Source organism: Anopheles gambiae, chromosome 2 (genome assembly GCF_943734735.2).
Source record: "Anopheles gambiae chromosome 2, idAnoGambNW_F1_1, whole genome shotgun sequence".
NCBI lineage: Eukaryota > Metazoa > Arthropoda > Insecta > Diptera > Culicidae > Anopheles > Anopheles gambiae.
In genome coordinates this window covers 23,598,941-23,671,029 of record NC_064601.1, presented here as the reverse complement: position 1 = coordinate 23,671,029, position 72,089 = coordinate 23,598,941, and the positions used below count along the sequence as shown (strand labels likewise).

At 45.4% G+C, this 72,089-nt stretch overlaps 1 protein-coding gene and 2 long non-coding RNA genes across 3 annotated transcripts; 2 read left to right on the top strand and 1 right to left on the bottom strand.

Annotated features, from left to right (window-relative positions):
- Positions 1 to 10,792: 10,792 nt before the first annotated feature.
- On the top strand, positions 10,793 to 15,972 carry LOC133391902 (uncharacterized). Its single transcript, XR_009765342.1, has 3 exons — positions 10,793 to 11,332; positions 14,969 to 15,126; positions 15,227 to 15,972. It is a non-coding gene; the product is annotated as an uncharacterized LOC133391902 (long non-coding RNA).
- Positions 15,973 to 30,068: 14,096 nt separating this feature from the next.
- LOC133391891 (uncharacterized) lies at positions 30,069 to 34,921 on the bottom strand. Its single transcript, XM_061648543.1, has 3 exons — positions 34,239 to 34,921; positions 30,548 to 34,132; positions 30,069 to 30,129 (listed from the first exon to the last, which is right to left on the bottom strand). Exons 2-3 carry the CDS (start codon positions 33,424 to 33,426, stop codon positions 30,069 to 30,071), a joined length of 2,940 nt encoding a protein of 979 aa, XP_061504527.1. The 5' UTR covers positions 33,427 to 34,132; positions 34,239 to 34,921.
- A 9,442-nt stretch (positions 34,922 to 44,363) lies between these two features.
- Positions 44,364 to 47,289, top strand: LOC133391550 (uncharacterized). The gene is made up of 2 exons (XR_009765042.1): positions 44,364 to 46,152; positions 46,284 to 47,289. It is a non-coding gene; the product is annotated as an uncharacterized LOC133391550 (long non-coding RNA).
- The last annotated feature ends 24,800 nt before the right edge of the window (positions 47,290 to 72,089 follow it).

The window sequence follows — 72,089 nt, the reverse complement described above, 5'->3', positions numbered from 1 at the left end:
GTGCTGCTGTCGGTACATCGAGCTCGCTTAATTATCCTGGTGTCGAGTGACACGTTCAAGAGCGCTGCATCCGCTGCATGGCGATCTCGAGCTCGCCGGCAGGCGTTATCCATTTCAAATGTGGGTCGAAGGATGTGGTACAGCACCGTCGCCGCGCTTTACACGTCCGTGTGTAAAAGCGTTCGGCTCGATCCTCACACAGCACCGTTTTCTTACGATCGTTTCAAAGGATTCTGCGTTCCAAAGATTTTCACCTCACCCACCGCCAACCTACGGACGGCTACCAAGGAGAATTGGATCGGATCGGATCGGAGATTGACAGCTGCACGCTGCTGGCCGTGCCGTACACCCAGAAACCATCCCATTGCACAATGCGTTGGGTCTTTCTTCTGCTAAAATTAAACACAACACCGCACCAGCCGCTGATCGGCCGAGCGGAGCGTCACGAAAGCCCTAGACTGCCCATAAAAGGGATAATGATGCAACCCATTCCGGATTTCGTCCATTTTTCGCCGCCCGGCTAAGCCACCGAAGAGGATTCTTTTCCTTTTTCTTCGGTTCGGATTTCCACGCAATCTTGCTCGCTCGGTGCACCCCACACACGCATACGCATTGCCGCATCGGTGGTGTTCCCTTTGAATGTTCCGCCACCTTCTGAGCGGGTTCGATTGCGTAGTTTCTCTCTCTCGCTCCCTTTTACTGGATCATTTTTCCCTCCGATACTGGCGATCTGTACCTTCTAATCCAATTCCATCTCTTGCAGGGAGCTGCTTCTATTATCCAATTCCGGCGAAGGATTGCAACCTACCTGAGCGAATGCATCACTGCAAATTGTTTTTCTTCAGTTTTTGTGTATATGATCCGTTTTTTGTTTGATGCGGATTGCGTTTCTTTCTTTTCCCTTAGGAGGGGGTTTTTTAGACCAATGATTTTATTTTGACACCTTGACAATCCTTCCCAATGAGGGGTTTTACCCGTGTCCATCTTTCACTCAAATTTGACGTAAGCTGATAAAAATCGCCCATTGGCAATCGTTTGCGATCGGACTGCAATAGCGCTGCAGCTTGCTGATGGAGAAGCTGACCGCAGAAGGGGTTCCTTTGGATTCGTGAAGTGTCCTTTCCCTTTTCTAGTTTGCTATAAAGGAAAAAATCGAACATTTGGCATTTGCTTTCTCCTTGCGGAACAGAAAAAAAAGGTTTCAACCCTAGAACCAAGCAAATCAAACGAAAGGATGCGCACACACATTCGTAACCCGGTCCGGTTGGGACGTGCAGAATAGAAATTGCTTTCATCGGCATCACACAATTTTGAGTTTCATAATAAAAAAAACGAAAGAATACAACAGTGCCAAGTAAGAAATGAACAGAAAATTCCAATACTGTACACTGCACACCAAACCTTTCTCTCTTTCCCGGTTTGCTTCTCAGCTTTTCATCTCAGGCATTTGGTGCGCGCTTGGGTCGTATCAAATTTCGATCATCACGTGTGTACGGCGCCCTTTTATTATTGTACTGCTTTTTTGTGAGTGTGTGTCTGTGTGTCGTTCATCGCTTTCCTCAAGACATTTGCTTTTTTCTCATATTATATGTTCGTTCGTTGGCTGAAAATAAGCCCGCTTACGGTGTGTGGCGGGTGAAAGGTGAGATGCTTGTCTGTGAAGTGCGGCTCAGCCCAGCTGTGATTAGTTCGGGATGCAGCTGAATAATTTGCAGCTCCAAAGTGAATGAGAGAGAGAAAGAATCACGTGTTACAGACAACAAAAAAAGGATTCATGAAACGCTATCCACGCGTGCAAGCTGTACGGAAGGAAGTTGTCAACCGTTGTCCTGGAGTTAACGATCTTATTATCAGCCTCGCACGCTAACAAGCTCAATCTACCACAGTTTACTGTACCATCGTTTCTATGGCAACGAATCTTATAAATAAAGCGTCGTTTTGAAGGCTTTTCCAATAAAACAACTCAATCAACGATCATATGTTTTCTCCTTCACAGGGTAGCATCAAATCTCCGCTTCACATCAACCGGGTCCATTCAGGTCCGTGCGGCCGGAATAAAATCAAACCTCCCCGCAAAGATGCTGAGATATAATCAATAAAAAAAGATATTTCCCCAGCTTCATGCACTTATCCTGCAATGGGTAAGCGGATCCTCGGACAGCTCGAGGCTTCGAAAACAATTAGACCACCATAAAAATATCAACAACCGACAACAACTACCCGTTGGACGTTCGTGTTACGCCGAGGCTGCCAGTGGTGAGCTATTCCGTCAAATAAATTCGATGTAAACATGATACCATTGATTGGTGCGTGTTTTTTTTTTTCTTCTTTTATTATCGTTTATATGTGATTTTTTTTCGCTCAGTTTTCCCTTCAACCCACATTGTGCGTTTGACAGTCCACCGCAGTCCACCGGGCTCGACCTGTGGTCCGATTTTTATTACCCATAGTTTAGCGAGCATGTGTGTGTGTTTTTTTTATCATGTCCGCTACGTAAAAAAGCTGCTGGTCGGACACGGTTCCAGCGTATGTCCAAGGGGTGTGTGTCTGCCATATTACTCTGGATTACTGGATGGTTTTGATGGGGTGTGTGGAATGGATTTTTCCAAAAAGGGATTCCAACACCCTCCCAGTGCATCACTGTGCGTGCGCCTCCTAATCGTCCAGTATGTTCGCAATCGATGTTTGTTAGATAAATGAGCAGTACAAGGCAGCAACAAAAAAACACACGACAATCAATTGCACATCGGGTTCATTTGTGGACAGTTCAATTGATATGTTTATTCATGGGTTTGGGATGCCTTTTTTTGGGTCGGTGGGTTGTTTTTTTGTGGGATGTTTGCTATGGGATAACAAGGCAGTGGCAGCGAAAACATGTCCATTTGACCAGCTAACAAGGAACGCAACACAAATTGAGTGTGAAATTTGCACCATTGATGGGAGGAAAAGGAAAGTTATGATCACATTGGAGAGACTTCTGTAAATCTCCATAAGTAACTTCTTTTGTGAGCAGCAAAGTGGCAAGCTATCGTTTCGACTATCTTATCTACCTTTTGTCACAATCATATCGTTTAACCGATCTCTGGGCATCTCAACAATTTCAAGAAAAAAAAAAACCTGTAACGGTCATTTTTTTCAAAGCATCTTTCAACCCCTTCTTGATAACCCTTTAATTCTTACCGTTTTTCCAAAAAAAATAAGCCACAAAAAATCCTTTACGACCGTTAGAGACATTTTTTATGATGTTTAAGCAACACACACGAAAAAATAGAAAACAAAAATAGACGAAAAAAGATGCTTTCTTCAAGACGCAAACACGCACACCGACCGACCCTTGACGGTTGGAGGGCTATCTCGGTTTACGGGGTTTTGCATAAATCTCCGACATAATTAATTAGATCGTAATGCACGATCGTACACCGGCTGGCTTTTCTTTGTTGCAGCCGGGGCAAGATTGTTTGGGATGTTTTATTTTTATTTTACTTTTTTTTTCTTCCTTCAAGCCCTTTTTTGCCAACATCACATAAAACAGGCAGATAATTTTAAGGAATTATTGAAAAAAAACTTCATACCTAGCCGTCATGCACTGTAGCGATGTTCTTGGTTGTAAACGGTTTTTCCTGGGGTTGCATTTTAAGGGTTGTGATTTGTTTTTGTATCAGGGTGATTTTTTGTTTTTTTTTTTGTGCTATCACTTCATATGACAAAAATGGATTGTTTTTCGTCATACACAGGATTGAATGAATTGTTTATGAAAAGGTATCTACTTTTTTATTTTTAAATAAAAACACGCCAGTCTGGCCAATTCATTCCATTTGATTCACTGCAATAAAACCGTTAGGCACATTTTTTTAACAAGCCTCAATCGTGTCCCATGGTGAACCCCTCTGCAGTTCGTTATTAATCGGTTGTTATGAGAAGATGCGTGATGCTAAAACAATTTATAATAACAGGAAAATTTATGACACGAGTTCAAGAAAATAATAAAACGATGGTTCTTAATAAACACCACTAAACAGAATACAAAACCGACACCAAATAATTGAAACAATTCAGATAATCCATCTCGATTTGCACTCCTCCGGTTAGCTAAATCGAACTCTCCCATTCTGCAATCGCACGCAACAGCCAGCTGACCAGCGCCCGCTATGCCACAGAGACAACAGCATGCGATAAACGATCTTGCCGCCGTGACAGTTGGCCAACGCAGCCACCAAAAACCCACCGGCCACCGGGTTCTATCGTGACCCGCAAAAATCCATCAATAAAATGCTTAATTCCAAGTAATCGCCCTTCCAAACTTCGGGCTTCACATTACTCGCCCAGCTCGTGCGTTGCAAAACCGTTGGCCGTACGCCGGTGGTAAAAAACTCACCTCTGACCTTACGGCGTCTGCAAGCGGTGGATGCACGTGGATGACCACGTCACTCGCAAAATTGTTGTAATGACAGTATGTGCAATGCAACGCAACACACACACACACACTCGGACCCAAAATCGATCGAATTCAATCGACCAAAAGGGGCCCGATACGATGCAATCGCATATTTATTCTGGTTCAGCTTTGCGTCCCCGGTCCCTTTTTGCAACGCGCGAGGGACGCGAAACTTGAAGCCGGTCTACCTTTTGCGGGGTGCCGTTCCGATCGTACCTTTGTGTGGGCTCCGTCGTCCCGGGCCAAACACACACACTGGGCGATGCTCATTTTTGCATACACCGGTGATAAAGTTAGGGTGCACTTTGCAAATATTAATGAATGTCGGGGCAGGATGCGAGTGGCGTTTCCGTCTCGATTTTTTTTTTCTGTTGTTTTCTCCTTGTCCTTCGTTCGTCCTGTGATAAATGACGCGGAAAAAATTATGCCACTCTCAACCAGGATCACCAGGAGCTACGGCTGGTCGCGCGATGATGTTTGCGATGCGCTGGACGAACGAATTTCGATTCATATAAAGCGATCATTAATCTTCGACCAGATGATTGTGAGTGTGTGTGTGTTTGTCTGTGTGCAAATGTTGATCGGGAGGGTGTTGCTTCTAGGTGACGTTTGAGGCAGAGTTATGATAAACGATTTGCGAAATGCGTTGGGATGGATGGCAATGAAGCTGCGCGAAGTTTTGATCGTTTTCATTGCGTTTAACAATCACGAAGCGGTTTTTTACACAGTAGTAGTAAGTTCTCATACAACATACAATACATTTGATTGTCCTTGAACGCTTTCCTAAAATGAAATAAACAAAACTCATCCAAAAGTCCCTAAATGTAGGCTAAAATAGATATTAACTCAAGCGTCAACTAGAGCACACAATTATCGACCGAATGCAGGTCAATACAGCCAAACAAGCTCGTCTGCTTTTGAAAATATCATCCCAAGAAGCGAACCGAAGAAATGCGTACACGAGACCAACATAACGAAAACCATAACGCACCACTCGGAAACACGAAACTAAGCCAAAAACCCATACCCGACCGACAAACGCGTTGCACCGTTTGCACCAAAAATCGAAAGTCAAGTTCAACGGCGAACGCTATGTTTATGCTGCGTGTGTGTATGTTTTGTTCTTCTCCTTCACCCACCCCCTCCCCTTTTTTCCTTCTTCTCCTTTCTTGTATATTTTTAAATATCTCCCCGTGTCCCTTGCGTTCCTTCTCGCTCCCAAACGCTCCCAAGCGAGCGAGCCACACTTGAGCGACCGATGCGTCGGACGCATCACAACTGCCATGCGTATTTTTAGAGCGGTCTATCTTTCTTCCCTCTATCTTTGGGATGCACCCTTGCAGGGGGACACTCCGTTGCTGCTGCTGCTGCTGACTGTTTATGCAGCAAATGGGTCCGCACGGTGCATTTTCGCTACCCACTACGGTGGCGCACGCTACCGGACGCGGGAGACTCTACGCACAGTAAACCACATTGGGTGGCTGAAAATAGCTGATCGCTGATCGCATTTTCCCTCACTGGCCACCATGGGCTAGGGAGCGCCTGGTGCATTAGGCTGGTCATAAAAATGCACCCAAATAGCGATGCACCGCGACCGCACCACAAGACTTCGGCGACAGTCGGGAAGGGTTTTTTTGTTTTGTCGCTTTCCCTCCCTTCATTTCAAGACTCATTTATATCACACGCACACGGGAGTGTCATCGCAGGGACAGTGCTTAAGCGATGTGTGATTTGGTGCAGAAAGAAACGCAAGCGTTTTGCTCGGATTTGTGCAGTTTTAGCACATTTTGAACCATTTTTTTTTGTGTTGCCCTCTTTTTATTAAATCCTGTTGGTGGAAACGGAAAAACCGTGGCCTGAACGCGTTAGGGAGTCATTTTGTTTCGTTTGCCTTTTTTCCTTCTCCCCCCTATCGTCTTCGGCCTGGGACCAGAGACTAAGCCGGCAAGGAAAAACCGGACCGCTGGTTGGGGGTTTGTCGCTGCACGGTCGTGCTATTTCTGGTGCCGTCAAGCACGCGGACCCGCCCGGTCACACGCGGTCGAGAACGACGGATGTGGCTTTATTGAAATGATGATGATGACGACGACGACGCCTGATGCAAAGGAACTGGGCAGAAGAAAGACGACCATTTTTTCTACACATCTTCCACCGACCGTGAGGAACTGGCGGCACCCGAGACCCCGAGGGACAAGTACCGAGAACGTTCTCGAGTGACACATGCCGGTGCACATGTGGATCACAGCGATCCAGCGGACCGTTCTGTCTGTGCGGGAAAGGCACTGTGATGGGTACGCCGAAGACGGTCGCGACACTAATTTATGGCGTTAATCTAGTGGACGTACGCAATTTTCCGTTCCGTTCCGCAAGAAACCGGTTGGAAAAAAAACGGTTGAGAAGCGCGATCTTGCATGGCCCGACGAACAAAGAACGATTTTCCATCCCCGTCTGCAGAAAGGGGACGGTTTGCTGGTCAACGTGGAAGGCAGAGGGTGGCCGCACGGGGATAAGACGGCCCGACTTGCCGCGTTCCATGTGCTGGCAGTAAATATTAATAAAATGGAAGCTGCGACCAAACCCCCAGGAAATGGGAAAATGTTGTTGATTGTTTGGACAGGCTATGAAACACGCATCACACACACACACTCACACACACTCATGTAAAAAGCGAAAAAAGGAAACCACGAACAGGCCGGTAATACGCTGTCAATGGGCGATGATGGGTTGGATTCGCAAATCGAGCTGAGATTATTTTTTCATGTCATTTCCCGGACTGTTGCCTGGAAAAGCTGAACGCTGGGGGACGACGGATCGGATGGGGACGTGTGAATCATAAAAAAGGACCAGAATAGAAGCGAATGGTTTACTTTATTGGAATAGCTTGCACACGGCGTGCACAGTTTCGTGCGTTGATGTATGGTTTAGTAGCTTGTTTTTGGATGATATTTCACCGTTAAGTGACTGTTGTGGGGAAATAAGAAAATTATCTCATCATGAGGTGGAATATGACGTATTGATATTGCAGATCGTTCGTTTCAAACATGAGTTATTGCGATATGACCAATCACTGCTGGGTTGTTTCGTCACTGTATCGAAACAATTTTAATCCTCTGAAAGTACAAAAAGGAACTAGATGTTCTATAGATCTCTTTATTTAAGCAAATTCATTTCTTCTTTATATCTTTGTCTCCCAATTAGCGCCACAATCGTACGCAATGAAGGCCTGGGTAAGGCACTGTCTCATCTGGAATAATTCTCCAGTAACAGGACGTTCTAATCCTGTTTAAGGAGGACACAATGTTAACCAGTGTATTTAGCTCCTCTACCATGGGTCCAAATATTTCCGACCAAAATCAACGGGTTCGTTGTACAAGAGTAGTAAATTTCCGAATACACTTGAGACATTACGTTCGATTACTAATAAAGAAGATCTCATGCATGGGTATCCACAAAAATAATACATGGGAAAAAGCAAGGAGTGTTGCCAAGGGAATGCGTTAGTAAAAAGAACGAGGTTTGGAAACTGAGGAACCAATTGATCTCACAGGTTCTTTAAATTGATGATTATTCAAATTAATAAAAAATGAATCACTTAAGCATGAGGTCAAAAGTTAAAGCTACGAAAATACCAAAAGAACCCGAAGTCAAGCTGGTGGTTTCCATTCGTTTGTTCTAGAAGCACAAATCAAATGAAATTTGGTCTGAATCAAGTGGGAAATATGGACAAAGTTGTTTTAGGAAATTTAAATTTAAAAGTAAAGCAATTTTTTTCTAAAATATTTTATCATACACACTAAAATATGGTAAACAATTTTGTATCGATTACTCTAAATTTTATATCATATGCAAAATGTTTTTATTATTATTGTTGTAATTATTATTCAATTTTTGTTTTTAAGTATCTGTCATGAAGGCTAAATAATGGATATTTCAATCTAACCATTGACATAAACTAAGCTAAACTAAATTTTGATTAAGCTAATAAGGAAACACAGGTACATCGCAATGAAGCTATCGTAAGTTCAGAGAAAAAAGGAAACAGAAGAAAAGAGAAAAGGAACAATTACAGCAGGTTTTGCTATTGTTGAGGTTGTTTGTTTTTCGTTTTAAAATAATGTAAGGAATGTTTGGAATGGACTGGAATGGAATGTTTTAAAAACTGGACATTTTAACGATTGGTATTTTTAGCTTAAATTAGTTGTTAAATTGTCTTTATTACTCAATAAGAACGGTCCAAATAAAACAACTTGCTTGTTTATAAATTGTTTAATTATTGTAAAATACGCCTGGAGTTAAGTAGTCAACAACGACACAAACTACGTAGGATTTCCAGCCAGTTAAACTATTATCAGCACAAGATACGCTGAAAGAACATCCTTTAATATCTTAAATTTTTGCTTGAATTAAAATCTTTATATTAGTACTAGGTTTTTGTTGAGTGTGCATAACTATAACCATTCTAGACTCGGTGCATGCCCAAACTTTACTTAAATGAATATAATATTACTACGTTGTACTATATAACCACACCTAATAGAAATATTTTCCAATTTGAATGTTAGTATACCATGCTATACACCCAAAAGCCTGTTCCAAAATTGATTCCAAACCCCTTGTCCGGCCATAGCCATTATCCGCTGGTTCGTGATGTTTCATGTCCTGTGGCTGAATATTCAATCCTTTTCTCATTTATTTCACATAACAACCTCCAACCACCCAGTCAACTCGTCTCCCTCCCATCGCTCAACAACAAAGACTCATATAAAGATTCCCCCACCCCCTCCTAACTCTCCCCTTAACCCCGGCTCGCTTATATGCACGGTGGTTCACCCTTCCCACCCTTTTTTCCCACATGTGACAAGCGCACGGAGCAAGAGCCACCATTTTATCGACACATCGACATCATCGTCCATCGGGCCGGTTCGGTGGTGGCCATCCAACCGAACACAAGCGCAAACCGAACCCGAAACCCACCACTTACCCCTTCCCACCCTCCCACCCAGGATGGGTTTGGGAAGAATTGAAAGCACCCAAACCCCATCCACCATTCCAAAACCAAACCGGCGGAGGACATTTTGCATGCGCAATGCGAACAACCCCTTTGCTCACATACACATACGCGCGCACACGGCCCACAAATCCCCATTTTCTTTCGTTAGTGGGCGGTAGGTGGCGTGGCCCGGTGTGCGGCACGGTGCGGCGTTCACATACGTACACATCGTCCTCACTGTTGCTGACCGCCGTACGCTGATTGGCTTACCCGGTTGGGCTGAAACAGGGGATGAAAAGCAGCAGCAGCAGCAGCAGGGAGGATTGCGAACGGGTGGACGGTAAGCGCCTCAGGTGAAGTTGAAAATAAGATGGAAAAGCGTTACCCGAAGAAAATGGACTATCGATTGAGGGGGCAAGATAGGAGTGGGCTGGTTGGGGTGGGGTACGATAGGGCGAAGCGGTGCAAAAACAAACAATTTTCCATTTTCCACCGATGGCTAAAGGTACTCGCTCGGTGGGTGCGCGACCCCACGCGCGGCCAGCGAATCCTTCATCATTTCCCATTCGCGGTCGACGAGATAGAGAGAGAGAGGAAAATTGGATGGAAATAAGAAATCGTGTGTGTGTGTGTGTGTGTGTGTGAGGAAGCGGTTGGGTAGGGAAAAGGGTAGAGAAGGGAAAAGCAAACAGGATTTCAATTACGCTGCCCTGGTCGTCCGGTATATCCTTGCCGTGTTTCGAGTGCGAAGCCTTTTACGTATGTACGACCGACCGACTCCTGTGTGATGCTCGTGTACGTATGTGTGTGTGTGTGTGTGTGAGAGAGAGAGAGACAATGAGTGAGAAAGCGATAAAGCACGATTGAAAACGGTTAAAACGACTCCCGGAATGGTACATGGCTACACACACATGCATGTAGTTTATGCTAAAGGCCATGTCCTCCCTTTTCTCTGAAGAGAAGAGTGGCCAAAAATCGAAAAACGGACAACCCTCCCCATCATGGCCGCGAGTGCGACAGGGAAGGCAGCATCCATAAACTCGGTATCGAAATGTCGTCCTTTGTGGAAAAAGGGAGCAGTTGGGGTGGTGATGGGGTGATGGGAAAGCAAGAGGGTAGAGTGCTGCACTTTGCCCGTTCACCTTCCTCTTGCCGTGCCATTGCGGGGGGTCGACTCTCCATGTGCGCACCACACACACACACACACACACACACACGGCGGGAAATTTCATCTCCAGCCAGCCAGCCACACACACACACACTCATATACATACACTCAGGCCCGCAGTAGTGGTGTTGCTTGTATGCTAATGTGCACACATGTGCACACGCACCCTCATTTAACATTTTCGTGTGTGCGCACTGTGTCGACCGATGCTTCTGGTCCAGTTTTTCCACGAATCCGCTGGATGCTGGATGTTCGGTTGGAGTGGAAAGACGTGGCAAAGACACACAACACCTATTTATCAAGGGTTGTGAAAACTCCTTCCCTTGGCGAGCGTTTTTCGGTGCCAGCACGACAGAACGGGGCGAAAATCGAACAAAGGAAGCCATGGCCGGGACAGCCATGCCATGCTCTGGTACTTTGGTACGGTTTTTCTTCCATCCCTTTTGCACCAACGGGCGCTACGTTGGCCTGCTCGATGGCTGCCTGAAAGCGTAGCGCCTTTCATTCCAGTTGGGATTTCATCACACATGCCACCATTGTTCTGGGTGTATGATTCTGATTTAGAATTTATGCTCCCGGCATGTACGTGTGCGTTTGCTAGCCGCTCATAGATGGCACTGCTTGTGACGGGGATGCGATGCGATGCCGCTTCCTATTTGATTTTGATTGGCTGTTTACTGGTGTGTGATGTTTTGTGTGTTGTGTTTGCTTATTGGAAAACTTTGTGGACCTTGTTCGGGTAAGTTTTTATCGAAGGAAATTGTTACTCTGGAAATAAGTAGTCGAGTAGAATATCGTAGGAGTATTATTCTTTTACGAATAATGTATTCAAGTTGTTACTTATTTTGAATTTAGAAGTTTAAACTTAATTAAAATTAGTTTGTTATTTAATTTACTTTAACTGATAGCTTGAATAACTAAAAACTTTTTCATATTTTCTTTCAAAGTGCACATGTTATATTGCTTTAATGCAATTAATTTTTATCTTTCGTTTATTTTTTAACTATGCTCCAAAACTGATTTTAGAGCTTACACAATTTCCTACAAGATCATTATTTTACTTACGACTTTCTTATTGTAATCAAATATCTATTCCGATTGGATTCAACAATACGACCAAAAATGCTATTTATTTGATCTATTTTTACAATATATATTTTGTTGAATACTTCATTCTTTTCTAGGAAATTTCATCCGTTTTTTCATCGTTTATTTATGTCCATACAATATACATTTCATGAAGCAAACAAAGTGTTGTGAGAATCTCTCATACCTATTTAACTAGATTTCCCTAAATATGTTCCCTATTAAATATGGATCCATTGCTCATCAAGGGCAAGATAGAACAATCTAAAACAAATCCTGACCTTTCTCAAAACTAAAAGTGTAAAAAAAATCCTGCGTGAGAAAAAAAAACAACTCCTAGAAAAGAGCAAATTGTCGACAATTATCAATTACCATCGCACTTTTTCCTGTTCATCGCGGGCTGTTTCAACACTTCTGCAAGAAAATAAATATCTGTCGTCATTATGCTTCCCTTTCACGCGACGAACCGAGCATCGAACGTGCACCCGTCATCCTCCCGGCTTGGCCCGAAAGTGAAAGTGAAATTCACACTCTTTATCAACGTTCTACCACCACTACCCGCGGCAAAGCAACAGGGCCCGCGGAGAAAGGTGGTTCTTCACGGCCAGCCCCCATTCTACACCGTGCTCCGTTTGTACTAAGTAGCGAGGTGGAAAATAAAAATCTCACCCTGATCGGTCCCCTCCGCCCACTTGGTTTTGTGCATTCAGCAGCATTTTTTTATCCTCACGCGAAAAAAGGACCTCGCGTAAAACAAGACGGCGAACGAACGGCACTAAGGATGGGGGGATGAGGGCCATTTACAAAACGTAAAGGAAAAAGTTGGAAAACCCCCGGCATACATTCCAGGCGCTCGCCAGCAGCTCGCGAAACATAAAACGATTACGTGCCGTAGAGCGGTGTGGTGCAAACGCCTTCCTCTTCTCCACGTCCTGTCGCACACGTTCGCTTTCATTAACCGCCCCGTGGACCGACTCGAAAAAGAAAACCGCGCCACGGTGTGAATGATTAAAGAATGCAAAAAAACTGTGTTCTCTTTTCCCATCCATTATTGCTTTTGTCTGTGTCGCTGCTGATTTTTTTTTCCTCTGCGCTGCGTATCATCATGAATGAATGCCAAAAGACGCACCAGGAAAAATGCTCCCTCAACAGCGTTTGCTTCGAATCGCTTGAAAAAATCTAATTAAAAGGCAGTGGCGCAAAAGTGGCGTGAAAAAAACAGAACACGAAAGTAGACTCCCACCCCCAAGCCAAGTCAAAAAAAAAACACTGCCGGATGACAGTAATGATTGTGTAAGGAAGGAATCAAATGAAGCCGAAACGAGCCTGGTGCCGTCGACGAACTGGGTGAAAGAGAAAATATTGCATTTAATCCAAGCGTCATTCAATCGTTTTGTGAATTAAAAAAAATGTCTACAAGCACATACACAAACACGCTCAGACCCAAAAAAAAATGCAAAATGAGAGGAAAAAAATCCATCCCTAGGTTTTGGTGCACATTAAAAAATCCCGTACCCCAAGTCACGAGAACCAAAGGGCGGGAAACGCTCCTTCACCAACGGGGGGAGGAAAAGGGAAAAAGTCGCGACTTTGGTGTAGGTTATGGTTTTATTAACTCAGCACACTTTTCTTTTTTCTTTTTTTCTGCGGGTGGAATTGTTGTTCTTGTTATTATTTTCTCTTTTTTTATAAACGCATTACGACGACGAGCAGTATCGCTACGGTGTGAGGAAACTGTTTGTTTTGGTGTTTGGTTTCCGCTCTCCGCCTGTTTCCGCTCCGTCTACCGTTGCCCCACCTACTACTGCTTAACTTTTTTAATGAGAGCATGATTTTTTGTGTCGCCTTTTTTTCTTCCATTCCATCTACCATGGACATCTCATTTGTGGTTTTCTTTTTCGCGGCATGACTTTTACCGATTTTTTATATTTTATTTTACCTTTCTCTATAGCCACGGCGTATCTTTTTTTCTTTTCTCTCTCTGTCTCGCTTAAGAACGATTTTAGCACTTGTCCGACCAGTTGGACGTGATGTTTTTCTTAAGGATTTCATAACTTTTTTACCATCGCCCTTTCATGCGGTGAATGTGTTAGTGCAGACTCTGATTTTTTTTATGTTGCTGCGAAGCACTTTCCGGTCAACCGACCGTGGCCGTACTGTCGACGGGAAATCGGAGTGGTTTTTTTCACTCGCACCAGATTTGCTTCATCCTCCAAGGAATCAGGAGAACACTGGGTGTTTGAAGAGAAATTGAGGGAAATGCGGTGTGCTTTCCATTCATTAAACTTCGATTATACGCTTTTCAGCGTGCCAGCAGGTCGCTGGTGGAGGTAGAATAAAAATAATCTTATTAGCCTTACGGCACCCGAGACGATAGGTTAGCGAGATAATTGCGCGAATTATCAGCTTGGTTCGTGGTAGCGATTAAATAATTACTGTTTTGAATTGTTTTGTGCTGAATTGGTTTATGATTTACATATGATAACAGAATCATTGCAGATACATCATTCGTAAGAGAACGATATAAGAGAAACGTATCATTACAAAGAAAATTAACTGATGCTAATCAAATTACAATTGAAGAAGAGTTTTTGAAGCAATAAAATTAAAGGTTGTTTTTTTTACGAAAATTACACATTAATCAATTCATTGCGAATGCATTTTGAACAACATATGCTTCTCCATGAAAAGGAAGAGTTTGGTTAAACGCCTGCAATGTATGCAATCCGCATGCATTATCACTATGGGAAAGCGGTGGCCATGCTTTTCGCGCGAGCTGATTCTATTTTAAGTATTATTTTGTCACACGTACACAAGTTGAGTAACAATCAAATGTTTTAAGCTTATCATTATCACTCTGAATTATGTAATGCTCATATCCATAACCGAGGATATTGAAACAATAATAATTAAGCATGACTGTGTTCGCTTTTCTGAACCAAATATCGTACATTTCACAGTTATTGCTTTTGATTCAATCACAAAATTACAACGTTAATAATTAATTGAAACTGTGTTTTTAAGCCATTTACGTTTAGCAAGCCATTTTGAGCTTTCCGAAAATCTGTTTGAGGTCGTTCCATTTTTTAAAAAATGAAATCTCGTTCCATTTTTTTTTTTCGAAATTACGAATTTCCAAGATACGTATTTGCACATTCTACGATTTTTCCTCAATACTTACGCAAATCTGGTCCATTCCCTTGCTTGCGATGGATATTTTCTACGAAACACTTCAAAAGCATAGAACAATATAATACAATAATTCATTTTACCATCCGTGTCATTTCAGTCCGAACGTACCAACGCCATCGAAGCCACCATTCCTCACAAAACACTTTCCTATACTTTGACCGAAGAAAACACACGGGACTGTAAGGATTCTGCTAAGTAAAAGAAAGTAGAAAAAAAACACATACTGCTAAGGGGAAAATACGGAGCAAATGGAAAGTAGGTTCCATCTCCCACCGCGCGACACTCGAACTCGAACGAAAACTCATATGAGATTAAAACTTTTTCCATTTTCCATGTGCGAACGCGGGCCGCTTAGAAGATGTGGAACTGTCTTGCCACTGTCCCCTTTCACGGCTGCCGCACCAAAATCCTATTCCAGTGGAAGCCACACACTCACGCGTACACTGGCCAGCAGGATCGCAGTGAAAATAAAATCCTTGCTCGGCCGCTCTTACACCCTTCTTCCTACTGCTCCTCTGGTACAGTGTGTGGGTGCGATGACGCAAAGCAAAACTTCTTATCTCTTCAACCGTCGCAGCGCTGCGAAATGGGAGAAACAACATCCTACCCATCCCGGACCCGGGATGATATCCCCGGGATATTAATGCTAATGTGTCGTCGTGTGTGTTTGCGTTTGTGTGTGTGTGTGTGTGTGTGTGTGTGTGTGCTGCCGTAATGACGAAAATGACAACACCGAAACCGTCCTTGCGGACGTATGTAGGGAGCAAACGCCCTGGCTGGCAGGCCCACGACCACGCACCCCGCACAGAAGACGCACCAACTGGAGTGGAAAGTGAACGCTCTCGAAATATCATTTTATCGTCATATGTAAATTACGACCTACCGTGTCGCTGAGCGTTTCGTTCCCGTGGCAATGCCGAGGTCGCTAAGCATCCCCGAGACGGTTGGACGGTTGCCCCGGAGCTCGAGTTTTTATTTGCAATTACAGCCTTTTCTCTCGGTTTCGTCTCATGCTGGTTTTAGGTCGGTTTGGACATTGGTTTCTAGTTTTAAGCTTGGGGGAAAATAGGAGTGAAATAAATAAATGATGGATTAACAACATTTCTTTATCATTTCTATGGAACATTTTGTTACCGAACTATAACTTAAAATTGGATGGAGAGTTCATGCATTTATTTTGTTCTGAAACAAACCACCAATGATAGCTAAAATGCAAGCATCATAAATCTCAATTGATCAAATTACAAGGACCATAAATTTTGATGCTTACTATTGCAGCCTTTTAGGGGCCAATCTTAAAAGGAGTTGGCTCGTTTCAAAACAATTCTTTCTGTTGCGTGTATCAACAGAAGGGATGTTACATTCCTTTCTAAAACGCAGTGAAGCAAATAAAAGTATTTTTCCGAATGTTGTACCAAATTTGTACCAAATACCAAAACTTTTGATCAAAATTCCCGCATTTTCTAATACAATTGTAATGTTCTAACGTTTTAAGTTGATGTATTCAGCATCCTCAAAGAAGCTTGTTGGTCGAGATAGCAAATGTTCAAAGCAACCCCTGCTGAAAATCTTCCACATTTTCTACAAACAATATTAGCCACAAGCGTTTGAAACGCCTGCATGTATGCTTCGCCCCAACCAAAAGCGACTCCATTCAGCTTCATCCTACCGTCGGAGGGCGATGCGAGGGTGAGCCTTCAAAAGGTAGATATTCTGCCGCCCTTTCAATTACCCCCATTGCTCAGTTTTCAATCAGCCCAAACACTTTTCCGAAATTACAAAACCGAGGCCCTGGCTCAACTTCCCGCACATAAACACACACTCGCACACACATAACCGCACGTTCGTACGTATGCAGGCTAGAGAAAACATTATCAAGTAAATCAATATCCTTAGCGTGTACGGGTGCGCTGCTGCGTATGTACGGCGTTCGCCAGCGGCTACTTCCGCCCGGTGCGTTTGCAATTTTCCCTGGATGTAATAAATTTTCCCCAACCACCTGCCACCACCGCACTCTAATCCCGCCACCATGTGGAAGGGGACCATAATACCGTACACACACACACAACACAAAAGAGACCAAAAGCCTGCCCGAGAAAGCCAACCCAAGGAGGCAACGTCTGCTAGTTTGATAACAAAATGTGGCCCGTCCGTCCAAAGCCCGTGGCCCGCTCTGCGCTATGTGAAGGTGGGAGAAGGGAAGAGAGAGAGAGAGAGAGAGAGAGAGAGAGAGAAGGAGAGAGGGGAAGGGAGGATGGTTTTCCTTTAGCATATATTATGATATTGAAGTTGCTTTGCTGCTTTCCGAAACCGACCAACCGACGACGGTGGCGGGGACACACGAGAGTCTCCATCCACTCTGCCACTCAGCCTTCTGCACGGCGGACGCAAACTCTGCTCAACTCCCATCCACAACCCCAGTTCCACTCGTACGTATAAAAAGGGGCAAACTCAGTGTATGTGTCAGCTCCACTCCCAAACGTCCACTGTGTCTTGCAAGCCGCCGTGCCCGTACCAACGCTCAACGCTTTGGTGGAAAACGCGCAGGACAAACGACCTGCGTGTCCGAAGAAAATCGTTATCGGAACCACCACCTACTCACACACGCCTGCAAACCACACAGTCCCACACATACACACACACACACACACACATGGGACGGCTCGCACAAAATGGGAGAATTTGTGTCCTGCCCGCCTTCTCCTACCGGGCTAGGAAGGGAAAACGCGCAAAAAGGGGACGCACATTTTCCCATTCACCACATTTTCACCACTTCCCACATCAGTCGTAAGGGGTGGATCGGCCCGCAACGGCAGCAAGGATAGCAACGGTGAAGTGGACGAAATAACAAAATTCAGCGCGCGGGAATCGCAGGAGGCGGAGTGGTATGGTGCACACACACACACACACACACACATTCTCACACCCATACGTGTACCGTTATCCGGCAACAAAGCCCGCCAGCGGACGTTGAATTCGCCGGTAACACCAACACACAGACTCGCACACACAGACACACACGCCCCTGGTCCGCTTTTTGGGATGAAATATTTGCCATGCTCTCGACAGAACCACACACCAGCCTGGGAGGGAGGGATGTTTTTCCCAACCCGCACCATGGCCGTTCGCTGTGGCCTGCGGGCAGTTGTGCCGTGTGCGATGATAGGGGTGGGAAGAAAAGCGAAGCGTGAGTGTGTGTGTGTGTGTGTGTGTGTGTGCGAATGCTGCTATGCTCGGCATCCGCCATCTTTCCACTCTGTGGCGCTTAGGTGGGCCGCACCCGCACCGGCAGGAGGAACGCAGAATTCGCAACTCACGACCAGTCCGTTGCTGCCAAAGATGGACAAAGCGATGGAAATGCCGATTGCGATAGGGTGAGACCGATTTTATGTCCGTATTGGTGTGTTGGTGCTGTCCGAGCTGTGTTCGTTTGCGAGGATGGGGTTGCTCACGGGCTACGGCTGTTGTGGTTTTGCAGTTTTGTGCTGATCCAAGCGCAATTTTCAATTCGATTGCTGGTCGCATTTTTTATGTGGTCAAACTGATTGCTATTATTGAAGATATAGCAAAAATAGGAAATGAAAAATTATATGATAATAAAATTGCATACCTTTAGGCGCTTAGGACGTCACAGCAATGAGCGCCTTTTTAGCAAGTTTATTGTCCAGTGTTGCAAAAAAAATATTCAAATTTCAAATATTACTGTAAAATTATAGAAAAAATTCATTTCAATGAACTTTGGGTCATATTATTAAAAAAATCGGAAATATTAATAAATCCTACCAATCGATGAATTTATCACTCTGGCATCTTTGAGGCAATGGTAAGCATTTGTGATACATGTGATTAATTTCTGTTAATCATTTTCACTTACTAAAACACAAATTATCCGAACGAAAGGTCAATCTTTACTACAAGGACAGTGGTTTATGAACATAAATTAATTTGCAGGTTAATCGATGCCAATTACATCATTTCTGGTCATCCAGCCACTTTCGGGGTATTCTAGGCTAATAGGATTCTGATTGTAATGTGAGTTATTGTATACTCATGTTCATCTTAAGTGGCAGTTTTTGATCAGTTTAATCTTCAAGGATAGTTTAAATTACAGTTATTTGGGATCGCTGTAAAAAAGCAAAAAAAAAACAATGGTTCTGCTCAGATCAGAATAAATTCGAACGAGAATATGAAGAGTACTCTTTCATCGATCTTAGTTACTTGTTTGACATCATTCTCACCGCGTTATCATTACCAATACATCCAAAGCTGAGAATATTATGTGCACTCTTTGCTATTGCATTTGCTGATGATTCAATCCAATTTTACAAAACACAAATCCTTCTAACGATATATAACGGAGCAACGCAGTGTGCACTATCAGTGAACCGTTACAATATTTTGACATTGTTCCCACCTATAATTTCCACCAATCTCCGTACAATCACCTTCAAATAGGCTAAAGTTTTCCACACAAAAAACACACACACACACAGTCACGATCGATGCTGTGGGCTGACTGTGAACCGATCGATGAGACCCCGGAACCCTTTCCTGTGCCGTTCATCTGCACCGGCACGGCACTATCTACCGTAAGCCAAGCCCATCCATAACACGCCATACCCAGCGTGACAGATAGTGATCAGTGTTTTTCTCACCTTTGTGCGCATTTACAAAAGCCTTCGACGTTGAAATATGCTTCCGTGTGCTTCTGGGGTTGAGCAAAAAAAAAAAAAAAAAAGGACACGAAGCTATTTAGCAGCCCAAAAACCCCTTCGCCATTCGTTCCTGCTGTTGCTGCTTTCCGATCCTTCGCGTATCGCACGATCCTTCCGATCCATGAGGTATGAGGTTACAGGCTTTTCGTTTTGTTTTGTTATCTCAATGCACATTCGCAAAAGAAAAGGGACAATTTATATTGAACACCGTTCGAGCAGTGTGTTCGCTTTCACTCTCGATCTTTCTCTCTCTCTCTCTCTTTGTCGCCCGACGTGAAGCTCATCAGCACTCATCGAACGCACTTTATGATGTTGTTTTCGGGCCTTTTGGTGGCAAAATAGGATTAGTCACCTGCTGGGATGGGACCCTTCTGGTGCGTTTGGCCCCGAAGTGGCTACTTGTTGTGGGTTTTTTGTTTGTTTGTTTGCTGGTTGTCTCTTTTGTCTTGTTTCGTGCACTGTTTGTGTTTGTTTTTGGTGGATTAGCTTTCATTCGAAGCCTTTTGTACTTCAGACTAATAAAGCGAAGGGATAATTGACTGTAAAGACCGCAAAGCAGCAGTAGAAGAAATTTGTAACAAAAAAAAAATTATGGTGACTTTCCCCAATTGTGGGAAGGAAATGGGCTACAATTGCTACAAAACGATTTGCTATCAATTTTATTTCCTCCCTACCTTCGAGTACATAAATAGGACGCTTACAATTCCCAATTCCGTACAACACACAGCCACACACACACACACAGCTCAAGTGGCGGAAGACGAATTTTGTGCAATATCCTCGGCTCAGCCGTGCTTTTACTGTTTCTGAGATGAGTTGCTCACTAGCTCGAACCGCCATTGGCATCCGGAACGCCACACACCTAAATCCAATCACAGTTCACCGAAATGTAAGCATTCCGATTTCCCTTCACGAGCTCGCTGCCACCGTCTCCGTAGAAAAAGGCAGACGACGGACAATCAGAATGGAATGAACCGAAAAAAGATCATTCACGTTTTGTTCCCTTTTTTTTGCCAACCCCAAAAAAGCCATAACCCATTCGGCTGGCGGATATCGGGTTAAGGCTAAGCAGGAACAAGCGGCAAGAAAATGAACGCCACTGTTACGAGAACACATCATGCAACGGTAAGCAAAAATAATGCAAATAATCCATTTTCCGTTGAGAGAGAGACAGGATGTTAGCAAACAAAAACAAAAAATACTTCCCAAACACACACAGAGCTAAAGCTAGAGGAATGCCGGAAACGGCAAAACCCGTCCGCAAAGCACTGAGCACTTTACTTTGCCTTTGGGTGGGAAAATAAATTGAACTTTCGCCGCCGCTTTGCGCCGTGAATCCTTTAACGAACCATTTCCCACCGATTCCGATCCGAGCTGATGGATCGCAGAGCACGGGAAACAGGAGCTGAGCAGCAAACGAATCGACAGCGGTTTAAGATGGATGGGAGAAAAAATCCTTTACCGGGAAGCACAATAGCAAAAGGTAGAAAAGAAAGTCCGTTTAAGGTACATCGCGGAATAGAAAGTGAAAAATCGAAATTTGCATTATGTAGATTAAAAGGGATGCAAATCGCATCCCTTTTCTCTTCCTGCGAATGCAGTTGAAAAGGGACTGGGACGAAAAAGAGTTATGCATATACCGCATTTTCAGTCGCTAGAAAGGTAAGAAAGGTGAACGATGAATGCAACACTAAAACCTAAATCTTCTAAGCCCTCCTTTTTCGTCTGCCCGCAGCGTGAGTGAGTGTCAATTTCGCACAGAAACCTTCCGATCACCAAAAGAAAGCCTCAACGTAAGCAAAGGGGTGAAAGTAGTTTTCTCCCCAATGGCAATCGTAGTTTTGCAAAAAAAGAACGGTTACACAGCCTGTGCCTGAGCATGAGAAAAGGAACAATCCACACATCACATCCACCCTGGGCATTGAATAATGCCCGGCTATTGTGCAAAACGGCAATCGCATCGCTCGAAGGAAGATGCATCGATTGGGAGAAGCCACCGCCCGTCTTAGAAGGACTTTCCAATATTGCCCTCGGGAGGTGCTGCTTCACTCCTTTTTTGTACACCCGTTCACCCCTTTCTTCCCTGGTGGGTTTCGGTTTAAATTAGATCTTTCTCCCATCCGGTGGAAACCTTGACAGAAGCAATAATTTGATTTTCTCTTGTCGCATTTGCAAGCAGCAACCGGCGGAACCACCGGTCCGTTCGATTCCGCAGGTACGCGTGATCAGTACGCGGAGTGTGGACGTTGGGAATTGAATTACAATCCCAGCAGCGGTAGGATGCAAAACGCCGAGGGCAATTGGTTTGGAAGATTGGAATTCGTGTGAAAACCATTTCCTGTGTGCTCGATCGAGCCATTTCTCCGCATGGCTGGTTGAAGATTGAGAGTGGCTACTAGAGAAAGTGGTCATCTAATGTCGATATGTTTGTGTCGTTAGATTGTTAAAGCGTAGCTATAATGTAGCCACACACAAAAAAAACGAAGAATTGGCTTAATAGTTTTTTCCTGAGAAGTTTTAAAAACAAATTGAAAATGGCGCTGAAATAGTCTGTAACGCAATAAATGTGCCAAGGGACGGCTCGCACACAGGGGGCCACTCAAACAGTGTGACTCAAGTGGACACGGTCTCCCGCGGTGGTCACGATTTCTATCGACCGGAACCCTCCAATCAACACGCATCAAATACGCACTCGAACCATTTCGTATCGCGATCGTCCCATCTCGCCGTACCAGTCCCGTTCCAATCGTGATTTATGCTCCGCGCTTTCTTCTGCCCAGTGCGAACCACTCGACTCGACTGCATACTGACTGGGCCTAAGCAGGACACCGACTGTGACATATGCAAAGAACCACTGTAAGCTAGTCGGCGAGATAAAATATTACGAGCGATTAATTTGCTCCCTAGAAACATCATTTTCCGTTTCCGTGCACACAAACACTCACACACACAATGTCAGTACAGAATTTTTGGAAGTGAAGCGGGACGAGGTCGTCGAACCTTCGGGAAAGGGGGAAACAAACGAGAGCAGTTCGCAGTTGCAACATTGGTTACGTTAAAGATTTCCCGATTGCGTCACTGATTGGTGTGAAGAAGCTGCGAGTCAATTGAGTTTGAGGATGCGCTAGACAGGATGGAAAGGATGCGTTACCGAGTGGAGGACATTTAATTTGCGTTAAAGATCAACGCATTGTTGAAACTGTTTCTGAATGAGTTTCCTATGATAGTTACGATCAAAATCGGAAGGAAATTATTGCTAAAGAGTTTATTTAGATTGTGTATTGAAGTGGAGGTTGTAATAGAGGCTTGTGCCATATCTGATCAATTAGCTTTGGACGGTAGAAAATGGAAACGACACACATCTCCCGTATTGTTAGTTTGCACCCTTTCTAATGACTATATCTCAATCAATAGCTCGTGACATGATAAACAGGATTATTTACTACCGATTTAGAATAGAATTGAGTAGTCAAAATGTGCCTCAAAGTCATCACTTCCATGTAGCTCTAATACAACTATAAAATTTGCCTGAAAGATTGTCTGGAAGAGCGTCAAAATGCTGAGAGATATCGAAAAAATCATGGCTTTATGCCTTAAATAGCAAGATGACTTTCGAAGACGACTTTTATTAGGAAGAAGAATTATTAAATTAAACACGTTTCCTGCGTGTCCAACGTGGAGATTTGAAGATATAAGTAATAGACTAGTCAACCACAACTCAGCAGCACATTTGTACAATTTTCTAACGATAGTGTTGCTTCGTACCACCAAACGAGTGTTTTGAAAACGTGCTACAAGAAGTATAGAAGGTTAAGAATGACTGCGTCGAGGACATCAGAGGTTCACGTTCATATTTGTATGGGAGAAATGAACGACCTGGCGTACTAAGACGTTCTATATTTCGGCGAGTAGGACGTTATTTTGATGACCAACTCGGTTTATTCTTATTTATAAAGAATCGATAAACGTTGATTAGATGAACGTAGGTCGTTCGTTCTTTAGGATAAATTGAATGAATCGTGCAGTTCTGGCACTTGAGGCACAACTCTAGTTTGCATGGACATATGGACATTACAAAAGGTCCTCTTCATGAGTCCTACATGAGCTCATGAGTTCCTAAAATACATTACTTTAAGTGTTATCAACTCTTTCTTGTATTCCCAAAAATGTTTTACCCTATTTAGTTCTTATATCCCCTATTCGAAACAGTTCCTTCAATGTATGTTTCAACAACTAAAACACCTTCCTATACATCCCAACCGTATCACATCAGCAAACATCAAACATCACTTCGTTAAACCTTTTTTTCGCCCGACGGTTCGCTTCGACCCCAGCATCCTGTCCCTCCACCGCATGCACTTTGCAAATGATATGCAAACATGCTCGCCGCCATTTTGCCGGACCTGCCCCCTGTCCGGGGACGGGATACGGAAAAGCCATTAGCAAAACATACAGCAATGGTGAGCGCCCGGTTCTCTGGCCGCAGCCGGCAAAAAGGGGCGCCAGCAAGCGCCATAGAAAATCAATACCCATCGCCGATAATCACACCGAGCGTGGGCGAGGGTGCTTCGACACAAAACGTTCAGTTTTTCGGGCACATTCTGTCTGTCTGTGTGTGTGTGTGTCTATCGTTTCCATTTTCCACCGCCTTCAACCTCAGAAACCGTCCAAACCCAACGGTACGGGAGGGATGTGCTTTCAGTGCTAGCGTCAACATTTTCACGGCTTCGTTAAGCCCCCCGGGAGTCGCTGCTATTGTGCGGTGAGCTGGAAAAGGAAGCTGGAGAAGGGGGGAAAGGAGGAGAGCGACAGATACAGACGGGAGACCGCACACCGAAACCCGTCCACGCCGTCAAACGATGCCGGCTGATGATGGCCAGCGAACCGAGCGAAAATCGCAAACAGCGTGTTTATTCAAACCGACACCGGCACCGGAGACTCCCAGACGGCCACCGGTGATGCACCGTGAGTTTGTTCCATCTTTTGCGCGACACGAGATCCTCGGCACACACACACACACACACCGTCGCCACTGGATGAACTTTATTCGGTGTAAACCACCGTTGATTTCGATGAAAATCATCCATTTTACATGCATATTCTTCCAAGAAACGGTTTCACAACGGTCGCCCTCACCCCTCGCTCTTGGTTCGTGGTTTTGCTCGGTAGAGCTGTGCAGGAATATTTTGACCTTCCTGCTCGACTGGTCCTCTCGCTCTCTATCCTTCTCTCCTCCCACCAACCACCGCCCACATCGTCAACTGTTTGATAAAACATGCTAATAGAATTGATGAAACCATCGTCCACTTTGCGAAAAACGAAAAACCCAGTCCAACAAAGCATCCGTTTCGCGTTTGCCGAAGAAAGGGAAGCAGGAAAGCGGATGCTCTCCCTCCCGCTCCCACCAAACCCGGCAACGGTCACGTCCGGTATGAAGGTGTTATGTATACATGGTGAAAATGGCATCGTCACAACCGACAGCAGCCCGGTGAAGCTCGCTTATTGAGGAAAATCGATCGAGTCCAACCCTCAAACTCGCCAGTCCAAGCATCAACTGACCGTACGCTGAAAACCGTTCGCCCAACAGCGTGAAGGGTGGTTGAAGTGGGCGGGTAGACAATCCCATCGTGCCCATCCTTACGAAGCCATTATATACCAGAACGATGTGCCTGGGAGCTGGTGTTGGGGTGGTCCCAATGTCTTGCGTTGACCGACTACGGGCGCCAAGATTTGATGTTGGCGTTCGTTGGCGAAGGCGAGTGAGTGAGGGGGAGAGAAGGGGTCAGGAGAATTAAACATAAAGAACCGGACCAGAACGTCCCATTCCAGCTCCGGCCAGCTCCGGGAAAGATGGACAAAATGGCCGAACCGAAATGGCTTCCATGTACCAGCCGGGGATGCTTTTGTGTCGGGTGGGATGAGATTGATTAAGAATTCATTTACTAATCGGGCGCGCTGGGAGGTGTTGTGAATTTTATAAAACATGGAACTGATTTAACATAACTTTTCTTATACCTTTAATTTGATAAATAAGAAATAAAGTATGAGTAAATATAAGGTTATGAACAAAATGACGTTATTTGCTGCTATGATTCATCACTTTTTCTCAAGCTGGAACTCAACAATAGAGTTCCATTAACCATCAATTAAAATTGTATAAAAAATATATCAAACTCAATGTTCAAATGTTATTGAAAGTTGCGTGTATTTTGTACAGTATTAGGCTACTAGAGCAAAATATCACTGCAAAAGTTAAGGCCAGAAAATGTTCAATCTTTTCCACCGTGTGGCCGTCTCGTACACCGGCACAAACCCGCTGCATAGTTTTCAGTCCACGTCGTTCCCGGACGCACGACACGTCGTTCCCTCCTCTCTCCAATCGCCAACCAACGATGAATAAATTGAATTTCAAAAACCCAACCCCAACACCAACAAAAAAAAAAAACGCCGATCCAACGCCCTTCAGCGGACTGTGTTGATTGGAGTGGTCCCGAAAATGGACCGCGTCCAAACACCCAAACCGACCCTTCGGCAATGGAATTAGTTTTCTCCGACCACTAGGCGGTACTCGTTCCACTACTGCCACAATCTTACCCCGATTCGAACGGGGTCAGCATCCTTTGCAAGAAGGGAAAGACTGTGTCTGTCTGTGTGTGTGTGTGTTTGTGTGAGTTTGTAAGCGTCTGGAGTTAGGTGAGCTATTTGTTATTTCATCTGCCGTCCATGCCGAGGAAGACATACACACACACACACCGAAGCCCATCGCGACCATCCGTAGCGTCCGTTTTGCTTGTTATATTTTCCGCACCGAGTCTGAACTCGTTGGGAAGCGCCAAGACAGGAGGATTTTACCGTCCGACTTGGCTTGGAACAGACAAACAACTTAGTCTTTGAGTTCTTGTGCTTGAAAGTCGATTTATTCATGCTTATTCCTGACTTATATACTAATTTTCTGCTGATCGATCGCGATCAGCAGTTTTTATTTGGTCGATATTGTTTACATTAGATTTGCTTACAATTGTTTTCGTTCGGTCGGTCAGTTCCCAGGCCGTGATGACCTAATTATGCGGCGCTGTCATCAACATCCTGACCCCCGTAATTCCTCGTAGAGGGGTTACTATTTGGTGACGGTTTAAACGGCGGGGGGCGTAAAGTGTACATTTTAGCTCGTACTTGTTTGATAATAAATGCTATGGTTATTCCTAATATTAAAGAGGCGACGCAGGCTATTGTACTTGTAATTATTATGAGGTAGAGCTGATCCATATTTGTTTCTTCTTTTTGCTCTGCGCTTAAATTCAGTATTTTGGCCAGCGGCTTGAAATACATTTTTGTTTCTACAGCTTCAATTTTCATGGTTGGCTGGATTTCTATGTTCTTGGTCTGTATTTTACAGTCTTGGCTAAGTGTTATTACCCCAGCTTGATACGCGGGATGTGTCAGTGTTTTGTTACATTTGAGGTATATTTCGTTAGGATGAGAAGAGTAGTATAGGATTTTGTTCGGCTGGGAGAGCTTTACAAATTTGGTTATTGAGTTTTTAATTGGTTTTATACCACACAAGCATTCTGTTTTTATATGTCTGAAAGATGAGGATATACAGTCCAAATCTCTTCTAACGGCTACATCGGAGGACACGTGATGAGTGCTATTGTATCGCGTAATATCTGTAGGGTATATATAGTGTATATCGTTTATAGCTATTACATTTTCATCTAAGTCCAGAGTTGTAAAGTTTTTTAGGTTTGGTATTACAGTGATATGGAATATTTCGAATCTCTCTTGCGAAACGATGACGTTTTCAATATGTACTATTATTTCTCCCCTAAATAACTCTTTGCTAGAAATTCGGGGGTGGTCTAGAATTATATACCCATCGGGTAACCTTGATTGTATCTTCTCGGAAATTTTCGTCGAGTCGAATATGCTAAGGGGCTGGATTTCTAACTCTAGATATCTTGTCGTAATGTATTGTACTATGTCTTCAGCTAGCATGATTGTTTCTGTGACATGCTTTATAAGTACGTTTTTTTTGTTTTCATTGAAGCTTTTATTAAGACTCTTAATACCTTCGTTCATGTGGTCTATTTTCATATTTAGTTTGTTTCTAAGTCTGTCACCCTGCTTGATTTTATGAGTCATGTCTTCCGATATATGTTTCAATTTCTGGTCTTCAGAAGCTCTAAAGAGGGCTAACTGTTCATCAATATCGTCTTCTCCAAATAGAATACCTTTCAAAAATCCAAATATGCCGCTAGATCGTTTGGTTCGTCTTTTTACTGCAGTCTGTGAGAGTTGAAGTGCGTGTCGAATGTTTTGTTGTAATGTCAATTTCAAATTTAGAAGATTAGTGTCCATGTCACTCAGTGCCTTGAATACTGTGGTCACCTCTTTCTCCATTGTCAGTAAAGTCTCTGTGTCATTTTCGGGGTGTATTTTCGTGTGGAAGGTTGTTTCCCACACACCCCTTTTCAAGAGAAGCGTTCCTTCGTGGTCGAAGAATATACCAGCTTCTTCAACTGGTTTAACTGAAAGATTGTCTGTTAGTTTCCATGCGGCTAACAGGCTTATAATGCATAGATACCGGGCCATTATAAGGTTTTACGAGATGCTTCCTCCTTTTTGCAGGAGGAGTTTTTAATTGTTCAGCTAATTTCTTGACGTAGGCGATGTTGACCGGTCTTTTAACTCCCCACGAAGGTACGTCTGCAATTTTCTTGCCCTTTACTTCTAGTACTGATAAGTTGATAACAGGGCGTTTGTATTCGCCGTTTTCAACTTTAATCTTTGCGGATCTAACTTGCCCGTCTTTAGCGGGATAAACTTCTACTACCCGGCCCTTTAACCACCTACCCACGCGTTGTTCGTCTGGGAAGACGACTATGTCATCAGGTTGTATTGGGTCTGAGCGTTCTATCCACTTTTCTCGTTTGGCTAATGTTGGGAGGTACTCCTTCAACCAACGTTCCCAATAGTTTTGGGTGATAACTTGTGCCTTCTTCCAGTTGTTTCTGCTAGCTTCAGCTGCTGAAATCCCGGCTGGCGTAGGTTCGGCCTCTCCGGAACACCCTATCAAGAAGTGAAACGGTGTGAGAGGTTCGTCGTCTTCAGTTTCGAGGGGGATGTGAGTAAGAGGTCTATTATTGAGAATAAATTCGATCTCGATAAAGGCCGATCTTAATACTTCTTCTGGCATATTATCATTATTTGGCAGCAAGCTCTTGACCTCTCGGACCATTCTCTCCCATACACCTCCAAAGTGAGGCGCGGCCGGGGGATTGAAGTGCCATTTGATACCGTTGGTTGCACATCTTTCGATGAGTTCCGTTATTTGCCTGTTTGCCCCAACGAAGTTTGTACCATTGTCACTGTATATGTGACAAATCTTTCCACGCCTATGCTGCACATTTTTTAGGCACATTATGAAGGAATTTGTACTTAAGTCTTTAGCGATTTCTAAATGTATAGCGCGCGTTGTCATACACGTGAATATCGCTCCCCATCTTTTTTCTACCCTTCTTCCGATTGACACTGTCATGGGTCCAAAGTAATCTACACCTGTATGGGTGAAGGGTTTTTTAAACACAGCGGCTCGGCTTTCTGGAAGGGGGGCCATCATCGGGGCAATGGGACGTGCGCGTTCATTTTTGCAACGCTGGCATTTGCTGATCACGCTTCTTACCACGGCCCTAAGGTCGATTACCCAAAACCTTTGCCGGATTGCCGCAATAACTGCTTCCATTTTTTTATGCATGTAGCGTTCATGATAATGCTGTATGATCAATTCTGTCACGTGATGCCTCTTTGGTAATATTATGGGTTGTTTCACGTCATCGGAGAGGTAGCATATATTTGCTAATCGTCCCCTTGCTCGTAGTAGTCCTTCTATTACTTGTGGATTGAGATTCTTTATTGTGCTGTTTTTAGAGACTTGTCCATTGAGTGAAAGCTGAACTAAATCATCTTCGTATATCTCCCATTGTGCCTTTTGCAATAGGAGTTTTTCTGCTTTATCCAGGTTTTCCTTTTCTATTATCGGGGAAAATGCTAATCGCTTGACCTTGCTTTTCAAAAATTCTATATATTTTAAATTGATTGCCAGTGATCTCTTCAGTCTTAGCCAATTTGAACACCATTCGGTTTTTATAAAGTTGAATGTTCTCTTCTCTATGGTTTTAATCATAAGATTTGGACGGATTTCTTCATGAGTAATGATTAGCTTGGGGTCCCTATATTCAATTTCCCTTTGTTTAAGAAATACTGGGCCATTCAGCCATATAGATTTTCTTGTAACTACCTTGGTTGCTTCGTCTGCAGGATTACTTTCGGAGGAGACCCACTTCCATTGACTAGCATTGGTAGTATCTAAAATCTCTCCAATTCTTACCGCCACAAATTGTTTGTACTTTTGTGGATCGGCATTGATCCATCCTAGGACGGTTTTGGAATCTGACCAATAATAGTCCCTATCAGTGGTAATTCTTAATTCCTCTTTAACAGTCTCGGCGAGTCTGACTCCGAGTACTGCTGCTTGAAGTTCCAGCTTAGGAATTGAGAGTGGTTTTATTGGTGCCACTCTCGTTTTTGCCGCCACTATGTTTACGTCAATCCCCTTTTCTGTTAATGTTCTTAAGTACACTACTGCTGCGAACGCTTTCTCCGAAGCGTCAACGAAAGTGTGTAACTCAGTTACTTCGATATTGCTAGCCACCGAGTAGCATCTAGGTATTTGTATGTGTTCTAGTTCCTTTATTCTTTCCTTCCATCTTTGCCATTGTTCCATTATGCGTTCTGGTACTGGGCTATCCCAATCCAGTTCTGTTTTCCAAATTTCTTGGATGATGACCTTCGCTTGCGTAGTATAGTTTGCCGCTAGCCCCAATGGATCATATATTTTCATCAAGTAGGCTAGCATTTCTCTTTTTGAAATTATGGAACACGGGGTATGCTTAAGCTTATACCTTAACACATCGTTTGTTTTGTCCCAGTATTGCCCCAAAATTTTCTCAAATTTCATATCTTTATTAGAGATGTGCAGCAGCTCTTGTTGTGAGGATCTATCATCTGGGATGCTTCTTATTACCTCCTGACAGTTAGAAACGAAATTTCTCATAAAGAAATGCGCTCTATCATGTATGAGGCAAACCTCGTTAATAGTCTTGATTGCATCATTGATAGTCCGAAAACTATCAAGATAATCATCAACATAGTGGTTTTTTACTATTGCTTCCACTGCAGTGGGGTATTTGTCTTTATATTTTAAGGCGTTTTCATTTTTAACGAACTGGGCACAAGCAGGAGAGCATGTGGCACCGAAGGTCATGACGTTCATAACGTATACTTGGGGTTCGTTGCGTGGATTATCCCTGAATAAAAATCGTTGAGCCACTTGATCTTCTTTGCGGATCCGTATCTGATGGAACATCTCCTTGATGTCCCCTGAACAGGCGATAGGGTATTCGCGAAAGCGGATTAATACTCCAAAAATTGACGTAGTGGCGTCTGGTCCGGACAAGAGAGTAGAGTTAAGTGAAATCCCTTCGTTCTTTGCAGCTGCATCGAAAACCAGTCTTGGTTTTGGAGTTGGCTTATTTGGATTGATGACCATAAAATGGGGAATGTAATTGATCTTTGGATCTCTATTCAGCAATTCAAATGGTGTTAGTTTACGAGCGTAACCTTTCTGAACATAATCAGTAATTTGATTTTTATACCAGGTTTTCATCTCGTCATTACCTTTCATTTTCCGTTCTTGACTTTCGAGCCTTCTTAGCGCCTGTGCGTAGCTGCTTGGTAAGGATACATTGGGATCTTTCCAAAGTAGGCCAATCTCATACTGATTATTTGTATATTTCAGTGTGTCATTCATTACACTTAGGGCTCTTTCATGGTCCTTTGATTTTGGGGTGAATTTGGTTTCCCTTACGCCAAATTCTTCTGTTGAAAAAAACCTTTTCATCAGGTCCCTCATTGACTTTTCTTCCTCCTCTTTCTTATCCTGTATTGTGAAAAGATGTTGATTTTCTTTTGCATCACCATCTCTGCACTTTCCAAATACGACCCAACCAATGCGTGTTTTGTGTGCCACTGGTTCATTGGGCGCTCCTGATTTGGACTCCACAGCTTGCGTGTAATAAGCATGTGGAAGTCCTAACAGAATGGTGGGTTTAGCATTTTTGTAGCTTGAAATATTTACCGTCTTTAAGTGGGAAAATTTTCTCTTCAACACGTTTGCATTGATGCTTTGAGTGGGTAGGTCCAGTTCTTTTACTGTCCTAATGTCCTTGACATAAAGCAGCCTGCCGTTTGGACCTCTGAGTTTCAGAGATACCGACGTGCTTGTATCCTCTACCTGGTTGCATCCATTTGTCCACGAGAGTGTTAACGGCTTCCTTGGGCCATGCAGATTTAGTTTCTGTCTTAGGCTTTCTGTCATGAGGCTCGTTGAGGATCCTGGGTCTATCAATGCAAATGTTTCGATGGAGTTGTTTTCGTTATAGACAGTTATTGGCAGAACTTGAAATAGGTATTGTTCCGAGTTTTGATGAAAATTTAAATGTGCTTTTGACGCCGCGCCCATTGAGTTGAATTTTTCTTCATGCAATATGGTGTTGTGTCGTCGTCCACAACCATCCACTGTACACTGCGGCCTTGAGCGACAGTTAATGGCCGCATGGTTAGAGAATTTGCAGCAGTTAGTGCAAACGTTTTTCTCCTTCAGCATTTTCCATCTTTCGTTTACTGAGGCATTCTTTAGCTTGTAACAAGATATGGTTTCATGAGGACGGCTGCAAATTAGACAGCCTTTATTTGAAATTTGATGGCTGGCTGAATAGTGAGTATTCAGCCTCGCCGGTCTGTCTCTTTGACCACCTTCCATAGCAAGAAGTGTGATCGCCACGTCTTCTGTTGGTTTCAACCATTTGCTGAAATCTTTCAAGGTTTTGATTTTGTCACCTTCCTCGTTAAGTGAATCTCTGAGCCACCTGGTTTTAAGGTCCGGAGAGAGTTTTGCGACCAGATCTGTAAGGAGCCTTTGGTCCATCAAGTACTCCGTTTGGTTCAACATGGTCATATTTTCCACCATGTTATTCAGTGCGTTACAGAACTCAATAATCGAAGATGGATTTTCCAAAGATGCCCGTTTAACCACCATAAGGTCTTTTAGTAAGGCGTTAAAAATGCTAACTGGGTTGCCATATAACCTCCCCAATCTTTCCAAGATTGCATCCACGTTACTTGGGTTCAACATCAACCCGCTAACGGATCGCAATGCATCTCCCTTAAGGTGAATTTGGAGCCGTGTAAGGTTTTCCAAATTCGAAAATTTTTCTGTTCGAGTGGTTTCTTCGAACAGTAGTTTAAAACGAGGCCATGTTCTATAATTGCCATAGAAATCCGGAAGTTTTAAAACTGTCTTCTTGCGTGGAGCAAAACCCAAGTTTGCCATTTTATTTACGTTTGTTGTAAGTGTCTGTAGGTCGTCTTGTAGGTGAGTTGTGTCGGATTGGTTATGTATTTCTTCATTTCTTAATATGTCTTCTAGTCTTTCGATTTCCTTCTCACACCTTTCGTTTTCTTCTCTAGTTCTTTTTTCCGCTTCAGTTTTTTCTTTTAGTAGCCTCTCTGTTTGCATTAAGGCCTCCCTATTTCCCTTGCGTTCCTCAGCTATTGTGTAGCATTTTGGACACACATATTTTTTAACAGGACCTTCTAGCTTCAGACATTTGAGATGTAACCATCTGTCACACTCAATACAATTAACTTGTGTGTCCCACTCATCGGGGTTCTTGCATAGCTTGCAATTGCCTTTCGGGTTGCTTTTAAATATGATATCCATACTACTCACTTTGCGTAACCGGTGGATAAAGTAACTGGGCTGTCGCTGCCGATCTGGATGGGTGTCGTCGTGCCGTTGCTGCTCTTACAACGCCCCTGCTTGTCCTCCTCGAGTCGTCTTCAGGTGATCCCCCGCGGTGTCGTCAGTACCCCTGTCTTCTGGTCGCCTTCAGATCCGCTGCTTGGGTAGTATTGCCGCCACGGTTTTTCGTTGGATAATCGGGTCTTCCGGGGCGATGACCATTGGCTACCGATCACCGTATCAACACACGTCAATAAGCTGGACACGTACTACTCCACTAGTTCGCACTCTTATCAACACCTTTATGTTTGTGGTTTCCCGGAAATGCTAAAGCCGGATACGGTTTAGCTCGAAGATTTCTTTTTTGTATGCACGTCCCGTATTGTTACACTCCCCAACTGTTGATCTTTTCTTGATCCGCACATTTACTTGTGTTGTTGTAATTGGAGTACACTGCCGGTGCTTTACGGGAACGTCCGTAAACCGCGGTCGTTAGCGTCTTGTGGGTTTTATTACGTTCTCACTGCGAATGTGTGCCACACGCGTAATTGTTTACACTGCACTTTGTTACTAGTACGCTACGTAATGATTTTCGATCAGATGTTCTCAGGTCGTCCGTTTTAAACGCCCTTTCTGAGGTTGCGTTTCACTGCACACACACACCCCTTTTGTTTTGTTTACAAACCTGTGGTACGACCGAAACGATATAGCGAACGTCGTTTTTTTTTTTTTTTTTTTTTTTTTTTTTTTTTTCACTGCACACACACACCCTTTTTGTTTTGTTTACAAACCTGTGGTACGACCGAAACGATATAGCGAACGTCGTTTTTTGCCACCGGTGTCTTTATTCAATCACAATATATCGGTGATCGTACGGCGCCTTACTGAATTCTGTCTCTGTACCTTGGACTTCTTAAGCACTGTTTCAGGCGTTTTTTTTGCACTCGTTTGGTTTGTTGCACTTTACGTTTTTGGATACTATTATACATTCGCGATGTTTTCCGCTTTTACGAACCTTCCTCCGTTGGAGCGCTGGTTGTTTTTCTCTATCGGTCAGGAATACGTTCGTCAAGATCGGAAGCTAACCTCCGACTTGTATGTTCCTGCCGACTCTGGGTTTCAAGATCGGAAGTTAACCTCCGACTTGTACGTTGCGAGGTCTCTACTAGTCCTCTCTGGAGCCACCATATATTTTCCGCACCGAGTCTGAACTCGTTGGGAAGCGCCAAGACAGGAGGATTTTACCGTCCGACTTGGCTTGGAACAGACAAACAACTTAGTCTTTGAGTTCTTGTGCTTGAAAGTCCATTTATTCATGCTTATTCCTGACTTATATACTAATTTTCTGCTGATCGATCGCGATCAGCAGTTTTTATTTGGTCGATATTGTTTACATTAGATTTGCTTACAATTGTTTTCGTTCGGTCGGTCAGTTCCCAGGCCGTGATGACCTAATTATGCGGCGCTGTCATCAACACTTGTCCAACCGTACCCTCCCCCCTGTCCCTCAGCAGTCACCACCTTCTCCAAACCTCAATAGATAGGCAGGAGGAAGAAGGAAGAAGAAGCCATCGGACCTAAACCCCCTTGGGAGTAGCAAGAAGAAGCACTGGCTGGGCGCAGCATTTGCATAAACACAATGGTCCGCAGGCCGGAGCGTATTAATACTGTTGTTAGGAAAGATTTGCTTCACCCTCCCACACTACCCCCGCACATCCCCCTCCGGGCAGATGGATGACAGGGCAGTCCAAACCCGGAACAACCGCGCGATTCGTTCGGCTCGAGGGCAATGCTAAAACCTGGACGAAAACGTGTGGCCAATCATCTTACCGGAGGCGTACCGTTACCCTGGGGCCGGCACTTTCGATAGTAATTCAATCTCGCTCGGACCGTTCCCGGGGATGGCTCCTGATGGATCCTGAAACTAGGCCGCCCACCCCCAGCTCTCCGCTTTTGGTGGTGAATTTCCATAGTCATCAATTTTCACGATTTTCCACCCTCGCCGGCGAGATGAGATTAGGCGAAAAACTTTGCGCCCATCATTCCCCCCCACCCCCCCGAATGTTTGCCATCGATTGTCCGTCCGTCCGTTCGTTTCGTTTCGTTTTCTTTGTCCGTTCAGGGGCTCACCCTTATCGGTGCACATTGTGTCTTTCATCGTCACCTTTTATCTTCGGCCGCACGTTAGAAGCTGCTGGACGGGTTTTTTTTGTTTTGTTCTTATTATTTTTGGCCTTCCGCGCTGTTTGCTCTTGATGAAATTTTCAATTTAAAAATGAATGGCCCCTCGCCAAAACCATCGCATGGCCGCTCTAGCTCATCGTATCCTATAGCCGCCGGTGCCGGGAAGGCAAACATTCAGGGGCAAAGACCGCTGTGTGGAGAAGCCCACAGTGTTTGCTGACCAGAGGATGTGTTTTTTTGGTCAAACCACGGGCGCACACATACACACACACACACAACAAAAAAGAGACATTTTGATCATTCGATACTGCTGAAACACACCAATATTCGGCGCTCAGTGTGTCCCTGCTGCCGCCGCGCTAACTTATCGCCATCGGTCGGCCGAGCAGATTGATCGAATATTGCCTCCGGCGTGACAAGAAAAATCGTCCCCGTCATAGTTGAGGTTTGCTTCATTTGCTTCAGTTCGGTGTTTCGCCCATTCGCTTCATTAGACCTTTGCTTGGGGGTAGGAGTTTTCCCGGTTTTGGAGTGCGGGGAGTAAGAATGCTACTTTAAGCGGGAGGGTTGAAGGATCTGAATTGTGCGCCCGAGGACAGTTTCATAGGCGGTGGCGGTTGAACACTGTGCTTGGGGTGATAAATGGAAAATGCCAAAGCCCTGACAAATGCACCCATTGGAATTAAGGCAGATTTGTATGGCATTCCTTGCATATTTAAAGCCACTGGGTAACTTACAGAGTATACGTTTCGAAGAAAGCGAGGACGTTCTATTTCAGTGTACTATATCAGTGTCAAGAGTACAGAAATTATATCACAACATCTCGTATCTTATACCAAATTATGTAACTAAGTAAAATAATACTTAATATATCCTACGTTTTAACTTGAAATGTTTTTGGATCGACTTTGAATTGAAATGGTTTAAATTCTACAACATTTGAGTATATTTGGTGCTTTAATTTACCTTCTGGTTACACAAACACGACTCAGAGTAGAATAAGGCACATAATTGACATTAAGGTGTAAGCCTTGATGTTGGAACGAGATTCGGAACTGTCCCAGGACACCTAGACTTACTCCTAGAACCTAGAAACAAAGGTGTTAACTTCCACTGCCTTCAAGCGCAAAATTAGAGCAAGCCATACGATGCAAAGTTTCAGGACAGAAGCCAATACAGTGGCATCCGTGGGGTCTTTTGCGAGCTTCGTTGAAGTTTAGTCTGAAAGTGACGTCTCAGTTAAGCTATGTAGCTCTTTGTGCTGGTTTTTCTTTGAAAAATACCATTTATACAGTTACAGTGACCTTGTAAAGACCTATGAAACAGTCTTGGAGAGGATGTAGCAATCACTCCCAAAGTATTTCTTCATTATTATCGAATTAGCAATTTAAACCAAAGCTTTAACTCAACATACAATTGCATTTGGTGCCATGTGCTTAATATTCATCTATCAAAGAGAAACTACCCGTTTTTCATTGCCAGCGGTAAAGTTCAAGGACGCTTACCGGAAGTAAACATAGGTCAGAACAGAAAGAAATGGGTTAAAACAGCTTTATTAAATGAACAGCACCGTTTGTAAGATCCACGGTCATAAAAAAAGAAGAGAGCGGAACTGGTGGTGAACCATAATAGCACAACAGCTATAAAAAAACCCCACACCTTCCCCGACCCTGATGTCGGCACACCCGCGACACAAGACAAACAAAGTGTAACGAGAGGAAGAAAAAAAAACCAAGTCAAGAGAAATTTTCTTTTCATTATCAGCAGACGGTGGCTGCCCCGTCCTCTGAGCAACCGCCACCACCACCACCACCACCACCACCAGTAACTGGTACAAAATAAGAAAGAAATGCCAGCAGCAACACACACACAAAGAAGGAAAAACATTATCCTCATCCGCCGTGGCCCGTCGCATCAGCTGATAGTAAACGTAACAACCACTAAACGGGATGGAGCGTAAAAAAAAGAACTTGCCCGGTGAGAGAAGAAAAAAAGGAACCCCCGTGAAAGTGAAAGTAGAAAAATTATCCCAAACCCCTGCGCCGTCCTCCCCGCCCCCTGCAGGCCGGAGCCTCACCATCGGGCAAAGCAAAAGAAAACTGTTCGCGAACAGCCGCGAGCCGCGTGCCGCAATTAAGTTTCATCGTTTTGCATCGCCTGGGAGAAGTAGTAGCACGCCCGAGACAAGGAGCAGGGACAGAAAAAAAGCAGCATTAAAGGATCGTTTTCCTTGCTCCTCGGGCCGCTTTTGCGAACCGGGTTCCCGCCAGCCCGACGAGAAGTGCAACCGAGGAAGTGTGCGCCTTATGAATGAATGAATGAAGCAAATTTAAATAATGAAAACACGCTACGACGCGCATTTTTTCGCAGCTTCTGTTGTGCTATTCATGGTGGGGCGGGGGTTGGAGAAAGATATGGAGGGTTTCGGTGTGGGTTTTTTTCCCGAACCGGAGCGCGCGCCAAGCAGCTGTGCTACTTATTCGGTGCATTTTCTTTCACAGTACCAGGCGTTTTTTTCCATTCTTGGCCATCTTTTGTTTAACAACAATTTTCCAACACTGTGCGTGGAGTGGAAGGTTTTTTTTGTCCTTCATTTTTTCGCGCTGCCGGGAGCTCAATTTTTCCGCCATCATCAAACGCAACGCAACACACCCGCGACTGTCGGTGTGTGAGTGGCTGTGAGTGGCAGACACAAAGCAGCGCGCCATCGCAGCAACCCGCGCACACATACACCGAACAACGGGGCGAGAGAGCGAAAAAACAACAACAACGAAAAAGGGGAAATTTTCCAACCACCCCCTCTGCAAACGAACAGAAAGGAGCACCGGGCGTGTGAGCGAGATAGAACCAACACTTCCCCTTTCTTTTGTTATTGGAGAGGGATTTTTCCGTGGCCCACGCGCACTAGTGCAAAAGGGAAAGTAATTTTTTTCCCGCCATTTTATTACTAGCCCGCAGGCGGTGGCACTGTCGTCCTGTGCTTGGGGTGGTGGACGCGCATCATCCGCCATCAAAGAGAAATTTTTACTTTTTTTTTTTGGTGAGTCTTTGGCAATTCGTTTGCATAAAGAATTTAAAAAATACAGACACCGACGACGGCACGTTTGCAATTGTTTTGCTTTTTTTCACTACTTTGAGATCCTTGTTTTCCTTCCACTTTTTCATTAGCCTCGGCGAAAGTGGAACAAAACACGATAGGCGAATAAAAATGGGAAGAGGGGCTAAGCGAGCGAAAAAAAAACCGTGTTAATAGATTGCATAATTAACGCGACGCGTCGGCTTTTTTTTTTGTACCTAAATTCTAGCTACAAAAAAAAACGATATTTAAACATCCCGTTTTTTGGACCGTGACCGCTGTCTGCCGGCAAAACACAGCGGGAGCAATTAACGGGAAGCGGGACTAAGCGTGGGCAGACAGGCCAGACTGGCCGAGACCTTGACATCGTTTTTAATGAGAAAAGGGAGTTCTTTTTTTATATTTAAGGCTTGGTGGCTGCTTACTTCACAAAAGCTACAACACTTTATTTCTTTTTTCTTTCACTTTCTTTAATTTATTTTAAGACCGATGCCGCCAACATTTCCTCCCGGCCGACCGGCGCCCGATTCCCGTCAATGAAATTTCGTTTTCCCGCAAAAGTGGGCCAATTTTCCTGGAAACTCGTGGCGGTGGTGATGGTGGAAAATTATACTTGCAAACGCTGCTGTGCCACGCTGTTAAACAGGCCGATCATCAAACGCGGCGCTCGATAACGGTGGGCTGGTGGCTCCACTTGTCTTTCCACCGCTCTCTCTCTCTCTTCGCCTCCGTTCCTGTTCGACAGCTCGTTGCGACTGTACCGGGTTCATTCATGCTTTAAAAATGATTTTGCTTCGCGTCATAACAGCCGGCGAAGGTTTCTTGCACTCGCACAAACTCACAGACACAGAGACAAACACACACATCAACATTGCAGCTTCTTTCTGTTCCGTGTCACTTTCTGAGCCCTGTCCCAGTCCATCCCCACCACGCGCCATCATCATCATCATCTGCTTCGTCCTCAGGATGCACTTAAAGTGTGTGCCATTTTTATAGATTTATGCTTTCTTTACGGCCCGCTGCCGCTCCCATCAACAATGTGTCTGCCAGTCACAATTTATGTGCCCCAGGACCACCGCATCCCCGCAAATGGAAGAATGGTGAAGGTTTGCTTGCCTACCCTTTTTCTTCAAGCTTTCTGGCTAGGCTGGCTTGTTCGTGGCGGAGGTAAAAGAGGAGCTTTTTATGGGGGGCGGTTGAGGTGAAAGTGCCAGGGGAATGAAATTTGTTTGTTTGCGTGCGGATTCTTGACTTTTTTTCGCCGACGCAGCGCCGTGGCTGTAATAAAAATTCGTACCGAGACGTTGCACTTACACTTTCGTTTTCACTGGAGCCGATGGAGAGTGGGCGCTAAAGGGGGAGGGTTGCTCGCTTTCCTCTGTCGGTGTGGCTGTGTAGTAAATGTTGAGCTGCACAAATACGCACCTTCGAAACAGCTGATCCGGGGTGCAGAAAGAAACACAGTGTATGTGTTTGGTTTAAAGCGCAATACTGCAATGAAAATGCAAATTAAAGTAGAAACTCGACACTTGATACTTTATTTAAGAACTTAAAGTATTGCAAAGGATATGAAATTATTTTAATGGAATTGATTCGATCTGAGATTAATGGAATTTTTTCTTGTTGCATTTGGATACATTTTAACTAACGTTTGCATTAAAAAAAATGGACAAACATTGACAATTTTCATGGGTTTATCTTACCTCGCGCTAACGGAACGGGGATTGTATTTTAAAAACTATTATCCCATGAGTCAACAGACACAATTTGACACCTCCACAAGTCGATCTTTAACCGGGATGGTCGAAAAAAGTGCAGCAACTTCCTTCAGCAGCGTGCGCGATCAAAGAACGGCCCCCCGTAGCGTCTAAAATGGACACCGTGTGGCAGATTGTGAGCGTCATATAAGCCTGTTCCGGCATCTACAACATGTTGGCACTATTAAACAACAATCAGAGCATCGAAAGAAAGCCGGGTTCGGAATGGCCGAGGACCCTCAACGAAAAGAAGCTCCAAAGGAAGCTGAAAATGAGGTCCTTGGTTGGTCCAACATCTCTCAGCTGCGTTCCATCGAAATTTCCTGTACCAACGTGATGCTCCAACAATGTTGTCGCGAAAACTTAGGAAGAATTGATGCAAATCAAATGTAGATCTTGAAAACATGCCTGCACACATGTCTTTGTTCGGTTTTTGCAACCGCAAACTTTAATAATTACCTTTCCAAGGATGTTCGTGACAAGAAATTATCTTAGTTATCAGATTTTCTGCAAAAGATATTATGTTCAAGCACTTCAGATGACATTAATATATTCAAAAATTATAACAAACTACTATTTACACAATTATTCGTCCTACATGGTGACTGTTTCCAACGATACCTCATTGCCCACGTCCGGCTCATGTTATTCTATTATATCAAGATCTCCTACCATCAAACAACAACCTTTCCATATCCTCTTTCTAATTATACAGCATCTTTTCCAAACACGGCGAACCTTCCATCATTCGCTTTGATGTGTTCGCGTTTTGCGCCTTTGCTCACACCCCATCGGCAGCTGCCCATCGCATCTAATCCCGACATCCCGAATCCGATCAAATATCCTACAACACACACACACACACACACCGACCAACACTATCAAACAACAGTAATAGAATGGAAAATAGAGAGCATTTTTTAATCAAAGCCCATCCGCACCACAAACACAGCCAGCGTACGTACGAGCCAGTTGTTGCAACAGTTTCGTCCCATTTCCTTGTTGCCATTGAAATGCTAATGAGCTTACGCACTGTGCGTCCTCCGAAACGCAGAAAGGGGTTTACCTTTTCCGCTCGTAATCGAACGTTCGAACCGGGTAACGGTGCAAACGAATATTCGATATTCGTCGTACCGGCGGTATCGATCGGGTTGAAAAAGCACATTTGCATATTTATTCACACATCCCTTTTCCTTTCCCATTCATTGGGCATAAAGTTTGCAATGATTTTTGCAATTGCACAACACGTTAATAGCAGTTGCAGTTGACAGCGGCCTACAGTGTCGGATGAAAGCTGATGCAGCTGCATTTTTTTTCATTTCCTTCTTTTTTTGTCTCTCTCCCTCGTCAGCTCGCTTAGAAACGGAGCAGTTCGAGATACGGGACGGATCATTTGCATAAAAATGTCCTCCGATTGGTGTATGGCTTTACGCGCTATTCCACACCGGGCCACACCGGGCCAGCCTGACAAACAGGCTGTAAGAAAGAGAGCGACGAAAAGGAACGCATGCAGGAAGAAAGCCAGGTAAACGATTTTCCACATGCCATTCCACGGGGAGTCCTTCGCGCTGATGCATATTATTTTTATTAACAACAGATTCCCTTGCTTTTTATTTGTTGTTTAGCTTGGCCCGTATATTTCACTCCCTTTCCCGGGGTTGGCGCGACGTTACGCGCACGGTAACCCGGCGTCACTGTGCTGCGCGCTACCTGCGTTGCGCAACCCTGCATTAATTTTCTTTCCCGAAATAAAAGCCCCAGGTGCTTCCTCGGTGACCTCCTCGTGCGCACTCGCGTTCTGTGTGAGGTCTAACGTCTAATGCCAGCTGAGCTGTTCGGCGGTGCCGCTTCTCTTCACACCTCAAAACACGCTTACGGATGCTTTTGCGCAAGCATTGCCGCCACGCCAGTGATCGCGCAACAGTTCGAACTGGTTGGTTGTGATTTAGCTGCGGAGTCTTCGAAGAAAAGTGTATTGGCTATTGATTTTGTGATTGAAAATACGAAGATTCTTACCTTCAACAGTGCTCGTCCCACCGAGCACGTGCGTACTCAGTTTAAGTGACCGTCCGTCCGACAGTTCAATAACAATGTTCCGCGTCGTTACGTCCGCACAGCGGGCGGGGTCCACTGTCCCTTTACCGACTGACCGCAAAAAAATCCTCGCAAAACAATCAAACGAATATTCAAAAAGCCTTTCCCAATCCTGTCCCGGCGGTCCCTGTGATTGGGCTGACCACGTGCACGTCCAAACGTTGTCCACCCCTTGGGTTGTGCGCGTGGACACCACGGCAAATGATGATCATAATTTATGGACCGAAGCAGCACACAGCAGCACAGCGCGGCCGGATTTGTTCGTATGCAAATTGTGCTACCGCGGCGGCATAAGGGGTCAGCATAAATTTGGGGTCAATTGACCAATGTTGTCACGGCACACGCTGACCCCTAGGTAGGCCGGCCGTGCCGGGTGAAATCCCTCTGGGGAAGAGCGGACCGGCAAAAGCTGACCAATGGCTGGACAAAGGGGCGCTACCCCTTGCGCCTGCCATCCAAAACGGGGAGTGAGCCCACCGTAACGAGGATCGTAAACGAAAGTGATGGCAGTGATGGGCCTCCTGTGTTGACCCTAAGCGTGGCGAAAACAAGTCGTTTATCATCGGTGCCAAGTTTGCAGTACTGGACAGTACGGCTGTCGGAGTTGGAGAGAGCTATAGTTATCATTTACCATCCCCAGGAGGTTGGGAGTGTCTCAAGAGGCCGTTAAAAGATTAGCCGGGTCCGGCCGTTGTGTGTGTTTGTCAAAGATATTAAAACAATCCTTCGTTGGAGTGAGTGACCCCGAGTGTGTTAACGTGGTAAAATGAATGGGATTATAATCGGACGGACTTGGACAACCGATCGGGGAAAGTTTAAGTGTGGAAAATGGTGGCACAATCGGTAGCGCAGGCTTACTACTCTATTTCTGTGACAATGAAGTTCCTATTCAAGTGCATTATTTATGATAAAATAGTGCCAACATTTAACTGTGCGAGAATATTATATGCGTTTTAAACAACCGCGCCACAACCGGACACTTTCGTCACTGTCTTTTTGCTAAAGTAACCAAATTTTCGTCAGGGCACTTTCGCCCGAAAAAACGAACTGCTTTGCAACCGACAGCACTCACCTACGCATCGCGCATTATCGTTTACTCTTATCATCCCCTTTAGCCCTCCATGGCAACGGCCAATCCAACTTTAGCTCAACCTTAGCTCAATCTGCTGCAGCATGGGCTCGGCTGTTCATTAGCGTTGTCATGGCAGGCACCAGAAAAATAAAACGTAAAAAGACTCCTCCACCAGCAACCCGAACTTTCTAACCAGCATACGCGGAGCTTATTTGTCTTTCATATCGTTCGTCCTGTACCATCACAGCAGCTGGAGCCCCAATACAGAGCAGGCTACTTTAGGTGAAGCGAGGCGCCGGTAGAGCAAATAATACCGCAGAATGTGCTGCACAATATCTTGCCGCAAAACCGCGCAAAGAGTAAGGATCGAGCTGGAACACCGACGTTTCGACGTTGATTTATGTCACACTGACACTGACGGACGGACGAAAGGTTGCTGCTGCTGGTGGTAATGCTGGTGCAACGGCAACGTACGGCGGTGGCGTCCTGTGAGAGCTCCTGATGATCGTCGTCCTTTTTTGCGGAGCGATACATCGTCATTGCCGTCGCCATGGGAACAAACATGGCAGCTGGGATAGGTTGGCCAACTTTGGCTCCCCACATGCTACAGTGTGATGCATGATGTTTGTGGACGATTTGTATAAACTAGTTTGATTTGTAATTTTGTACAGAGTTTATCATAACAAAATGTTCCAAGTTATTGAAACACACAATTTATTTTGTGGTTCAGAAATTTCTCAATTTTTTCTCCAAATCCTTTCATGCTCACAACTCTGTCCACCATCATTGGAAGGCCCAACGAAGGATACCACTCCTTTCCATCCGCTTTCCCATCACCCAACGGCTGTGGTTTTAGTCGCCCTGCCAAGACGTCCCGATTCGTTTGCCTACGAATCCCCATGCACCATCCCAGTTTGCATGTTCTTTTAATTAAATTAAAATTATATCCACACACACTGACACACACACACATACACGGTGCTATCTTGCCGTCGACCCATAGCAACTCCAGCACGTCACATGTGAAATTCGCCCACCCTGCAAGCGCCCGAGGAGGTCGGCAAAGGGCACCGGCACCACGCGGTCGCGGTTTGGGAAAACTTTTATCTCTCCCCTGGCGCCACACACAAGGCACGCTGCTACCATGCAAACGATCACGATCCGAAAGGACGGTCACACGTACAACCATACACACACAAACACACACAAACGCCATTTCGTTTCGATGTGGGGACGTTCATGCGTACGTTCGTCCGTTTCGACCGAGCAAGCCTCCGAGAAGCGCCCACGTACACGTGCTGTGAGGGGTTTTGTAGGTGGGTCATGTGTGCAGAAACTTTCTACCTCCTTTCTTTCCTCCAAGCATGTGTGTGTGTGTTTGCCTTTCCCTAATTGTCATTCCATTGCCCACCTCTCTAGGTCCTTCCGTTCCGTTGGCCGTTGTCAAATCCTTCGCCTCCCGCCGTGTCGTCCCCGTCCACGAGTGTGAGGCGTTTTCCTTCATTTTCATTTCCCCCCATCCCACTACATTGTAGCTCATTTATTTGCATTTATATGAAAGCCGGTATCCTTTCGCTATGGTATCTTGCTCTACAAATACACACTCATACACACATGCACACACACTCAATAACGTACGCAAAAGCCCAGGAATTTCGTTCGTTTCGTTGTCACCGTTCTCTTGAGCTGCTTCCAAAAATTATCCTCCCGGGACGTCACACACACACACACACACGCGCGATGTGGCAAGAAAGGGAAGAGAAAGTTTTCCCCATTGCCCATCACACCATATGGCCTCGCCCTGGAAGATGCCGGTTGGACGCAGGATATTGCGGACGCCCGGACCGACGTTCGGAAACGTCGCACATAAAAGTTAGACATTGTTCGCCCCCCTTCACCCAATCGCGTACGGTGGCGCGGCCATATTTGTATGGCCTCCGCCATCAACTCGCTTATCAGCCAGCACAGGGTAGAACCTTTTTAGTTTCGCAATGTACATATGAGTTTGTATGTGTGGGGGAGCTACGCAGGCGTTATCCCATTTGGACGGCTCTTCCTGTCTCGAGCAACGGGACCATTTCAAGAAGCTCGCCATTCCGCTCGATTCGATTCGACCGAGCCTTCCAAATAAGGACCTCAAACGGACATGTATGCTACCTCCGAGCGTATGTATGTGTGTGTCTATGGTGTTCCACATAATCCTTTCGCTACGCCCACAACTCCCACTAGCACATAAATTGACTTACCCCGGGTTAAGCCCGGTACAAAATGCTGCTCCAACTGCTCGAGAACGAACGCCAAAAACTACAACCGCCACGCGCGGCACAAGAAACCCCCAGCCAAAGGCTCTTGATTAACTTGGCCTCGACGAAAATTAATTTAATTTTTGGCGTTTTATTAAAATTAGAAATTCTGCACTTCTGTCCCGTTCCCGTGTGGGTGTATGTGTGTGTGTGTGTGACCCGCTGGTGCCGGCCAAATCCCGGGGACACCGATTTGGAGCGCCAATGTGTGGATCTGAGGTATGTGTATATGTATTTTGCTACCATGCCTGCACGTGGTCCTTGGCCCGCTCGCGATGGCAGCATGAATCTTGCATTGGAAATTTTGGGAGAAATTAGTTTAGTTGCAAATTGAAATTTTCCTTCTATAGGGGAAGCGACCAAATTATGTGCACGTGTACGGTGGGACTTCTGGTTGGGAAGGGCAGCCACTACTGTATGCATGGAGCGGTGAAGTACATGCCTGATTTCCGATGTCTTTTGGGACGCTTTAATCAGTGCTAATTGGCCGGAAATATTAGTAAGCTGAGTGTTGATGTGGATGCATCTATTGTGAGCATGAGTAGAATCGGAATCATCGAGGGAGGGTAGGTTTAAGGTAAGATGAAACGAAAATAAGACATATTTAAAAGAGGTAAAATTGAAATGTAAACACCGCAAAGGTTGTAAGTAGGAAGCAAAACATAAGCAATCTTAATTAACTTACAATAAAATCCTTTGAACAACTAATAAGCTTTTTTGTGTGCATAATATGACAAATAAATCGGTTTATTTTCTGTTGCATTCAATTTAATATCCATAGCTTATTCCTTTATTAATGTTTGACATGATTTGTTCCAGATATACTTTGTAGCTACTTCAATTAGAGGTTTATAGACTCTTATAGACTCTTTGTATTCGGGTAAGAATTTCATCACTTAAAATAACTAGTTCAGGCTAAGCAATAATCATAATGGTAAACTTAAACTAACTTAGTTTCTATCATTTATTTCATTTTCTACTGCTTTGGCGTACGGAGTCATGCCATGGACCTTCGGAGTCATGTTGATCTATACAACCATCCTAGATATTGTGTAACTCAAGAATATATGCATGGTTTTAGGTCTTCTTCTTCTTCTTCTTCATTGGCACAACAACCGTTGTCGGCCAATGCCTGCCTGTACCCACTAGTGAAGTGTGCTTGGCTTTCAGTGACTTATTGTTAACAGCTTGGCTGATAAGTCCCCGGTCTGACACACAGATGGCGCCGCTAGTATTAAATGCATATTATTTTTATATAGTACCAACCTTCAAATGATTCGTGTCAAAATTTGACGTCTATATGTCAATTAGTTTGTGAGACAGAGCGTCTTTTGTCAAGCAACTATTGTTATTTTGTTGTTCCACCAAGACAACGCACCGTGCCACAAGTCATTGAGAACGATGGCAAAAATTCATGAATTGGGCTTCGAATTGCTTCTCCACCCATCGTATTCTCCAGATCTGGCCCCTAGCGACTTTTTCTTGTTCTCAGACCTCAAAAGGATGCTCGCAGGGAAAAAAATTGGCTGCAATGAAGAGGTGGTCGCCGAAACTGAGGCCTATTTTGAGGCAAAACCAAAGGAGTACTATCAAAATGGTATAAAAAAATTGGAAGGTCGTTATAATCGTTGTTTCGCTCTTGAAGGGAACTATGTTGAATAATAAAAACGAATTTTGACAAAAAAATGTGTTTTTCTTTGTTAGACCGGGGACTTATCAGCCAACCTGTTACCATAGCAGGATAGTCAGTCCTACTTATGGGGGAACGGTCTATTCGGGGCTTGAACCCATGACGGAAATGTTGTTAAGTCGTACCACCAGACCGGCCCAAGGTTTAGGTCTAGCTTAGATTTTGCATCATGTTGGTCCAGAAAAAATCGATGGGACGCAGCTGGGAGTTGGTGGACTGGTTCGTGGCCTAGGGTGTAAAATACCTCCGAAATTCGCCTGAAATGGTAGCATTGAGATTTGGCATCATTGCTTGTAGCTGCAATGCCAGTGGTCGCTATTTCTGCTTCCTCTTTTGTAAGGCGATCTATTGTAAGATCACATCAACAATTTCAATTTGTTTGTCAAGAACTCTCAGTCGAATCATTCCAATCAAGTTTACGCGGCAAGTCTCATAGCTTCATCCGAGATACAACAATGCACAATCTAACATAATTAAGCATATCAGCAAATTCTAGAACCAAGTTACACCAACCTTTCGCCAGAAACCGACAACGGTAATGAGATTCTCCCGGCTCGAAAAAAGAAATACACTCTCGCTACTTGTTGCAAGGTAAGACATCAACACCGTAACGCAGCCTGCAACTAACAAAGTGCGAAGACCTGCAACTACTCAACCAGCGCAGGCAGTACCCGCAGCGCTGGATCCGGGTTCGGTTTGGCTTTTAATGGATTTTCCGGCCCGTGCATTGCTGTTCCCGTATGCATCCTTCATCTGCGCGGCACCATCCGTTCGATAGTGATCGCTGCTAGCCTTCTAAGCCTTCGTAAAACATTGCCAACATACACGGGCCAAAACCCCTCTCCTTAGGATGCGACCTAATTAAGATACTTGCACGGAATAATGTATGGTATGAAATTAAAATGCTCCATCCGCCCGCTCAACCTCCGGACCGAGAGAAGCCCTTTTGCTTCCATCATTGAGCCGCGATCGTGGTACAAAAACCTCCTAACATGACAAAGCTCCCCGCCCGACGCTCGTCCGCTACATACATGCGGGAAAAGAGGCAGGTTTGGACCGAGAAAACTTTTAACCTCCTCCACCCTCCGCCCAAACCCCCCGTGAAACCCGTCCCTGCAACCCCTTCCCACACCTTCAGCATGGATGGAAAACGATCACGAACAGAGATGAGTTTGGTTTCGGTGGCTTCGGCTGGCGCTGATTTTCACTCGCGTAAAGCGAAACGCTTCTCGCACAAAACTTAAGTACAACTCATTGCCGTCGAACGCAGGCCGCTGCCCCATCACCTACCGTCCTATGTTTTCCGACAGTTGCGGAAGGGCTGCCGGATGATATTGCTCCCGTCGTAGCGGGAGCCCTTCAATGATGAGCCCGCGCAACGATGTGCGATGTAAAGTTCGCCTTCGTTCCTGGGGGTTTTTCGTCCCTGTGCGGCCATCATGCCGGCTCCCGAACGGTTCTGCTTCGGTATTCATTACCCCGCCCGTTCGTTGGGCGCACCGGCAACGACCCAACCCCGCTTAACCAATTCCCCAAACGAGCGCCCCAAGCGCGGCAAAGCAGTCAACACTGGTGAGCGGGGAATGAGAACTCATTTTCATTTTTCGCCAAATTCGACACTTTTCCATAAAACTTTCGCCCCTCATGTTGTCGTGATCGAAAGATAGAGAGAGAGAGAGAGAGTGGAAGAAACCATACACGATAGGCGTACGCATACATAAGCGCACACATGTGACCGATGGTGGTTGGTCCAACGAAGCGTGCAAGTACGCGCGTACGGACGGACGGAAGGCAAATGAGAAACCATACTACTTAGCTACTAGCTGCATCGTTTGCAGCGTGCTTGGGAAGGTAAGCGGTTTTCGCCTACTGTGGCACAAGGTGAAGCGAACGGCTTGCGGTACGGGAGAGCGCAGCACGCACATCTTTTTGCGCTCTACTCTTCTAAGAACGCAAGCAACTCTGCTAGAAAGTCATAGTTGTACGTACACGGCTTGGTAGAAAGTTTTTTCGAAGGGAGATGGTATTTCTGTCAAAAATGAGATTTCCTTTTCGCAAAAGGCTAAACACGGGCAACGGCAGAAACACCTTTGCCGTGCGTATTGGGGAAAAAATGCAGATAAGACAGTACGCCAAATTTCCAGCGCGCCGGATGTGTTGTGTGTGTGTGTGTGTGTGTGTGTACGGGAAAAGCCTAACGGCTTCCGGCATCGTATCAGCAGAAAGCCCGCACGCGGATTGATATTTTATTTCCCCATTTCGCACCAAAGCTTCCTGTTTCCTGTTTGTGTACCGAAATTGAATTTCATCTCAAAAGCCTGCCCAAATCCTTCGGCCCCGCTCGCTCGCACAATCACACTCGGACGTGAATGACGTTTTGTTTGTAAAGGATTTGATGGGTGATGCATATTGATCATCTAAAGGAGGTAAAGTCTTACAAATGCCAACACAAATATTTCAACCCTACCACGACCAAGCAAGCAAGCATCGTTTCCACCCGCGAAGACATTGGTTTCAATTTTAAATAATGTCCTCCAACGCGAGACCACCCTCTCTGTCCAACGGTTTGTTCATCCCCGTCGTACACCGAAGCCGTCAGTTTGGTACGCCGTTTGTAAAATGTGTTCCCTGTGGCCTGGTGGCAGTGTCGGTGACGTTCTCTCGTACACCCTCATCGCTCGCCCCAAACCTTCCATCACGAGCAGAATGTGGCCGCAGCATTCCGATAGATGATGCTACGGGACATCCACCACCATGGAAGCGCCATTGGACAGCATGTTGCCGCACGCGACACACCGTGCCCGATGTCTCCGCTAGCATTCCACGCCGCACAAGCTCCGGACGGTAATGGAGATCGCTATCGGCGAGGGTGAGGATGGGTGTGTGTGTGTGCCTGTGGTTTGACGAGAATGAGATGGAGGTGGGCTGAAGTACAAGAAGGTCGTTATCCTGGTGGCCGGGATTGGTTAGTTTTGGAGCAAGGCGTTCGGGCTGCGTCCGTAGATTGTTTAACGCGTTGCATGGAAGGTATGAAAATTTCACCGCGCTACACGGGCAACATCAACGCAAGGAGAAAGCCATTCGGCAAGGTGGGTTCGAGCGTAGTTGAGGGGCAGTGTGGTGCAGAATTAACAGCAGAATTAACGCTCTAGCTAAAAACCAGAAGCACCAGAACCGCCGCAAAAGCAGCTCCATTCCGCGGTGGGGGTTGGCCGGCTCTGTCTGCGCAACCTGGCACGTCAGTCAAACGCTAGAAAAAATGGCAAATGTCAGACATCGCGCAGCCATAGGAAGGGTTAGCGGGAGCGCAGTACATTACATGCAAGGTAGAGATGCATCCACAGGACTGCAGGATATTTTAATGTATCGTTTCACCAAAAAGTTTCAGCCATGTAGGAGAAACCATCAAACTCCTCTTTTTTTGGTGTCTTCTTTCATGCGATAAAGAAATACGCCCGTTTCAATCCAAATTCAGAGACACATTCTTCTTCTGCGGACATTGTTATGGTTCCAGGATTGATGTTTCTGGTTGAAAAGATTTCAAAGGAACACATCAAACACACAGTCATAGATACATTCTGCTATCCAGCAATCTATTTCCCTTCGATGTACTCCTCTCCCAACTCCGTCCTTTCTCTGATAGCGGGAAACTCCTACCGTTGTGGAAAAACCCTTTCACATGACTAAACAACTATCGCTTTGTGTGATTAGAAACGTTTCACGTTTTCATTTACATGCTGCAGTCACTAATCATCTCCATTTACAGTGTCGATTCTAACCCCAGCCACCGAGCTAGCGTACCCTAACCGCATCAAAGAGGTCATACTACGCGGAGAAATAACTCCAATCCTCTACGAGTGCTGCGACGAATCGATAGGTTTGACTATTTCTAACGATCTGTAAATATTTGCTCTCGTCGGATGTGGTCTCTGCATGTGCGAACGTGTGCCTTATCGCACACGATGGAGGCAAAATGGATCATTTATGCAAACAAGTTGCTCAAGGTGCGCCTGTAAGGACGGCACGGCCGGTACAGATGGCAAAGAAGAGGTTCGTTAGCGACCCACCAACATAAAGGTAATCAGAAACGGATGAGCGAGGTCTAGAGGTCGTCAGTATGAGCTAGTCATTTGCTTCTATAACGAAACACAATAAACAAAGCAAATAGTCATACACACACACACACACACACATCCCGGCGTACGATTTAATAACGAATCCAAGAATATACTTCAACCTAAACCGTCCATCTGCAAGGTGCAACTCTTCCCATGCTGCTGCTACTTCAAGATGTCCCTGTTATGCTCCTTGGCGATTCTACTGGAAACATAGTGCAAAATGTATGCAAATGAAAAGCTCATTGCTGAGACGCATCTTTCTCTCTCTCTGTCTCTCTGTTTCCATCCCACACGCGACAGTACATCAGACCATCAACGCGACTGGCTATGGCACTGGTGTTCTATTTATTGTGCTACCAGCATTGAGCTTCAGCTGCGCTTCTGTGCATGTACACGCGTCGGAAAATTAGCCCCAAACTTGGGAAGCAACCAACCAACCCACGGTACCCAAGGTACGCCTTGCCACCACGCAATACAGCACGCAGCTCATCATTCTTCGCGCTTCCGACCAAACGCACCGTCAGCGTCAAACTCGTCATGACATGTGATGTGAATGCGACGCCATGGCAACGAACAACGCTCCCGCCCGGTCCCCTTCTTTATGGGCACGTGCTGAGCCCAGCAACGACGCTTCGCTCGGCACAAGTGTGTAAATATAGTTAATAGTTGAAGCGCAAAATGTGAAAATAGTTTGGCCCGGCACTGCTCTCCTGCAGGAATCGCACAAGTTCTCCGGTAGGCAGGTTCCGGACCCGATGTGTACCCAACACACACATACACACACGCACGCACACACACATAGATTACACAGTTTCGAGTGCAGTTGCGTTGCTGGGGCGCAGCTTTTGCACTAATGCATGAATAATGCAAATGCGTTCGCCGAGCATACTTTATTAAATTTGCAGTTTTTCCCGCCTTGCCGCGTTCGGCAGGGTGGAAAATTGGCAGCCAGAAACCAAGAGTTTCTGCACCGAAAACTCCACATCCAACGGGATGGGGGGACTTTTTTGTCACCCCCAGTTGCCATAGTTCCGCCACAGCGCCCACCCGGGGACAGAGAGCTAATTATAATTAGCTCTGGTTTTGTGACATTACTACCACGTGCTAGCGTAACAGTGGCAAACGCCCGAGTGACAGCCAAAGTTGAGACAAATACAAATGTGCAATCATGACACGGCTGCTGCCACATATGCGCTTTTGCAAAAAGTTTTACTTTAAAAAGAGTTTTTTTTTTGTTTTGTTGGCAGCGTTGAAAAGCTTCTCAATATGAGTGATACATTTCGCAAACAGCTCGTTGAGATAGAGAGTTGAGACCTTCAAGAGATTATTTTCTTGCAAACCGCAACCGTGCCGGATGTCTGACGACCTGTAGAAGCAACCGTCTTCGAATCGTGCGCTGGCAACACAATTTCCATTTCCAAGATCTGCACGAACCTCCCGACGAGCGTGTAATTTGGCAAAATAAACATTACACAGACGCGCGGGTTGATTTTGTGTACAGTAGCGATACCTTGGAACGCTACAAAAGACACGCATTCACGGCAGGTAGACGTGGTGCTAAGGACCTGCTTGATCCCGCTAACCGGTACACCGGTTTGATAGAATTCCCGTCCAGCAAGCGGGTCCGGGAGATCAGCACAGTGCGCGAGCACGAGCAGCGGCAGCATTTCCTTCGGGCGCTTCATTTACTACTGCTGTGCGCACAGGGAGTTAGATTTCCACGCTACAACCCCGGACACGTGGGGCTGACGTTGGCCAGAGAAGCGTATAAAAGGGCACAAAAACCCCGGGCCCGGGCGCTGGCTGGATGGGTGTGCCAGCTCCAGGCACACCCGTGTTTCCGTACCGTGCGGCAACACAAGTAACATGACATGACGTAAATAGCGATGTACAGTGGCTTAGCGATGGTTGAAATGTTTGGCTCAGGTTTTTAGACATTTCCCAACCCCGGCAGAAAGGATAGTTCAACAATGCTAAATGTAAACGTTCCACCACGTCCACCAACGAATGCCAGTGATGCCTGTTCCGCTCTGGACAGTTTGCGAAAAGGCCAAACACATGCAAAAAAAGCTGTTTTGCATAGTTTCAAATAGCAGTTTTGTTCTAAACCTATCTAAAGCACGCTCCTAAATGATAGATGGTACGATTTTCTTATTTAAAACTGAACGTAGTACATCGAGTCGACTCTCGCTGTGCGCTTCTACCGCCTTCCAAGAATCTTCAACGACCCACACACACACACACACACTCATAGAGCAAGCCATCAGCTCCCTGAAGCCGGTGGAAAGCGGCATCGCAAATGTTTGTACATGAGCTTGGGGTGCCACAAAAACATGAACCCTGCCCGGATCCTTGGACCTTGGTCCCCTTTCCGGCTCAAAGCCAGCACAAGCTGCCCATTTGCAACTGTCGACCGGCAGGACAGGCGCCAGGAAATTCTTCGAATAGCGAGTTATTCGAGCGCGCTGAACCGAAACGGATCTGCTGGGTGCTTTCCGCGAAGACAAGAACCACCGTGTATACTAGAAGAAGCTGAATGAAACGCTTGGAATGTTGCGCTCAGCCGGTGGATTCGGTGCGCTACCGCCACCAGTGCTACTACACGCTTGTTAATTGGTATTAATGTTTATGCTCTGGCTAGCGCGGACTATCGTGTGCACGAGAACATATGCGATGAAGCTAATGTTAACCCTTTTTACTGCTGCCGCAAAGGTCGCGCAGAACGTAGTTAGCAAATGGTTTATCGCTCGTGTGCAGCAAAGCTCTCACAAAGCTTCGTATTATTTGTTCCTTTCTAATCTTGTTCAGCCAAATCAGCCAGACCTTCATACGCGTCCTGCACTCCCCATTCCACCAAAAACAAAACAAAAACTCACCCAAAAAGGTCATCGCCACCAAAACCGCAACCACAACGGTGCCCGGTCCGATTTCGATCCGATTTTGGCTGTCAGATTAAAGTTTTTAATTACACCCCGGGCAATAATGATAAAATATAGAGCCGAACTTTGGCCTCCCACTCCTTGAAAGGGTGGTCCTGCTCTTTACGGGCAGCGCGAGAGAGAGAGAGAGAGAGAGTAAGAGGAAAGGAGGAACCAGCATGGATGCTCCACGAAACGCCACCAAACTGCAAAATGGGATTGCAATAAAAGGAAACTTTACGATTTCTTTGTCGCTTCGCAGAACGCTGCTTGGGTGAGGGTGAGATGGTAGCCCCATGGATGGAGGGGCAAAGTTTGTCACCTCACTTTCCTGTTCAGCTCGAATGGACACCAGAGGGCCAGCGAGACCGACACAGGAGGGTTTTGAGAAGAAACATTCGATAATTTACCACACTCTGATAATTGTTTCTTCGGTACGGGGTTAACGGCGTTTTCTGCCTCCATCGCTTTATTCCTGATTTTATCATTGATCGAAAACTGCATCTTGCGTGTGTTAGGATAATTACTTAGCGTAAGTTTCTTTCTGCGTTATTTATGGCAAGCGCTCACAGACACGCAAAGACGTCCATTTGCACGTGAAACTCATGTAATAAGAAACGTGATCTGGGAGTTTCGATTCAAGTAACATTTACATAAACATGCGTTTTCTTGCGCAAAAAGCGAAACGAATGAGCAAACGAATACATCTACTTACACACGCGCAACCACATCAGCATCAAACGCCATATCGGCAAAGTCCTTTAGCAAACGCGCTGATCAATTTTCGCTTGCGTCAAGCGTTTTTTTTTTTTTTTTTGTTTTCTCCCCATCAAACCGCCCCTTCCCAGTTGGGCTTGCGGTTCGCCCCCAGTTGGGGCCAGTTGCAAATGAACCGGGCGTCCTACCGTGCTCGTACTTCATACGCTCATCTCATCACATTCAACACCCCGGAGGGTTGCGAAAGGGGACGGAAAGCCCATTGCCATTGGCAACCAGGCGGAAATGAAAGAAATGAAAAACTCCTACCACACCAACCATCTCGGTCGCTTCCTGCTTTCGATACATGCACACACACACGTACATATATTTTTCCACATTTGTTTCCCGTCGTCTGCCCGTGTCCACCCGCCTGTGTCCTGCGCGTTTCGAAAAAAACCCGCTCGGGGCTAGAAAAGGCTAAAGAAACAATTCCCTCCCTTCCCCATACTCGCAAGCCTCAAAACACGCTCACCCCCCCCCCTTCTTATTTTACTCCACCACACGGGTGCGCACAAGAACGCTCCGAATCTCATCAGTCTTTGGCGACCCTCGGAAAAAGTGATCTCCAACCTTTCTCCTTTCACCCACCCGCAGCTCTTTCACTTTCTCTTCCTCGATAGCTTTCGAACGCAAAATACGATCCTGCCGCTGTGTCTTGCCAATTCCAATCCCATTCGATAAACGGGTGTGCGCACACACACACACACGTAGCAAGCCACATCCTTCGTCTTTCGCTCGCCGCGTGGACGTTGCCGAATGGAAATGGATATAAATTTAGATGAAAAGTCAAGAGAGCACTTACTGGTAGAAGGGCGCTGGCAAGGTTTGGGGGGGCTTAGAATGGAAGAATGGTGGTGGGTTGGTGGCAAAGGGTGGCCTGAAACTTTGGTCCTGAAATGCGGACGCGGCAACAAGATGGAAGCTCGCCCGCGGTTGTGCACACGTGGACGGAAACCGGAACCTACACCGTGTCAGGGAATAGGATATGCGAAGCCTCCGTGTGGATGTGTGTGTTAAGAAAGGGAAGGGGTTTGGGGTTTTTGTGGCTGGGCTCGCTTTCTAACTTTGATAAAATGATTTGGGTTTTCACAAATGAAGAAAGTTGCCGTTTTTCGGGGTGCACAGTTGGAGTTGGCCCATGCTGTGGACAGAATTCAGTGAGCAGAGTCTATGGATACATGGCAAAGTGGATATTAAACCACAAGTATCGAGATGTACGACACGTATGTTTAATTCTTAACTGAATTCTTAATTCTTAATTACGGAAATATTGGGAACTTTAGGCAATTATAGATAGGATATAACATGATACAACAATTGAAAAGCAGTCAATTCAGTACTTAAGATGAATGAACAAGAGTAACAAAAGAATAACAAATATCAATTACGAAAGGAAAAACAAGTATAACAAGCAATGTGCCAAATATAAAAGCTTGACAAAAGCTTTTGCTCAGAGCACAGGCAGGCATACCTCAACTACCGTTAAACTAACGTTTGCATTACAAAAAATGACTTTCTTCGGATAACTGTAGAAAAAAAACATGTTTTTAAGAACTACCTTAGATTTTTATCAATTTCCCCTTAGTTTACGCAACAACATTGTTGAAGTAAAGCTTTTGCATCATGTTGGTAAAGACACTTTCGATGGAACGCAGCGGAGGGATGTTGAACCGGTTTTCACGGAAATTTGAATTAAATGAGTAAGTTTTGACGTCATTGCTTGCTGACGCGAAGCCAGTGGATACGATTTCCGCTTCCTGATATGTTTGTACACGATTTCCAGCTACTATTTCACTATTTAGCAGATTGACCTCCCGGCCAAGGTCTTCATTTTCGGAATCATTTGGAGCTTCTTATCGCTCAGGTTCGTTGGCCATTCGGAACATGGATTTCTTTCGATGCTCTGATTGTTGTCTAATAGTGCCAAGATGTTGTAGATGTCGGAACAGGCTTATACATCGTCCATAAACCTCCACACGTTGTCCGTTTAAGACACTATGGGGTGCCGTTCTTTGATCGCGCAATTGCTTCCCTTTTTGCGGCCATCACGGTTAGAGTTCGATTGATAGTGGGGTCAAATTTTATCTGCTGACCTATGGGATACTATTATTGAAAGTGCAATTAACGTTTTGGTAGCGTGGGTGAAGATAGCCCCAATGAAAAATCGACAATGTTTGTTCATTTTTTTCAATGCAAACGTTAAAAGCTATGAAGAATGAAGGTGTTTTTGTATTTTTTGTTTATTATAACCAAATTATTTCTTATTGACAAAACCTAAAACTCCTAAGAATCAAACGTATATGAACCATAACCACCCTGAAGAACTACACGCACCCACTGTGCCGGGCTAAACGTGTTCACCTTTTTTCACCCATCCGGTTCCATCCGCACATCACAACGGGCGCGCACATCACAACCCCCCCTGTACGGGTGCCGGGGGTAGCCGAGTTCGTCTTTCAAAGTAAAGGCGCCGCGGACAAAGGCTCACCTATCGCTCAAATTGATGGATATACTGGCACAGGAGAACGCCGAAACCCATCATGGACGACCGCCCAAGCGGAAGCCTAAATCCGACCGCCCCGGTGCGCCCCAGAGGTGAGGGGGCCGAGTGGCGAAACGGGCCCACACGCTGATGAAAGGCGAACACACCATCGATGCCTTGCGGCCGTATCCCGACATCCAATCCGTCCAGCAATCCATCTTCACGCGCGACGTTCGCCACGCGCAAAAGTATTGAGAGCAATTTTCCGCTACCCACGCCGCCTAGCTCCTATGCATCGAGGGATGTGTATTTATATATATATATAGATTGTGCCTTTCGTCGTTCTTTCCTGACGCTTTTGAGGTTGTCAGTCAGGCTGGTCGAAGATGGTTTATTTTTCTTTTCCTTTTTCGCGTTTGCCGTTTGTTCTGCTTCGTTCTTATCGTGGCATGCAAATTTAATGTATCTTGCCTTGTGCGGCTGGTGCTTCGATTTTTCGGGTCCGTTCTCGCGTTGGCCCGCGTTCGAATTGGATGCTCGCTCGTGGTGGACTCGATACCACGATGCTGCACGTGTGGTACCATCGGTTTCCCCTTGGTGTCCCTTGGCTTATCGTCCGTCCCGGCAAATGCAATGCCTAGCCGCGGGGCACAACCGGAATCCTCCATCAGGGTGACACATTAGAGCGCGCGAGAGAAGAGCAGAACCGAGAGCAAGGTGCGACCCGCTACCGTGAAGCGACCGCTACCGGTCTGGTCGGTTTGATAAATGGAAAACCGTATCGATTTTGCCTTACCGAAGCCCTATCCTTGAACGAAGCACAAGCATTGTGCGAGGGGAGAGGGAAGCGTGGAAAGAAAATTTCGCCATTGTTACTGTGAAACATGGGCTGGCACCTGGAACGGTAAAAACTCACTGCTTCGCACCATCTAACAACCTCCCGCAACCCCTCCCCCATAGCTTGAAGAATCCCCCATAGGGAAAGAATAAAGGAGAAGTTGGATAGAAACGGAAGCGAGATCGAACTGGTACGGCTAGCGCGAATCTTCTACGGCCCCCTCCTCTCCTACACATGGGACATCCAAGTTGGCGTGTGCTAGACCATCCGACGACCACTGCCAACTTCTCCACACACATACACTTAGAAAGAATGATTGAAGGATCGTTCCAACGGATGGCTGATTTCAAACAGAAAGAAATGGGTTTTGTGCTTCTTTTGCTTTCGTTTTTCCCCTTGTTCCATCCTGTACCGCCTCACAGCTTCACAGGTAGCTCCATGCAACATTGATAGCGGGCACCAAGATGAAGACGAATGGTGTGTGATTGTGTGTGTGTGTGTGTGTGTGTGTGTGTGTGTGTGTGTGTGTGTGTCTGTGTGTGTGTGTGTGTGTGTGTGTACTTGTTCTACACACAGGCACACAAAGCGCACCACGTGGAAGGTGAAGAAGAAAGGGGAAGGGAAGGGAAAGAGAAATGGGTTTTCGGTTCCAATAAATAATGTATGTACATCAGGTGTGTGTGTGTGTGTGTGTGTGTGTGTGTGTGTACCTTTAACCCGCCAGTCCATGGGAAAGTGAACAGTGCTGGTATTTGGGGTGAGTGGGTTTGGTGTTGTTTTTTTTTTTATTTTGCCTCCCATTTCCTCCCGCTTTCCATTAACACAAAGCGAAACCACGTGAGGTACCGGGCTGCTCCATTTAATAGATTTTTCAACAACCCGGCTCGAGCAGCTCGAGCATCCCCGCGGCGTTGCTGGTGTATGCATGTACGTAGCTTTTGTGTATGTGTATGTGTGTTTCTATGGTGAGGTACGCGAGTGGAGCTTTCGCTTGCAAGAGGCATCAAAAGCCTCATCATTCATTTCAAATAAACCGGTAAAGAGCACGATAATAAACATCGAATTACAACCTCCGAAGGGCGAGGCGAGTCATTCTCGTACTGCATTCCCATGTTTTACACAGCTAAAACACTTGAACGTGTCAGTGGGACGGCGCAAAGGAATGGGTTGTGTAGAAATAGTGGGAAAATCATAAACATTTATTGCTGTTCTGCACAATTTTTAGATAATTTTGGAAATTAGCATGGAATTATACGCAATATTTAATATTAGTTGAATGGAAAAGTAGGTTAAATAGTTATTTAGAGAAAATAACATTTTCTTCTTAAACATGTCAGTGAAATAGAAAAGCAAAAACCCCTTGAAAGATATTTTTTTAAACATAGATACATTAACATGAAGCTTGAAATTAAGTGTTTGAGGTAAGATTTCACATTTTCATAAGGTATTTATCAATACAGGGTGCTATTTACTTTCTGCCTGTAGCCCGAACTTTCTTGCTAATAATGAGTTAACGTACAAAAAGTCGTAAAACTTAACTTGTATTGAAAACATTGGTGGAATTTACCGATTAAGATTCAATTATCTTTCCCGATACATTCGTTGGATATAATCCAATCACATGTCCTTCATATTCATGTTCCCCCCAATAGAAAAGCTCCCCCGAAAAATCACCCCACAAAAGACTCCAATCGATTAATAAAGGCGTGTAGCGAATATTCGATTTTGATCCCAAAAGGATACCATAATTTCTATTCATTTTGATTTTGCACGTCCGCATCAGTAAACGACGACTTCGAACCAGACCAATCAACGGCAGATTTGAGATGATAAAACAAACCAGCACACACATTGGTACTCACAGCAAAGCATAAGTCACCGAACCGAAGGGAGTCAAATGTGGTTAAATTGTTCGTGTAAATAGGAGTAAGCGAGTATGGGGGGTTGGAGGTTTTAATGTTGATTTCTAACCCCTTTTTTATCTAATGTGTGCGATTTTTGTGTACTTTAATGCCCCAAAACGCGATGGCATAGCAATTTAATGGCTCTTTAACGGAGCGAGACGATAGGAAACGGTACGAAGCGTGAAAAAGATTAGCCACTGTCAAAACCGTAATGAACCGTTTTTGGTATTCTTTGATTATAAATTCATCGTCATACAAGGAGTTTCTGTGGCCTTGGGATTATACTTTATTTTATTCGTTAAATTTCATGCAACATTTTTGTTTTTAAATTTGTTCCTTTCGGCAATGTTCACAATATTTCACAACGAAAGCTCCTTCAAGAAAGCATAACTATTTCTATAAACCATATCCTATCTTGTCTCAACACATACAGCTCTTGTGATTGCAATTCTCCTTCGCCGAAACACTCCTGGTCCAGGTCAGAAGCGCGACCAGGTCCCGGCCTGGCCCTCACGGTAAAATGTGCTGTTAATGTTATCGTCCATAAACTATGCGCTCGTTTTTATTATTATTGTTATCGTTACTGCCTCGCAGGCACACACGTGTGCACAAGGGAGGCGGCAAGGGGCAAGGGGAGAAAGGATGCCTTGTTATCCTTCCGAGGACCCATCCTGCTCCACTTCCGACCCATCGCCAGTTAGGTCGCCATGGTTACTTACATGCGACGTAGGCCTACCCATTTCCCGGCTGCAGGACGTACTCAAAGTCAAATACATGAACATACACACATACACACACACACACACATGAGCGCACAGAATGTGGTCGTAAAGTCCCTATCACACCAACAACACTCCATACACGTTATTTTACCTCGCTTCGGGTTGTTGTTGTAAGATTTTCCCTAGCCGCGACACAAACGTTGGGCCGTGGAGGAGCTACAACTCCTTTCGGACTGTTATGTGCTACCGTCTCCCGTGAGGGGGGAAGCCACCGCCATTCCATAAAGGCCATAAAACGACGACTAAAGGTTGTGCGAGTGTAGCCACGGGTCAAAGAGGGGAGAAGACATCGGACAAAGCCTAGTTGAAGTAGCAAAAAAGCCATTTTGTTACTAGCGGCGTTTGTTACAAAAGAAACAGAATTACTTCAAATATGTCTTGAATTTCAGTGTAAATGTTTAAACATTTACTTTTTTAAGTTTTTAACTTAAGTGTTAATTAACCTTCCAACACTCCGCACAGCTAGCAAAACAAAATCGATATCTCTCAAAGAACGCATTTATTCCAAGCGTTTCCCGCGAGTTCAAGTGCCTTATCTTCATTCCGGCAGCCATGTGTGGCCACGCTGTGTCGCTTTTACACACACACACACGCATACAGCAGGACATCGCCACGGTCGCGAACGCGAACCGACCAATCGAACGAAACGGCTTCGGAACCGGACGGAAACGGTGGGCCGGTGGACAGGTGGAAAGAAACCCACCCACTACTCCCCTCCCCCCCCCTTCCCCCTCCTATACCATGAAGGACGCGCATAAGCAGAAACGCCTTTGGTCCTTCACGCTCGAACGAAAAGCGGAGCTAATGTAACGGGATGATAAAGGCAGCGCGCATGTTGTTTTGTCACGCATCCCCTCGGCACCACACCATGCGCAAGTACTTCCCACCCACATGTGTGTGTGTGCGCGTGTGCTCTTTACACCTTTTAACCTGCCAGCAGGCGCACAAACAAAGATGGCCATTCCACCCTTCCGGGCGGCGAACGCGAGGGTTCGGCGAAGGTTTCTTGGTTCGCCTGTTTCGCTCCCTCGCGCAATCATCTCATAACAAACAGTGGCCCACACACACACACACACACACACACTCACACATGACCATAAGGACCATCCAGTGATTCCTTACGTCCTGCCAGAGTCCGCGGCGCAAGGGCAGGACGGGCTGGAACCCCATAACATGCCAGTGTTTATGTACGGTTTTATTTTACGGTTTTCGCCATTCGCCCTTCGCTGTTCCGGCCACGCAACCACGCCACGGACACATCGAATGAGGGAGGGGGCTCTCGGAATGGCCGGATGCGTGTGTATGTATGTGTATGTGTATGGGTGTGTGTCCCATACCGATCGTAAAATTTATGTTCGTTTCAACAAACTTTAACCACTGCTGCTGCTGTTTCTGCTACCGTTTGCTACCACCCCCTTCGGTCCTTCCTTTCTTTATTCGAGTTGTTCGAACGGAACACACGTGAGTGCTCGCATGATATGAAACTGCCCGGCTTTATACGTCCATTCGACCCCTTCGCGCTGCTGCTGCTGCTGCGTGGAAAATGTTTACCCTCGAGGGGACACCATGCGTGGGCTTGTGTGCCAGGGCAAGCGAAAAAGGGTGCACGGGTGCTTTCCCGCTCTCCCGCGCTCTGTTTCCGCATTCCCTTTTTGATACATACACACCCCCTCGCTACGGTCACGGGGTTTTCGGGGTTGGAAAATGGTTTCGGTGGTGTTTTCGAGCATCACAGTCGATAGCCTCCTCCCTCTGCTTAGCACAACACACATGACGCATATGTGAGTGTGTGTGCGTATGTGTAGCTCGAAAATGGAAAAACTGTCCAGCGGAAAAATGGAAGGAAAAATGAAACGAGCCGTGTTTATGGCGTTGGGAAACCTGGGTGAGTGTGTGTGTCCCAAATGTGTCTCCGAGCCCATTAGGATTATTCGGATACTTTACCGTCCGCTTCGTCCATCCAGCCGGGAAATGGAGGAAAACTTTCCCATTTTTTTTGGCCATCATTTTCCACCACTCTTCTGCCGCTTTTCTCTTTCACCCGCTTCATTCTCAGTAATGAGACTGATTGGACTGAAGGATGCTGGAGCGGTGGAATGGAGACTTTCGGGTTCCGTTAATATCACCTCATTTCGCTTCGCAAATGTGCCGGCTTTTTACGAGAGCGCCGTTTGCATTTATGCGTTCGCTCATAAATTATGTTTTATTTCCGTACGCGCACGCACGCCCGCACCCACGTGTGTGTGTATGTCCCCGTGGTTATTGCATTAATATGGGACCCGGGGAGCCGGTTTTATGTCAGCGCGACGGCCGGGCCTTGGGTGCGCCTCATGGGCCGAAACTTTCATTACGACCATCGCCATTTGGCCATCTTTTACGATCTGGGTGCCGTTATTTCCTTAAGGGTTGGGTGAAACCGGGGAGTGTGGAATGTTTTCCCTTCAATGTCCAGATCCAGGTTGGCCAGGATGATGTGTGACAGTGACGGGAAGGGAAGGTGGGACACACACGCACACCGCCAGAAAGATAACAGTTGCCGGGTTTAAGGACCAATTTTGGCTCGCCAATCAGGTCCACGTGCTGGAAATAAAGTCTATTAATTACGCCTATATGGCTCCGGAATGGCTCTGCAGCAACATTTTCTTTTTACTCGCCGCCGACTGCACTGGTTTGATGGGTTGATTGATCAATATAAGCGAATGGTGATGGGTGCAGAGATTTACTGTCGGTTTAGAGTTGATGGTAAATGTTATTCAAAACATGAATACGTGTCCGCAGAGCAGGTGGCTGTTCGGTTCAATGTTGGCAGAAAAGTAAACACTTCTTTGTTTACTGCATATAGCATAACATTTGCAAGCTAACGAAATATATTTCTGTAAAAATTATTGTAAACTATTTCCGAACAATTTCTCTTTAAGTCTTGTCGATCCATTCAATTGGCATTTTTAACGTTTAAGACGTCCTTTCTACTACTTCTTTGTTATTCTTCACGAGTCCTGGCCGTGCCTTAATCTAGTCCATTAATACCGTTTCAAAGAGCTGTTGATGTGCAATTTTCGAATCTCTCCGTTAGTCAAATTAGTTTAGTTTAGATTAGTTTAATGTTGAGTGTTAGTAAATTTACACCCAGATGTCTTTTTATAAAGAACCAAAATTGAAAATGTTATCCAACAGGAATCAGAAGTTGTGTTAAGTCATATAGGCATGATTTTTTTCAGCCCAATGTTTATTATGGTGTTGTGTATATCAATAGATGTTGCCAAAAATGCAAGTTGACTAAAAATACATGTTACTGCAGGCTAAAATAACGATGTGATTTCTAAAGCCTGGTTTATAACAACTCACAAGAAGATACTGTCATACTGTTTATAAAGCTAATTTTATGAGTTTCAGCTAAATAGACTCATTCAGTTCGCTAATGACACAAATTAAATGTTTTCGATTTCTTTCAACAATGAGATGAATGTAAATATTGTAATACTATGGATTAATATTATTGTATATGATCTTAAAATAAACCCGTTGAAATGCTTTCTTATTGTGTTACATTTCTTTACTTAATCTAATAAAAACCTTCCTACCCCAAAACAAACAACTCTGTATTTCGACCATTCTATAAAAGGTGGGGTGTAAATATGCACGACACAAACAACAACGTTCCAGCACGGTCAAAGGCAGCAAAAGAACCTTCCCATTCGCACATACGCATAAAGGCACATATGAGTGGTAGCAGTCATTCCGTTCGATAAAGTTTCGAACCCATATACGCAACGAAAAGGAAAAACACGCACACACACACAGCAAACGACCAAACCTCCGAAACTTGTTAAAAACGAAGGAAGAAGCATACAAAAAGTGCAAACACCTAAACCATCGATTACCATTGCTTGGTCTCGTCGATGTGGTGCGTAGTTTTTTTTTTTTTTGTTGTCCTCTCTACCTCCCCCTGTCCTCAGCACCGTTTCAAGAAGGTACCGAGTGTTCGAGTGCGCCATACGCAAACGCCATCGCGCACCGTTTGCTGTTCTCGGCGGCACATAAGTAGGTGATAACGACCACTTTTCGCGCGTTTACGACGCAACCCGGAACGACTGCACGCATCGAACTCCTTCACGGCCCGGCGTTATCGACGCGAACCCACACGGCTAGCCAGGGCACACATACACACATGTACACAGCAACAACAGCATCCAACGGCAGCCAAAAATATCAAACTTACCTCCCTTCTTTTCAAGGATGGCTTCTGCACTGAAAACAACAACGAAAATAACAACCACTGGAGGGGAAAAAAAATGGAAAACACCAAGAATCGTTATCTTCACACTCGCCATTCGCATTACGATTTCATCTATTATTTATGCAGCCTTCCAGCGCTGGAGTGTCACACTGGGAGTGGTTGTGCGTGTGTCACCGTATCGAAGAAGTAGTTTCTTCTTCGTGTGTTTTTTTTTTATTTTTTGGTTACGCGACCCAGCCTTCCCACTCCCAAACACGCATTTCCAATTCCAATCTTACCCCCTCGCGTACCGGGAGAGTCCTTCCCGTTCGTTGGGGAGGTGGAAGCCAATCTGCAAGAAAATGGCACCGTAAAGCGGAAAATGATGTTTGCGAATTTCACTTCGCGACCCAGCGGGACATCCACTCCACATGGGCGGGGATAAGGGAGGTGAGGTTGGGGGAAGGTTGGTTGCGAAGCAAAAGTGCTATAGCAACCGGGTTGGGCGCGCGAAGCCGCCGTCCAACTCGTACACTTGGCGAAGAAAAACAACCCCTAAGAGAGCGCGTTACGGCATGCGTGTGTTTGCGTTTCTGGTGCTATAACGGAAAGAAGCAAAAAAACAAGGGGAGACCGGGGGGGGGGGGGGGAATAAAACCTTTAACCCACATGCACCAAGGTGTCGACTGATAAAACCTTTTCCACGCCACGCCAAGGATCAAATGAACATTACGTGAGCGTATCTCGGCCGCGCAAACGGACGCGACGGGGCTTCGCGCGAATGGTTACGCAAAAGACCCGTTCGAGGACATCCTGACCACGGGAGGTATAGGCAGCAATAGGCTTTCCAGGCCACCCCGTGCCCGCCCGATAATCAGAAGTAAGTGGAAGTGGTGGTGCTGTAAATTTTAATGCACGACTCTTTTTTTCGATCCCGGCACACGGGCTAATGATGAAATACAGGCACCGGTGGTACCTGCGGGACGGTGGTACAATCGAATTTTCATGCTTTTCAAAGGCTGAGTGGGCCAAAGGGAAGGCGCAAGATGGTGGAAAAAAGCACAACCCCAGCGCAAAACACACCTACGCAACTTCCGGTCGCTTGGGTGACATCGTTGACCTGCTTGAGCACGGGGCGCCATTTTGAACATTGGTCCCGGGTACATTCACCCACTCCTACCTCCGTGGCAACTTGAGCACGGTTATCTCCATTCAGGCCAACGCGGGGCGGGTTTAGATGACGATCGAAGAGTCCCATTGACAGACAGCTCGCACTGGTGACATTTGCTCTTCGTGTGTGCCATTACTGTCGATGGCTAGCAGCTTCCTGTTCCACCAGTTCTTCCCACTGGGGCGTTTCGTGGCAGATGAGGGGGTCCCGAACGTGGTGGTGATGGTAAAAAAAACGGCAATGGAGCGCGAAAGTTGAGCCCCGAAGAAGACACTGACAAACAAACCCATTAGGGGGAAGGTTGATATTTGTGGCACACATCAGAGTTGTTTGCCAGTGGTTTACTGTTTTTATTTCTTTCGTGCGTAAGTAGCTCGAAGATGGCCCCTGCTTAAACATTACTTCAGTGAATGCTTCACACTGCGACATGTGGCGTAAGGTTTGTTGTGCAAAGAGCTATAGTTGGTGAGGACGCTACTCAAACTATGTTCTTCTACTCAACAAGAATCAATCTTGTGTCGTTGGAGTCTTCGTTGGAGCATATTCTAGGACAAACTTTCTCTTGGTTGTCGCACCACAAATCACTATCGTGAGTGCTTTATCGTGTATTTGGATGTCCAATTTGCAGCAAAAGTTCTTACGCACTTTGCGTCCGAGACTTCTTCCTTCCAAATACGCACAAATCATCCCAATGTGCAACTTTATTTAAGAACTATAAGAGCATCACACACAACAAAAGCTACAAATATAGCAGGTTTTGCTACACATTTCATGGCTTCATCACCTGCGTTGTACAAACGAATCAAGATTGTTATTTATTGTATTGCCATAATAATACTAACTTTATAAAATCTCCCCCCAAACAACCCAACAGAAGCCCTTTATTTATGCTCTACATGGACCGTATCTCTAATAGCACCAGTGTGCCAGCTGCACCGGCAGCAGAGGGCTTCCCGTAGCTCGTCACCCCCACAACAGGAGTGAGCCCACAAACGAACTGATAATATCAAACGCTTCAATGACTTTTCTAATGCGACAGCACCATCCATCTAGCATACATCCACGCATCCCGCATCCACCATCAACAGTTTGCCCCTGACGTACCATTATGGAGCAAACGGTACGGGCTAGCAACAGCAGCAGCAGCAGCAGCAGTGTACTTTCTTCCAATCGAAGAAGCATGAGTGAAAGCGTACCTCCTGCTCCACGAGCATGTCATTTGATCTTGTTTTTTACTTTTCACTCGATTTTTCGATTACAAATTCCCTGCCAGGAGAGTATGAGGAGAAAAAAAATATTCACCCCCGCACCCACCCTTCTCCTTCTCCGCCTGTGTCCGTGTGTATGAAAAATTTGCAAACGTGACATTAACCTATCGACCGAAATGGCGAAGGGATCCAGCAACCGAAGGGTCGACCATTCGCGCACACTCTTCTTATCCCTCGCATTACCGGCGTCCCTTCGGTGCGCGAGCAAAGATTACTTTCATCCACTGGCAGTGGCCGCGCTACCATTCCATCCTGGCCCACCCCACCAATTCGCAATTCGTACGGTTTGCGAAAAATATTTTCTTATTTCATTTGTTTATTCCCCGCCACCGTCACAGGGTGAGCGTGTGGCGGGGTTTATTTTTTGCACTTTTGGCCTATTCCCCTGGCGACGAGATGGGCCGGTGGCGGTGGCGGGAAGGGTACGGCGAGAAGTGGGGAACAGAAAAAATAATTGGATCGCACCGGCACCACACACCGTGTGCTGCGAAATGTGCGTTTAATATCGAAAAGGGCGATGCGTTCGATGATGAGCACATGAGGAAACGGGTGCCCTGGTGCCTTAGAATGCTGAATAGCTAACGAACCACGTTCCCCGGGCTGCTGCTGCTGCTGCTGCTACGATACGCGAAACACTTGCCAGTGACAGGCATCGACAGCACCAGCCATCGGGAAAACCCCATTAGGATTGGAAAAGTATTTATTAACGCATTCTGCCACTTTTGGCGAGTGTTTTCCGGGCCCAGGGGGCAATGCATCAATTTATGGGTTGGTGGAATTGCGTGACGGCAGATTGTCGACGCATCTCTTTTATTGGATTGAAGCTGTATGATGTAGGCTAAACATTTGGTTAACTTTGAGCCGTTTAATAGTTTTTTCTTAATAGCTGCTTTAACTCAATAGTTGCAACAATATGAAGAATTACTGACCACTGATCCGCTGTTCATTGCCATGCAGCACAGTTAATGAAGAAGTTGATCATACAGTGGCAAACGTAAATTACGATTCAGTAGTTTGTTTAGAAGCATATGATCACTAAGCAGTAGCATATGATTCTAAGAAAGCTCTTGATCTTAAGTAATTAGCGATGAATACTGTACAGTGACACATGCAATTGATCGTAAATGACTCCATCTCATCTTCTTCTTATCTAGCGAAACAATCATATTAACTCTGGAGCTGTCTTATCCATTAATATAAATGATAATCTATGACTAATAGGAATATTAGCAGGAGACTATTTAATTATACACATGGTTCTTATTGTAGACATAGAGTTTTTATGGATTTGCTTTTCCGTTTTATATATTTTCTGTATTTTTTTTATTTACCGTTGTCAAATTTAATGTTTCAAAACATATGGCTGCACATGATTACTAATTTAATCAACAAAATTAATTTAAGCATTATTTGTTTAAAAATAAAAAGGCTTATGGAATAAATTTAGTTGCGTGATCCATACAAACATCTCAAAGTATTAATCCGCTGCAACTGATTCATCAATTCGGCGAACCGTTGTATATTTTCATACTGAACCGCAAGTCAGATCGACATCTTCCCAACTCATAAGGCGTTACACTCTTCAGGTGGACTTCATAATGATAAAATCCCTTCAAGTTGGCCATTCGAGTACCTTTCTCAAGAACCCTGAATATAAAACATGTATTTTATAACACCGAAAAACAACACAGCCAATATACTTATTGCAATTGAAACCTGATCTCTTCATATCAACTTCAGGTCGTCCAGTATCATTGTCGTGACATGATCAACCCATCGCCTCTTGATTACTTCACAAGAAATGTTAACTGTTAGCTAGTTCATTTTTTGTTAGCTTTCTCTAAAAGCTCTTTGGAAAAACCCCGGCCTAACTTTTACAATTCATCATGACATAAATTTCACCAAAGAATGTGCTATTTGCTATTGTCGCTCGCAGTACCTTTCACTAACAGTTTTCGCAGCTCGTGCCCAGGCCACACGCCGACTGGCAAGAAACCCATAAAGCTTTGCTGATTAAACCTGCAGCGGTGTTGCTGTTGTTATACTCAATCCGCTCCAACTTTATCCCAAGAACAGTGTGCGTAGTTAGCACTGGTGTTTTTTGTTTAATGAGTCGCGTCCTCACTGATGCGTGTCACCTTGTTGCCTAGCAGTAGCGGGGAGCTTTTTGCCAGCTTCAAATGCATCATACAATGACCGAATATACGTGCAGAGCTTGGCTACATTCCTTCTGGAACCAGTTTTATTACAAACATGAACGTATCCTTCTTATACGTACAATATCTCCCTTCCTTTGTGGCCAGCATCCCAGCTCATTAGCCCCAATTCCACCATCGAAACGCTGGAACGACTGTCTCGCGCAATAGTAAATTCCGGTCGGTGTCATTCGTCGCGAAGCCACCACACACGGCCACTCCCACAGTCGACCGTTTTCTGTTGGAATTGGTTGGTACGACCACCTAGCCCTGCAGACCCCCCCCCCCCCCCCCCCAACACACTCGGGCGTCTAATTTAATCCGTTCTGTCGCTCTCTTTTTCGAATCTCGCCGCGAATGTGTATTAGTCGTACGTATGTACGTCGCTTGTACACGTTCCTTATCTCCGCACAATACCGTTCGAAACGGTCCGAACAGCCATTCAACGGGAGCTTCATTAAACTTTCTCCCTCTTTCCAAAACCCACCCCCCGAATTTACCGCACGAGGTTCCCGGGCAAACGGTTCTCCTCGCCATCGGTAACAGACCGCTCGCGAATACTCTCGAGTCGCTTCAACTCGACAAAACTCGGGAACTGATTGTATCTGTGACAACACAACACAAATCTTGCTCGTACAGCTTTCCGCCGGCTTCCCGAATCGTACGTAACATTCGTACGATTCCACCCGCCCCCCCCTTGGTTGTCAGGATGAAGTGAATAAATATAAATGAAAAGACTTTTCTATTTCTTCAACTTTCGCTCCCACCCACGGCTCCCATGGCCTCTCCGTTGGCTCCAACTGGAGTCCAATTTCGGGAGCAAAAACCGGGCATCCGTCGTCATCGGCGAGAGCAACGATTGCTATGTGTGCGAACCCGGTGCTCCCCCCGCACATGCCCGCCGTCCCGCGTCGCCAGGACAACCCGTTTGGCGAGAACGCTCTATTCAAATTCCAGCAGGTCCTCCCGCCACCCATCTCATCCCACCGCCGGCTTACTTCGTGGACACCTTTTTGGAGTAAGCTTTTTGAAAAGACATTCTTCTCGCATCCTACCCTCAGCCTCCGAAGCGAAGGGATAGCAGATTCTGATGGGTGGTCGTCCTCGTCGTCATCTTCTGCTGCTGCTGCCTCCGCGCGACGGCGACGGTTCTAAATTTTCGCCGACTGGTACAGTAACCGCACACATTTCCCATTATTTAACGCTTGGAAGCATCGCAATATGGCTTATGAGATTTGTTCGAGTGTGCATACTTTATATTCTGCGATTCTTCAGCTCCGGCGCACACATACACACACATACCATTGGTGCACTTGGTGGCATTGGAGATGGTGGGGGGGGGGGGGAAAGCGAAAGACTACGATGTACTGTCGTCCCACAGAAGCACCCGGAAGCACAGAAACCACAGGATGTATCACATAAACGTGTATGTGTGTGTGTGTACGAGTGTATGTGCTGAGCGAGGTTTTAAAGGCCTCCTGTCCATGTCCTGCTGGCTTTTTCCGGCTGCAGCGCACGGTTTGTAACGCAGCGATGCTGCACTCACCATAGGATCTCATTAGAATTATTCATGAACTGATCCCCATCGTGTGCAGCAGGCGAATGACTTCCTCTTTTTCTGTTTGTTGTCTACCGCCCACCCTGGGTGGTTTGTAAATTGGCTTAATTTTTACACTCACTCTAACCGTGAAGTTCGTCCCACAACCAATGGTTCGCTTCCGTACAAATCCTTTATTTTCCCTTCTGTGGTTTCGGGTGTGTAAGCGTCTCTCGGTGTCTGTGTGTGAGTTAGAAACACTATCCCTTTTACCACAA

What these genes read in the sequence shown, in the direction of transcription:
- LOC133391891 (XM_061648543.1), bottom strand. Translation starts at nt 33,426, where the DNA reads ATGGATATCATATTTAAAAGCAACCCGAAAGGCAATTGCAAGCTATGC. An exon ending in AAAACAAACGATGTGTTAAG is followed by an intron (nt 30,130 to 30,547) that starts GTATAAGCTTAA and finishes TCAATTCCTAAG; the next exon opens with CTGGAACTTCAAGCAGCAGT.